The sequence below is a fragment of the Pteropus medius genome, unplaced genomic scaffold (assembly GCF_902729225.1).
Source record: "Pteropus medius unplaced genomic scaffold, Ma_sr-lr_union100, whole genome shotgun sequence".
Classification (NCBI taxonomy): Eukaryota; Metazoa; Chordata; class Mammalia; order Chiroptera; family Pteropodidae; genus Pteropus; species Pteropus medius.
In genome coordinates this window covers 13396157-13457104 of record NW_024349225.1, presented here as the reverse complement: position 1 = coordinate 13457104, position 60948 = coordinate 13396157, and the positions used below count along the sequence as shown (strand labels likewise).

Genomic DNA, 60948 nt, shown 5'->3' with positions numbered 1-60948 from the left:
TTCATTTTTATTACATGGAACTAGATAACTGCTGTCTATAAATGGGAAACTGAATTAACTACCAGACTACTACTGATCCCCATCTACCATTTTGTAGCTAATCTGTCTCTAATGTATTTAGTCTATGTTCAAAAATGGGATGTATGTCTTCTTCAACCCTTTTGAATGGCATTTTAACTTTTAAACGCTAGGAAAAATGAGTCCACATTTAAAATGAAACATTTGTGCACACCCAACTTTCACAAACCACTTTAAAGTTTAAAGGGGAATTCCAAACATCCTTCCCCTGTGATCACTTGTTTAAAACCGAAATACTCATTTAGACTCTTTCCTTGGTGTGGTATTTTACTTTGTCTTCTCCTGTATTTCAATTTGTTAAAAATATTGACACAATAAAGTCGAAAGCCGCGCCTGGTATTTTAAAATGTAAGCCCAAATAAAAGGGTTTTTGAAGCGCTAAATAGAAAAGAAACGGGAAAAATGGAATAACCGGTCTTTCTTAAATTATCCTGATCAGTAGGCTTTTTGGCAACGTCTGCGTCTTTTAATCTTCGAAATCTTGCTAAAATTGAGAAAATGGAAGCCCAGAGAGATGTGAGTGTTCGAGGTTAAAAACAAACAAAAAACCAGAATAAAACCAGGACTCCAGGCGGGAGACGCCAAGGAATGTTTGCCCATTTCCCAGGGCCGGCGTTTCACACTGGCTTCTCGAGCCATAAAAACAAACGAGAGGTCGTTTTTAAGGGGACAGCTTTAGACATCTCTTAGGAGAAAGGTTACAGATCAGCCAAAATCACCTACAAAACATCAAAAACCCCACTCGCAATCCACAGAAATCTGGGAGCCGCTACGGCCGGCGGGCGACCTCGCAAAGGAACCCTGTTACACGTGTCTGCTCCCTTTCCATTAATCACAACCCCGTCCTCTGAGATGTTTCTTCATAGTTAAACACCTAAATCTGAACATTCTCTCGAGTCAACCCGCAGCACAACTCCAGCGCGGTTCTGAAAGGAACCTCCCCAGGTACACACCTCAGAAGCACCAGGTAGAGGGCTCCGCCCCAGTGAACTTACCGAGGACCCCGAGGGCAGCTACGTCCGCCCTTTCCCGCCACCGACTCGTGGCCACTTCCTACCTGCCTGTTTATCTCCACCTTTATCCCCGTCGCTATTTTCCCACTTACCTCTTGAAGCGATGAACCCAACGAGTGTATGAGACAGAAGAGAGCGCAGAGCCGGGTCAGGGAGAAGGAACATCTGTGTGGCCAAGGTTTCCTCGGTGGCGTGTCAGGCACCGCCGGGGGCAGCCTTGGGGGGAGCTGCAAGACGCAGGGGTCCTCGTGGCCCACGCTCGTCGCGCTGATTGGTTGGCTGCCGCGGCCGGAACCCGGATGTGCCTGTGTGGTCGTGTTGGCAGTCGGGGCTCCGAGGTTTGGGCGTTCTGGGGGTGCTGGCAGCCCGGGCGGATGGCGCGGGGTTGGGCTGGCTTCTCTGAGGAGGAGCTGAGGCGACTGAAGCAGAATAAAGGTAACGGGATGTGCCCGCGGAGGGTTAGTTCTTGGGTCTGTCACGGGGAAGGGGCGGGGCTGCAGCCTTCGAGAAGGGGGCGGGGAGGAGGGTACTGTGTGTGCGATAGGGGACGGGGCTCTAAGTGGCAGGACGGCACCGCCGGGGTCCCTGAGGTGGATGTACTGGGAGCCGTGACGGGAGGGGCGGACTGAGACCTTTTAGAAAAGAAAGTTCAGGAACCCATTTCAGGGATTTAATTTTTTTTTTCCTGTGAAAGGAATGGAACTTGGGAGAGGAAGCACGCCTACAGCCTGCTTGTCTTTTCCAGGAGGATTGCTGTATAGATCAGGGGTTGGAGGGTTGGAGTCAGGGTGAAGGAAGGAGGGGCACACATCATCTTAGAATTGTAATGAATTTATAGCAGCAGATAATGACTGAGAAAGTGGAAGCACAGGTCTTAAACGCAAAACGTCGGTGCTTTTCATAATACATCTGGCGTCTTGGCATTCACTTCTGGTTGCCAGATGATTTTTGCAGTTCTTTCCAGTTCTTGAGAGTTAGCAAACCATAGGGGTCTTTGAAAGGTTAGGTATGAAATGTGTATACACACACACACACGTTTAAGCCAAAATTTTGTGCTTCCCTTTTTGGCTTTATAATCATTGAATGAACCTGCACTATTTTGTCATCTTTTAGTGAGGGAACTAAGTTTGCTGATACTTTGTGAGAAACTCATGGAGATATAAACTATGCTTTGTGGTTGAAATTTTATAAAATTCTGTATGGTGAGCCTGGTAGTGCACACCACTACTGAGCTTACACCACTCTTGGTACCATAACTGAAACACTTTACCTTAGGAGAAAATTAAATAAACTCTGCCATGCTTTTTATTAGAGTTTGTGAGAAAATTGGCTTGCTCAGGTAGGCCTGTGCATTATATGTGAGGATCATCTAGGGCTGACAGGTGGGAAAGGAAGTAAATTAGTAACACAGGACCAGTGTAGCTAGTATACATTGAGGATATTTTGACTGGTCCAGAAGGCCTTTAAGATATAAAAGTTACTCTATAGTATGTAGTTACCTGACTCTGTCTAGCTTAATGTTCTCAAATTCTCTTGCTCTGTATTTTCAACATCCATTCATTTATTCAGATGTACAGAGTACAAGTACTCCTGCTTCTGGTCTGACCTGAAGGTACAGGTATCAGATTTTACAGTAGAGATGCCAAAATGAACAAGGCATTATCCCAGCCTTTAAAGAGTTTCTAGTCTAGCAAGTTGACAAATTATAATATGTGATAGTAGATGTTGTACAAGAGCTTGTTATCAAGCTAGCAGGGGATACAGGGGTTTGGGTGGAGCTTGGGAAGGTATCATAGAGATTATGTTTAAGTGGAGGTGAGTTTGCCAGGGGAAAGACTTCACGTAGAAGTCTAAATTAAACAATAGATTCATTATGTAGGAGTACATTTCTAAGTATCTCTACAGTTTGGGATACAGAGAGGGGTGGAAGGACCTTAATTTCAAGGCCTGTCATTTCAGTTCTGGATGTTAGAGCATAGACACCAATCCACTAATCTGTGATCACCTTGAGGACAGAGGAAACATCTTAGCATCTTTGTATACTCATAGCCAAACACAGTGATTGGCATATAGATCTCACAGCTCTGCCTGTAAATATTTTTGCTTTGGATTTCTCTTTTGTAAAACTAGAAGAGCTGCATCTTTAATTTTTAAGGTTCCTTTCAGCTGTTCTCCAACTGTAAAAATATAACTAAGTAATCTATGAAAATGGAGTTTGTTACCAGCAAAAATAGGGACAGTACTCTAGAGAAACCCATATGTGCATTGGTGAAGGTCAAGAATGTTATTAACACTGGTTTATAATATTAAAAAGCTGGCAATAAACCAAGTGTTCACCAACAAGGGAGTGGATAAATACAGTGTGGTATATATAAGCACCCAGTGGGCTGCTGTCCAACCAGTGGAACTATATGAACTGTAGTCACATGCATTAATATGTATAAATTTCATGAATACAATGTATGAAAAGAGCAAGTTGCAGAAGATTATATACAGTCTAATTCCATTTATAGAAGGTCAGAATCATACAAAACAGGTATATTCTTTTAGGAATCTAGGAAATCTATAAAGGGAATGGAATGAAACAAAATTCAGTGTGGTGGAGAGGCAAGGGATATGATCAAGGAGGGGCAAATATGTAAGGAATTTTGAAGGTAGTGGTCATTAGTATATCAGGTTGAACCAAGTTAAGCTGCAGTAACAAATAGCTCTAAAATATCAATTGTTTAAAATAATAAAGATTGATTTTTTCACTCTAGCCATATGTCTGTCCTGAGTTGGCAGGTGACTCTGTTCCTCACTATGCTTTGGTGCTATCATGTAGGAGTTCACTGTGGCAGGAGGAGAAGGTTGAGAATTGAGCATTAGTAATAAAATACTTCCACTGGTAAGTGACAGATACCACTTCTGCTTCCATTTTACTTAACCGAAGCAAGTCTATGGCTTGAAGGACAGGAAATACAATTACCTTGTGTGGTCCAAAAAAGGGTAACATTCTATCCTTGAACAGCAGTTATGTCTACTATAGTTATGTTGTATTTGTTAAACTATATTGTTACTTTTTTTATAATCCTGATAGGTTGGATTTTGTATGTGTGACATATTATTTGATGTATGACTTATTTAATAATTAAAAAATGGAAATAAAAAAGCAGTGCAGCTACAATGCTTTAATTGTGTTTTTCTAGTTGTTGCTAACATGAAAAAATACAAACAAACCAAAAGAAAAATTGACGAAAGACATGAATAGATATTTCTTAGAAAAGGAAATTTGAAGAGATGCTTATCACCATCAATAAGCAGAGAATTGCAAATCAAGAGTACAGTGAGGTACTACTGCATACCTATATACCTATTTGATTGACAGAAATAATAAGTCCTTTATCAGATGTCTGTTGCAGATCATTTTCTCCCAGTCTGTGAGTTGTTTACTCATGCCCTTGATGTTGTCTTTTGCAGAGCAAAAGTTTTAAATTTTAATGAAGTTCAGCGTACCACATATCCTTCATGGATAGTGCCTTTGTGATATATCTAAAAAGTCATTGCCATACCAAAGACCATCTAGGTTTTCTCCCATGTTATCTTCTTGGAGTTTTATAGTTTTGGGTTTTGCACTTAGGTCTGTGATCTATGTTGAGTTAATGTTTGTGAAGGGTGTAAAGTCTGTGTCTGGATTCATTTTTCTGCATGTGGCTGTCCATTCTAGGATCGTGTGTTGAAAAGACTGCTCCATTTTATTACCTCTTCTCCTTTGTCAAAGATGAGTTGACTATATTTATGTGGGCCTGTTTCTGGGCTCTCTGTTCCCTTCAGTTGATCTAATTATCTGGTTTTTCACTAATACTCACTGTCGTGATTACAATAGCTTTATAGTGAGTCTTGAAGTCAGGTAGTTTCAGTCCTTCAACTTTGTTCTTCTTAAATATTACGTTGGCTATTCTGAGTCTTTCGTTCCTTCATGTAAACTTGAGAATCAGTTTGTCAGTATCTACAAAATGACTTGCTGGAATTTTGACCGCGATTGCTGTGAATCTATAGATCAAATTGTATGACTGACATCTCGACATTATTGAATGTTCCTATCCATGAATATGGAATATCTCTCCATTTATCTAGTTTCTTGATCTCATTCATCAGAGTTTTGTAGTTTTCCTCATATAGATCTTATACATATTTTGTTAGATTTATACCTAAGGTTTTCTTTTTTTCTTTTTTTGAGTGCTAATGTAAATGGTATTGTGTTTTTAATTTCAAATTCCACTTGTGATTGCTGGTACACAGAAAGTAATTGACTTATATATTAATCTTCTGCAACCTTGCTATAATGGCGTATTAGTTCCAGGAGTTTTTTTGGTCATATATTTTATTTCTGGTGGCCTGATTTGATTATTGTTTGGGAGTTTAAAAATGCGCATTATAAATCTCATAGGTAGGTTCTGTGAAAATGCAAAATAAAATGGAAGCCACAGTACAGAATTTGAGAGTCACTGTTATTAATTCATCTAATGAGTATAACTGGATGGTCAGCAGGCCCATTGACATTTTCTTATGCTGCAACTAAAGATCAGTAGCCAAGAATAAGATCCTTTTGCAAGATACAGGAAGTCTCTTTGTGTTTCTGGCTAAAGTCAACAATAATAACATTTTACTATTGATAGTACATTTATCTTTTTAAAATATATATTTTTTACATATATGAGTTAAATTCTCCAGTTGTCCTTACGAGGTTAATGTTGGCATGGACAATACAAAAAGTATAAAAGAAGTATTATTATTTCATTTATAATTATTTTTAAAAATTGCTCTGAGTACTTCTATCTTCCTCTGTTGCTTTGCTCAGGCTGCTATTGAAGTTAGCTTGCGTACATTCATTAAAGGCTAACTAGACTTTGGGAAACACAACCTTGGACTATTGTGGAAGGTGAAAGAAAACAATTTAGGGTAAACTAACATTCCTAAAATAAGAAACCTCATTCAGTTAGTCTTTGTGTATAGCATCTACCTATGTATCAAATTGCCCTAAGATTTGTTAAAATTTAAGAGAGGTGAAGCCCATTTGAAAACTCAATCACCATTTTATTTCAGGAAAGCAGATACATTCATTAATCAAATTTAAGACATATCTGAGAATTCATTTGTCAATCTGGCTTTGCCAGCTTAGTTATCTTTTTTTGATGGTTATCAAATCAAATTGAAAAAGAAACTTTGCTTTGTATCCTAAGACCTAACTCATTGACAGATGGACTTTCCTGAAGATAAATTGACAACTAGGACAGTTTTTGTTAAATATTAACAGTATGATCAAAGACCTATTGACATTCTTCAGGAAGATGGCTGTTTTCCCCTTAGTTTTTAAGTCAGAGAAAGGGAGACCATATAGAATTACTATCAAAATTTAATGTTAATCTTTTATTAGAGAAATTGTAATTATTTGCTGTCCACACAAAAGCATTGGCCTTCATTTTCTTTTTGCTGTAGATCCATTTGAAGCACAGCAGCGTCTCTCTGCGAAGAAAAGTCGACAACAGCTTCAGCGAGAAAAAGCCCTTCAAGAACAAAGCAAAAAACTTGGACTTCAAGATGGATCGACCTCATTACCTCCAGAGCAGCTGCTTTCAGCCCCAAAACAGAGATTTAACACTCAAAAGCCACATTTTTCTCTCCCTACTCCTCCTAGTCCTCTTACGCTCACCTCTCCTGTTGGTGTTGGAAAACCACAGGGTGTTGAAAGTCAACCAAGGGAGCTGGGACTTGAGAATTCCTGTGACGGTCACAAAAATGCTGAGGTTCTACCTCCAAAGCCAGATTGCAAAATGGAGAAAAAGAAAGTGGAATTGTTAGTAAGTCTATGTATCCATGAGACTTTTTACCATTTTACCTCTTTTTCCCATTGGGTTTTGAAGAAAAGTAATTTTAACATTTTCTCTGTTTTACATTTTAACCTAGAAATGAGATAAATAAATTATTGAAAAATAGCTACTACCTAAATATATATTATAAGCCAGTCAGTGTTAGGCATTTTGTATGTTTTATGTCATTTAGTCTTCACAACATCCTTACAATGCATGTTCATTATTTTCACCTTACAGATGAGCTATCTTAGATTCAGATAAGCTGTTGTATTCCCAAAGCAAATATGAAGCTAATAAATAGCAGAGATGGGGGTCTCAGAATTCAAAGTCTATGCCCTTTACACCACCAGAAGCGTTTGTGATATGCATAGTACTCCTCTCCAAATTGAATCTGTTCTTCAAGTTCCAGATTACATCTTCGTTGACCCAGAAAAGGGTACTTGGGAAGAGACATGTAGAAATGGTCAAAAGAAAATGTAGGGAATCGAAGGGACTAATTAAATAATTCAGTTGCATAGTTAGATTTCTTTTTAATCCTTATTTAATATGTATGTATTTTAAGCCACCTCTAGAATTTAGTTTAGCTGCATTATTGTGGAAATTGCTACTCTACGACTTATCAGTTCATGTAATCAGAATTTTTTACTGTATGGTTTATGTTTTAATATCTAAGTTGTTTCCTGCTGATTTATCGCTTGTAGGGAAGAAAGGATGGCATTTGTTCCTGTTTTCCATTTTCTGAGTCTTTGTTATTCAAAGTATCTTACATTTTTTCTAATCAGGTATTTTTCTAATCTCTGCTGATCTTGATTCTGTACTTTGAGTTTAAAGTATTATCTGCACACCAGGGATTTATAACCAAGAAATCATTTTGACAGGAAATAGAAAGCTGCATGAATAATGAGACCAACTTGGAACAAGTACATTTAAATGTCTTTAGGTGTAGTTTAAGTGTAATTTACCAACAAAGGCCTGAGACAAGTTGGGGGTGGGTTTGAATTGAGCAGGACAATTTAGATTGAATGTGATGAGAAAAATTATTCTGTTTTTAGGTACTTGGGAAATTTTTCATAGAAGACATAATATCATGTTGTTGAAATGGAGAAATCTTGAGGCAACAAAATGGGGAACAAATCTGTAGCCCAGAGAATGCTCAGAGATGACATCTCACTTCTTTGACAGAGGCAAAGAATAGGCTAGAGAATAGTAAAGAATTAAGATTGTGAAGAAGGACTTTGAAGTAGATGATTCCTGTCTAGTGAGTTCCCTGATGCAGTATTATACCACTGAGGCCTCTGAGAGGCCCTAAGCAAAGTGTAATGGTTAGAGAAAATCCAGGTGGCAGTGTTGCAGACCATTTGAAATTCAGTGCTGAGTGAGTTGAACTTAGGCATCTGGTAAGGAGATACGATGCCTGCAATAGTAAAAATGAGAAAGGACCAGTATCAGTACTAAGGTGGAGGCAGTAGGAATGGAGGAAAAAAGGATTTTTTTAGATGTGGTTACTGTCTTTGGGAATAGAGATTTTTGATATAATGGCTGTAAGAAATTAGGAACGAAGAGCTTTGTCATTACCTTGTTTAATTTGAGTTGACATCAAGTTCTTGAATTTATGGGAGATTTTAATATACGTCTTTCAGAATTGGACAAATAGGAAGACAATTCATGTTTTCAGTTCTTTGAAGTTTTCCTTTAACCTAGCATTCAAGTTTTAGCTCATAGTATCTCACTCTGTTTAAAAATGTTTAAGAGCTGAAAAGAAGTGAGCAAATAGAAAGAAAATGAATGTACTAAACACTTGGTTATTGTCCTAAGGGTGTTACATGGTAGGGACTTCCATTGTAGGAAACTCTGGAGTCACTTCTGTTCAAGGTGGCAGAATAGGTAAATTCTGTACTCTCCTCTCATGATCACAAAAGAATTGCAACTAAACTATAAGACAGCCGTCATTGAGAACCACCTGAAGACTAGCTAAACAGAAGTCCTATCACTAAGGATATAAAGAAGAAGCCACATCAAGACAGATAGGAGAGGAAGAGACTCAGAATGGGCAGGTCCCACACCATAGTGTGGTAATTAAGAATTGAGAGGGAATCTCAGCTGCGGAGGTCCCCCTTGAGGAGCTAGGGGTCTCAGCCTCACACCCTGCTCCCTAGCCTGGGGTACCAGTGCCTGGAAGAAGAGTCCTCATAACATCTGGCTGTAAGAACCAGCAGGAATTGCACCCGAGTGAGTCAGCTGCTGGAGTCCCAGGCAGTCTTCTTGAGGTCACGCATGGACTTGCTCACAGATTCACTTGCTCTAAGTTGGCAGGAGCAGCAGCTCAGAAAGCACCAGGGGCATTTGAGGAAGAACTGAATTGACTAGCTTCAGGGCGAGGGCTGAAGGTGCAGAGGTCAGGGCAGCTATCTCCCAGGACGGAAGTACTGTCAGGCACTATTGCCTCTTTGTTGAGCCCTACCCCTACCCAGCCAGCAGGTGCAGGCAGATTCCAAATCTGGTTTCTCAGTAGAAACCTTGCAGGCCAGAAGAGACAGGCGTGATGAAATATTCAAAGTGATGAAAAGTTAAGACCTACAACCAAGATTACCCAGCAAGGCTATCATTTAGAATCAGAGTTTCCCAGACAAGAAAAAGCTCACGGAGTTCATCACCACTAAAACATTATTACAAGAAATGTTAAAGGGACCTTTTTAAGTAGAAAAGATTTTTAAAAATGTGAATAAAAAAATATAACAGTGAACAAAATTCTCACTGACAAATGTAAAAATTTAGTAAAAGCATTGGATTGACCAACATTAAAGTATGCACAAAGGTTAAAAGGTAAAAGAAAAATCATCTGTAATTACAACAATAAATCAAAAGGTAGACACAAAAGAAGTAAAGGATGACAAAACATGGAGGAGGGTAGTAAAAGTGGTAGTGATTTTAGAACATGTTCGAAATTATGCGACCATTTACTTAAAATAGACTGCTATAAACATAGGTTGGTATATATGAAGCAGATAATGACCATAAAAATCTACAAGAGATCTACAAGAAATGGAAAGGAATCCAAACACTAGAAAGTCACCAACATACAAGAGGAGAGCGAGAATAAGGAACTGCAAAAATAAGACAAAATATCAGTAACTACATACCTCTCAATAATTAAATGCAAATGGATTGAACATTCCAATCGAACAACATACTGTGGCTTAATATCTGAAAGAGCAAGACTCATATATATGCTGCCTACAGGAGACCCACTTCAGATAGAAAGACACACTGAAACTGAATGGAAAAAAAAATTTCAAATGGGAATGAAGAAAAGCTGGGATAGCAATACTTGGACAAAATAGACTTTAAAACAAGGGCTGTAACAAGACAAGAACATTTTATAATCATAAAGGGATCAATCTAACAAGAGGATATAACTCGTAAACATCTCTGCACCCAATGCAGGAGCATGTAAATATATACAGTAAATATTGAGGGATTTAAAGGGAGAGAGAAAAAATAGCAATAGGAGGGGAATTTAATAGATCAAACAATATGCACAATGAACCAGTGGCCTTAAATGACACATTAGATGAGATGGATTTAATTGATAATCTTGGGACATTTCACCAAAAGCAGCAGAGTATACATTCTTTTCAAGTGCACATGGAACATTTTCCAGGGTAGACCACGTTAGGCGACAAAACAAGTCTCAAATTTAAGAAGATTGAAATCTTGCTAAGTATCTTCTCTGATTACAGTGATAGAAACTAGAAATCAACTATAAGAAGAAAAAAATATGTAGAGGCTAAATAACATGCTACTAAACAATAAATGGCTTAACATCAAGGAAGAAATCAGAAGATAACTTTTGAGACAAATGAAAATGAAACGCACCCACCCAAAACCAATGGGATACAGCCAAATCAGTTCTAAGAGGGAAAATTTATAGCAATACAGGTCTACCTCAAGAAGCAAGAAAAATCTCAGGCTAGCTTTACATCTAAAGGAAGTACAAAAAGAACAAAGCTCAAAGTGAGTAAAAGGAAAGAAATAATAAAGGTCAATGAAATAGAATCTGAAAAACAGTAGAAAAGGTCAATGAAACCAGGAGCTGCTGCTTTGAGATTAACAAAATTGATAAACCTTTAGCCAGACTCATCAATTAAAAAAGAGAGTCCAAATAAATCAGAAACGAAAGAGGAGAAGTAACAACCGACACCACAGAAATACAAAGTAGTATAAGGAAATAACTACAAACAATTGCATGCCAACAAATTGGACAACTTGGAAGTAAAGGGTAAATTCCTGGAATATACAGTCTTCCAAGGCTGAATCAGGAAGAAACAAAATCTGAACAGATTGATAACTACTAACAAAATTGAATCAATAATCAGATGGCTTCACAGGTAAATTTTACCAACATTCAAAGAGTTAAATACCCATCCTTCTCAAACTATTCCAAAAAACTGAAAAGGAGGGAAAGATCTCAGACTCATTTTACGAGGTCAGCATTACCCTCATAACAAAATCAAAGATACCACCAAAAAAAAAAAATTAGAGGCAAATATCCATGATGAAAATCTATGCAAAAATCCTCAAATTAGCAAATTATATTCAGCAATACATTAAAAGATCATGCACCATGAACAGTGGGATTTATTCCTAGGATGCAAAGTTGGTTCAATATTGACAAATCAGTTAACATGATACACCACATAAAATGAAGGATAAAAATCAGATCTTATCAATAGATGTATTTTACAAAATCCAACATCCATTTATGATAAAAAAAAAAAGTGTGAATAGAAGGAACATACCTCAACATAGTAAAGGCTATATATGACAAATTCACAGTTAAGATCATACTCAGATGAGATAGAACACTAAAGATTCCACACACACACACACACACACACAACAATTAAAAGCAAATAATTCAGTAAAGTAGCAGTATAGGAAATTAATATTCCAAAATCAGCATTTTCATACACCAGTAACTATCAGAGAAATTAAGAAAACAGTTCCATTTAAAATTGCATCAAAAAGAACAAAATAACTTAGAATACATTTAACCAAGGAGATAAAAGACCTGTACTTGGAAAGCTTATAAAACACTGAAGAAAGAAATTGAAGAGGATATAAATAAATGGAGAGATATACCATGCTCATAGATAAGAAGAATTAACATTGTTTAAATGTCCATACTACCCAAAGTAATCTCCAGATTCAATGCAATCCCTATCAAAATAACTAACGGCGTTTTTCGTAGAACTAGCACAAATAACCACAAAAGACTGAATAGCCAAAGCAGTCTTCAGAAAGAAAAGCAGTTGGGATGATCACACTACCTGATATCAAACTATGCTACAAGGCTATAGTAAAGTAATCAAAACAGCATGGGACTGGCATAAACACACACACACACACATATGGAACAGAGTAGAGAACCTAGAAATAAATCCATGTCTATATAGTCACTTATGACAAAGGAGGAAAGAATTACAATGGAAAAGAGTCTCTTCATTAAATGGTGTTGGGAAAACTGGGCAGATACATGCAAAAGAATGAAACTGGATCACTTATACTATATACAAAAGTAAACTCAAAATGCATTAAAGACAAATATAATACCTGAAACCATAAAACTAGAAGAAAATGTAGTCAGTGGACTCTTTGACATCATTCTTTGTAATACTTTTGGATATGTCTCAGAAGAAAAAATAAGTGGGACTATATTAAACTGAAAATATTTTGCACAATGAAGGAAACCATGGACAAAACAAAAAGGCAGCTTACTGAATGGGAGAAGATATTTGCCAATGGCAAACCTATTAAGGGGTTAACATGCAAAATATATAAGGAATTCGTACAACTTAACACCAAAAAAAAAAAAAAATCCCAACAACAAACAATCTCATTAAAAAATGGGCAGAGTACCTGAATAGATGTTTCTCCAAAGAGGACATAGATTGCCAACAGAGACATGAAAAGATGCTCAACGTCACTAATCATCAGGGAAATGCAGGTTAAAACCACTTTGAGATATCGCCGCACACATCAACAAATCAAACAAATGTTGCCAAGGATGTGGAAAAAGGGAACCTTCATGCACTCTTGGGATTGTAAATTGGTGCAGGCACTATGGAAATTAAAATGACAGCTACCTTATGGCCCACTTCTGTGTATTTATTCAAAGAAATCCAAAACATTTACTCAAAAAGCTATATGCACCCCCATGTTCACTGCAGCATTATTTATAATAGGTAAGCTATGGAAACATCCTAAGTGTCTATCAAGTCAAATGGATAAAGAGCGGTATATATATAGAATGAAATGTTACTTGGCCATAAAAAAAGACAGAAATTTTGCCATTCGCAACAACATAGATGGACCTTGAGAGTATTATGGTAAGTGGAATAAGTCAGAGAAAGACAAATATGATTTCACTTACATGTGGAATCTAAAAAACAACAAATGAGCAAACAAAACAGAAACTTGTAGATACAGAGAATAAATTGATGGTCGCCAGATGAGAGACAGGTTGGGAAGATGGTGAAAAAGGGGAAGGGATTAAGAAGTACAGATGAGCAGGTATAAAAATAGTCATGGGGATGTGGAGTACAGCACAGGGACAGTAGTCAGTACAGTAATGTGTCAGATGGGTAGTAGACTTATCAGGATGATGACTTTAAGTTACATAAATGCCTGATCACTGTTTTACACCTGAAACTAATAATACTGTATGTCAACTCTAAGCAAAATTTTTTAATTAAAAAAATGAAAATAAATGCACATTCAATCTGAAAAAAACTTCTAGGCATAGAAAGAAGTAGGAAATTGTGACACATAAGAGGAAAGTCATCAAAGAAAACACCCACAAATGATGGGAATTATCAGGCAAAGAATATTTAAACAGCTATTACAAATATGTTTCATGCGTCTACGAGTGTAGAATATGAAGTGATTTAATGATTAAATTATTAAATGATTTTAAAAACCCTAAAAATATATAACATAACATTAGCTACAGATTGATTTATTTTGCTCTCCATTTTGCATATGATACATAATAAACTTATACAAGTTTCTTTGTACTCCTAAAAAATGCCACTATTCTGACTTCCAGTTTGTGGGTTCTTAGATTATATACATATAATAGATTTCAAAGGGCCACTTTCTGTAAGCCTAAGCCTTCTTTACTTCAAATCATAGTCTTTGTTCCTATTAGAACAAAATAATGAGCTGCAGATGGGTTCCTTTTAAGAGGATTTTTTGAAAGAGTATATACATAATCTGGTTGATTGAATTTTACATGTAGGAGACAGGACTGGTAATGTGTGGGGTGGGGTTTTAAAACTAATTTTTATACTTTTTTTTTTTTGCTCCCCAGGCACGAAAAATCTCGTTGGGAAGTCCTCCAACAAGAACAACGGCTAATGGAAGAGAAAAATAAACGTAAGAAAGCTCTTTTGGCTAAAGCTATTGCAGAAAGGTGAGACACCTGAACCAGAAGAGGTTGTTTGTAACCTGCAATCGGCTGTCATGTTTTATATTTATTTTCCATTTCTTTTCTAATAAATTAACATTTTCTCTACGACCAATATTTTAAGACTAACTAAACAAATTGTGCTTTTTAAATTATACTGAAAGTTCAGTGTTGATTTATTAAGGAGGACTTTTTAAGCATATATCATAACATTTATGAATACAGGTGCAATTAAAACAAGAACTTAGCATCAGAGTTTTCACTATTACTCATCTACTCATGCATGATGGAGCAGCTAACAGCTATCAATAAAAGTAAATTAGGAACAAGCGCAGGTTTTAATTTGGACATAAGGAGGTCATCAGCTGGCATTTAGAGGAGTAAGATTATTCCACAAAAGTGACTTAAACTCCCACAAATCTTAATTATGTTTCCTATGGACAATTCTCTTAATTTACCCTGCCCCCACCGATAGAAGATACTTGATATGATTTAACCTTTTATCGATGACTCGGATCACCATGACAAGCAGTGTCCATGCTGCATGCAGTTCAGTTTCTCCCCTCCTAGTGTCAGTTTAACTGTCAGCCATCCCTTTTTCTTTACTGCATTGTCCTGCCCTCGAACGGCAACATGCCTGTTTGAGCCACTGTTCCCATCCCTCACCGCTCTTTCTGCCCTTTTTGTTTGTAGTTTCTCCTGTGCTGTGGGCTTAGAAAACCAAGCTCAGTCAATAAAACAATAACTGAGAGCAGCAAGAACTACATACAGACAAGTATTCAGTGGCATTTTCTTTTTAGATCTCTAGAAAAGTCTGGCAAAACTATAATTGTTTGAAGCTGGCGTGTGTGTTGAGAGGGAAAGTAAAAGGGATGTAGAGAAAGTCAGATGGATATAAGAGTAACAGAATTTTATCTGCCAAAGGGATATAGTATGAATTTGAAAATGATTTATTTTCTTCTCCTACTGGTATATCTTGATCTTTCATGAAGCATAGGTAATATGCAACTTACTGAACTTATGTTTCAAGAAAAAAAAGTGATTATTGGAAGCATTTTAGTAGTCTTCAATTTGGAAAAGGTGGTTTTCTGGGGATTTTACAAAAAGATTTACAGGCTTAGTGCTTGTTCTGCTCTATGTGCTTTAGAATTAGGACAGAAAGCACTGATATAGACATAAATGTAAGAAAATAAAACCTGGTTAGATTATTAATGAATAAACACCGAAGTATAGTACTTGAAGTAAATGAATCAATCGTACTATTAACTTTTATAGGCAGAAAACAAGAGTAAATGCATAAATAGAGTAGAAATCGAGAAAAAATTGCAACATTCTGGTTTTATGTGGGAGTTTTATTCTGTGAGAATGTGTGCAATTTTGAAATGAGTGAAATCACAATTAGAAGATTGGCTTTCGTCTTTGTTTATTCTTGTTTTTTAAATGTGTAATGTATTTGGGAATGATGAAGGGACTAAGAGATGGTGAAATTGGATGTGCTTTTAAACAAGAAAAAAACTATGCTTCGTTTTGAGCCCCAGACAGAAAAATTTTGAGGACCTGTAGTTTTGCCTAAATAACAAGAATCAAAGCAATAAAAGATTGGGGAAAATGAGTCCTGAGAATGTTAAAATCTAAGAGATGTTTTTAGACATATAATGAAATAGTGTTTAATGCAGGCATCTGTTGTTGGTGTCTACTGGGTATCAGACAAATGCGAATGGGCTTATTAGCAAAAAGAAATTAAGGCTGGAGATTTGGAAAGCTGTGTTCAGTGTCCCAATGTAAAGAGAATACAGATATAGTCTTTTATTGCTTATTCTCGTCCTTGTGGAATAAATATAGACCTCCAAATGAACTGTTTATTGATGTATTTTTAAATCTTTTTCTCTTGTGTATAAAAATTATATGTACTATAGAAAATTTGGAATAATATAGGAAAGAGGCACAAATATAGTCTGAAAGATATATCAAAATGTTACCAGCATTTATTTAAATTTTCTGTCTTTTTCTAATTTTTAAAAATTATACATTAGAATCATATTGTATTACTGTAGCTTGCTTTTTTCACTTATATTGTATATGGATATATGATCTTAAAATGCTTTTTTGTTTTCACTCATGTTCCTGACTTTCTAGATCTAAAAGAACTCAGGCAGAGACCATTAAACTAAAGCGGGTCCAGAAGGAGTTGCAGGCTTTAGATGACATGGTGTCAGCTGACATTGGAATCCTCAGGAATCGGATTGATCAAGCCAGTCTAGACTATTCAAATGCTCGGTGAGTTGGGGAAATTGTTCTCTGAACGAGGAGTTCAATTTAATTAATGTTATGCTCGCTTGGACAAGAATGTTTACGTACATCATCATTTAAGCCTCATAACAACCCCATTAGGCACTATTTATTCTTGTTTTGTATCAAATCAAGTGTGTCTCTTCTCGAATCTTATTTTACTTTACCCTGCCCTTTAATCTTGTTCATATTCCTGTTAGAGTATTTCTTGCATTATTTATTAACATCTTAGTCTTTCCTGCTAAACCAGCGGGTATTTACTGTTTGGAACTCTAAATATCTGAATGACTTGCACCAAAACTCTAAAATCAAGTCTCTGCTCTTTCTATTAAGAAATTTTGATTGTCCGAGATTGTCCTTAGAGATTAGCCCAGTTCTCATTTCAGTTTTCATTAAAGAAAGATCTAGTTTATTTTTTTCAAGACTATGAGTATTTTAAAGAAAATACCACTCTTTCTTGAAAGCTTGAAGGTTTATTTTTTTTCTTTTCGATTGTTCTGTATAAAATGATTTGCTATCACATGTTTCCTTGGTTTCAACTATTGGCATTTTTTAAGAGAAAAAAATTATCATGGACTATTTTTGAAATGAACTGACACATGTAAAGAATTACGTGAACTTTGCAAACAGATAAAAAGGCAAAAAATTAAGTCCAATTTCAGGGTTTTCCAGTTCTTTCAATGTTGCTTTAATCATCCTGGTTTGTCTTTTTTCACAAGGGAATGCTGTGTTAATGACTCAGTTTTCCATCTTTCTCTGTAACACTAGAAGTCAATCAGAATGCCTCATTAGTTCAGGGTAAACCACAGCATCAGAATATTTATATAATAATTTAATAAAGCGGAAATGCTTGATTGTGGTTTTTAATTCGCTGTTTATTGTTTAAGAAAGTGGTGGTGTCCCTGTGATTTTTGTATTGTTGTTTGACTGTGTGCGATTAGACTTAATGAGTTGCCTTTATTAATTACCTGCCTAGATTAAAGCCATCAGTGGCTGATAACTGGAGATTCCATACTTCTACTGATAAGGTCATTCAGGAGGTGACCAAGATTTTGTTAAGATTAAACTAAGCCAAGATATTTAGCATGTTTTATTCTCTGTAACTGAAGATTGCCAGTGGAACATTTTTATGCCATTATAGCCTTTTACATAAATAATTCAGATTATTCTGGATACCTCGACAGAAGAATCACGTGGTCACATTTTAATTTTGTCTTAGAGGAGGCTGGAGAAGGATGGCTTTGTACATTGAACATTATATAAAAAATATCATAGTTTCAGCCTTCAGAGAACCACAAATGTGGGATTACTGGTTGAAGGAGAAAATATCCCACAGCATATAAACATTTTTAATGAAATTTTAGTAAATTTTTTATATCTTTTAACAAGCAGAAAATGGCAATTTCTCATAGTGTAGTGATATTGACATGGCTGTATGTGAATATTTGTATTGTTTTCATGAGGCTATTTTTAAAAAGCCAAATGTGACTAGAAAACCAGGGTTGTATCTTGTTCATGCATAAGATTAAGACAACACTTTCTGAGGTACTGAGACATTTTAGATTGGTGATATAATGTTATGTTCTAGATTTCTACTGGAAAGTCATCCCCAGGGCAGTCAGTTTCTGTGGGAGATTTCCTTGATTTTTTTTTTTAAATAAAAATATTATCATAGTTCTCTAGTGCCTGGTATAGTGCTACGTCTACAAAAGTTTCTTGGATACCGAATAGTCCAGAGTTTCCTTTGGATTTGGCTTCTGTAGAGCAGTGTCAGGGTAGATACCCCCAAGGAGACCGGCACTTTGAGTGAGCCAGCTTGAGAGGGTTGCTGCTGCCGCTGCTGTTCACAGCTTCAGAGACAGTGCTGCCATGTGCTGTGCAGACCGGCTTGTAAAACCGAGCATGGCTGCATGTAGAACATCGCTTAACCCTCAACATACCAGGAAAACCAGTTATCACTCTTTGCCATCTATGTTTAATAGACACTCCCATGCACACACACGTACATATATACATAATGTTTTAAGTCATTTTGTGAATAATTTAAAGAAGAATGAAAGGGATTGTGGAAAACAACTTTATTAAAAATTTTTATGAGTGTGTAAGCATGGCAGACCTCTTTGTATGAAGTAATGTTTGACTCCTAAAATTATACACGCTGAAAGAATGCAGTTGCAACACAGGACGGTCCAGAAACTTGTAGAATATTGTGTGATTAAGTTCTTCCTATCGAGATTAACTCTATGAAGATAACATCTTATTTTTATCCTTAGAAATGTATTTTTTACTCATTGATTGTTGAGTTGGAGAAAATACACCTATGCTGTTTTTCTGAAGACTCATACTCTGAGATTTTACTTACACTATCAGTTTCCCTATCTAGAATCTACACTTTCTGAGTCTGCATTTGTGTTGGTTCCTTAGGACTGCCATAAAAAATTACCACGAAGTAGGTGGCCTAAAGCAACAGAAATTTAGCCTCTTCCATTTCCGGCAGCCAGAGTCTGAAATCAAGGTTTCGGCAGCGTCGCTCTTCCTTCAGAAACTCTAGGGAGGAAATCATTCCTTGCCTCTTCCAGCTTCTGGTGTAGGGGTTCCTTGGCTTGTGGCTGTACCACTCAGTTCCGCGCCTTCGTAGTCACACTGCTTCCTCCTTTTTTCTCAAAATTTCCTTTGCCTCTTTCTTAAAAGGATACATGCTCTCGCATTAAGGGCCCAACTGGAAAATCAGAAATAAACGTCTCTCAAAATCTTTAACTTAATCACATGTTTTGCCATATATAATTTAATATTCTCAGGTTCTGGGGATTAGGAAGTGAATGTCTTTGGATGGTCATTTTTTAGCTTACCACAACATATATCTTTTGTCTAATAATTACTGCAAAGTGTCTTCATCTGTCAATTTGTTTTTACTTTGCCATTAGGGCAGAAAATGAAAAACATTAATTCTCAACTGTGTTCAGTGAAAGCCGAGAGCAGATTACAAATATGGTGTTTTAGTCTTTTATACCTTTTTGAAAAGTGATATAATACTTTGGACAACACAGTAAGGAAACTAAATGATGATGATTTGTTTCATTATAGCATAGTCTTTTTAGGTCATTTCATTATTCTCTTTTTTCTCATTTTAATTTTTTTAGCATAAATGAGAATAATCAATGAGTAACGAGGAAATAATTCCTAGGGTAACGAAATGGCAAAATGTTTCAAGACATAGGAAAAATAATATCTCAATGATCCCATGATACATCTTAGATTTATAAAAAGATCCGGTGGACCAATATCATGATTACAAATTATGATTAGTTTTATTCTGTTTTTTTAAAATATAAGTAAATTTCCTCTTTGTTTTCTGGAAGACTTCTAAGAAGGGATAAAAAAAATCATGATATGTTGATCCTTACAAATAGTTATAATTGCTCAGAAAAAGAACTGAAAAACTAAAAGTGGGTCAGTGGAACCTAATGCGCCAAGGGTTAATGATCGAGTTTTTAAAATTGTCAGGGATACCAAAACCAAGACACAATTTCTAGAATCTTTTAAATAACATTCATTAAATCATTCAGCTCCCCTTTAAAATAACAAAACAATTCAATAACTACATTTCAGTTCAATTTGTCTTACTATGTTAAGTATAATGCTCCTATTATTCTGTTCCAAAATATGTCATCATACTCTGATTTGGTACAGCCACCTGACCCCCAGGCTCATAGTGCAGTTTGTGAAACTAATCAATATTTTAAACATAAATCACTCTGTATAGGAATATATATGCATGTTTCTGGGCAGAGGGACTTTAAATAAACAAAATGCAAAATCTTCAGTGATTTATCCAGAGTGAAAGATCTATGGAAACCCAGGGGCCTATTTGCAAATTTTAATTTCAATTCAGCATTCATGAGCCCAATCAGTAAATCTTTACCGACTGACTTTGTCTGGCTGAGGGAGACCACAGACTTGCAGAGAAAGGAGGTTTGAGTGAGGGGAAGGGGCTAGGGATTCGTGTACATCTAGAGAATGTTGTCAGAGCTCTTAAGCTTGATGAGAGAACATTCAGAAAAAGATATGTTACCAAGTATGGAAACAAAGGGTCCAGAGAGCCAACAGAGCTCCTTTAGAATGGTTATTTTAACATAGGGGTAATTGAAAAAGAGCTAGTTTTCTCATTCTATTTACTAGATGACAGTAAAAAAAAAATGAAATAGGATAAATGAATGTTATGTAAGTAAGAGTTTTCAAATGTAAACACCGTATTCTTATGTTTTGCATAATTTTAATTTTAGATACATGTGTATTGATGTGCTAACCATACTTTTCGATTCTGGTGCTTTGGAGGGAAGTTCGTTTCTTGCGTGCCTACCGGGCGCTGCACTGCACACTTGCCCTGCTTATGCCGTCTGGTCCTTAACACTCCTCAGAAGCACTGTTACAGTCACCGTTTACAGACAAAGCAAGACTCCGTTGGAGAAACTTCCTGGGGTCGCTGTGCTGGAGTTCCAGTCATCTCATGCCTGTTCTCCAGCCTATTCCACAGGAACCTGGCCATGTTTTGTACTCATGATGTTGACCCTAGGCACCCCTGATTAGAACAACAGTTGGCTCCCTACTCCAGAATGTTTCATCCGTGGGCTAAACAGGGCTTCATAGCACTGCCTGGCACTGTGAGCTCTGTGTAAACTGGTATGAGTCAAGCCAAGCCAACCCAGGTCCTCCCTCTGGAATTTTGGAATTGGATCGCTGAGAGATTGAGTGGTGTGTATTTCATGTAGAGCCGCAGCTAGTGGCCATGTTGGGCTGTCAGTGTGCTGGGAAAGCCAAAATCAGAAAAACTGTGGTTTCTACAGTGAAGAGGATAGCCTTTGATTCTGATGACATGCCTGTGAGAGCACCTCTTATATCCTACAGTAAAATCCACTTTTTATCTAAGCTAGTTTGACTGGGTATCTGTTCTTTACATCCAAGAAAAAGCCTTGACTGAAACCTGTATATGCGTAGTAAATAGCAAAGGCAGATTTTGAACCCCAGGTTCTCTAAAATCCAAGCCTTTTCTTTTTCTTCTCTATTTCCCGTTAAGACGGAATGTTACATTAGGAGATATATCTGTTTCTTTCTTGCTATAACTCCAGCACTAGAAATTATTACATTGATTTGCATAGGTGGTTGCAACAGGTAAGGCAGCAACTGTTAGTAATTAAATGGAACAGTTAGTTGGTAGGTAGGGATCAAATTCTTTTCCTGGCAAAAAGAAAAGCAACAAATTATATAGAAAAGGCAAAAGACAGTGAACCAATATGTGATAATTTTTTGTATCAACCTAATGCAAAAGAAAAAAAGATCATATGGCGACTTCCCCAGTAGAATCACCCTACTTCATGTAAGACCGGCATTGCCTATCTATGGATTTATTTATCTGTAAATTTACAGAAATTTGTAATAAGTCTAACAATAGTGTATTGTTGCAGAGGAATTCTCAAATGGGACATTTTTGCCCCTTCGGAGACATTTGGTGATGTTCTGGAGGCATTTGTAGTTATCTCTCGCAGAAGGCACTAGTGACTGCTAGTGGATGGGAGCCAGTGACGCTGCACGCCCTACGCTGTACGGGAGAGCTCCCATGACAAAGAATTGTCTGGTTCCAGGGGCCCGCAGTGCCAGTGTTGAGAAACCCACCCTAAACCTTTCCTGAAGCTTTCTGTTCTACTTGGTTTTTACTTCTTGCCTGCACCCAGTATCATTTGCTGGGTGTGCTCTGTCCCATCTCCCAACAACTGTCCATATCCTTCTCTACCAAAAATTTTCTCCTAATCTATTAATCAAGAGATACAGATTTCTCAACAATAAAAAATAATCTGATTAAAAATTGGGTAGAGGACCTGAATAGACTCTTTTCCAAGGAAGACATACAAATGGCCAACAGATAGATGAAAAGATGCTCAACATCACTCGTTTATAAGGGAAATGCAAATCTAAACCACAATGAGACACCTGTTGGAATGGCTATTATCAATAAGACAAGAAATAACAAATGTTGGAGAGGATGTGGAGAAAAGGGAACCCTCGTACATTGCTATGGGAATATAAATTAGTGCAGCCGCTATGGAAAACAGTATGGAGGTTCCTTGAACAATTAAGAATAGAGCCACCATGTGACCTAACAATCCTTTTTCTGGGTATCTACTCCCCAAAATTGAAAACACTTGTTCAGAAAGCTACATGTGCCCCTATGATCATTGCAGCATTATTCACAATAGCCAAGACATGGAAACAACCTAAGTGTCCTTTGACAGATAATTGGATAAAGAAGATATGGAACACATATACAATGGACTACTTCTCAGCCATAAAAGAGATGAAATTTTGCTATTTGTGACAACATGGATGAATCTTGAGAGTATTATGCCAAGCGAAATAAGTCAGACAGAAAGAACAAAAACCATAGGATTTCACTTACTATGTGGAATATAAAACAAAAAGCAACAAATAAACTCATAGATAACAGACAACAGAACGGTGTTTACCAGTGGCGAAGGGGAGTGAGGGGATGATGAAGAAGGTAAAGGGGGTCAAATATACGGAAGGAGACTAGACTTGGGATGATGCGCACACAGCAGAGAACTCAGATGTCATGTTATAAAGATGTACACCTGAAACTCACATATGTTATCATTAACCAACTTCACCCCAGTAAATTGAATTAAACAAAAAAGAGAGATTTTCTACTTTCTCATCTCTTACTATTTTACCTCTCAAATTTAACCAGCTGTGTACTGGAGCTAGCTTGCACTGATGCATGAGAGTGGATTTTGTACATCTTTTCCCAATTCTGCATTCAGTGATGTTACATTGATGCTTGAAATTGGCCATGCTGGTAGTATTTACACTACAGAAATCAGCAAACACTACAAATCAGGGCTCTTCTCCTCGGAGCTAGCACACCACTGAATCAGTCCTCAGCCTGTTTTTATTCAGTCGCAGCCTTGGAAAGAGGAAATGGGTGCAGAAGAATGTCGTCATATCAGGAAAGTCCAAATGTGGATGCTGTGGACGTTTGAGCAACAGTAGTTGGTCTAAGGTCTACTCTTGTAGACGAGAGTTCATAGAGTGTTAATATTCATATCTTCATTATACATTGTTTCCAATTATGGAGTTTATTATTGTTTCTCGGCCCTCCTTTGAATATCTTCTTCATTGGAAAATTAATGGACCGATCTTTGTCCCTGTCCCTACAGGAAGCGGTTTGACAGGGCCGAAGCAGAGTATGTTACAGCAAAACTCGATCTACAGCGCAAGACTGATATTAAAGAGCAGCTCACTGAGCACCTTTGTACCATCATACAGCAGAACGAGCTCCGCAAGGCCAGGAAGCTGGAGGAGCTGATGCAGCAGCTGGACGTACAGGCTGATGAGGAGACTTTGGAGCTTGAAGTGGAGGTGGAGAGATTGCTGCATGAACAAGAAGCAGAAGCAGAGAAACAGATGGTTCATGTAGAGAGGCCGTTTGAGCCTTCTGGGGAGAGTGTGCCATTGGGGTCTGCTCAAGAGAACAAAAAGCATCAAGAACAAGCTGCCTCCCCAAAGGTAGATGAACAACGTGAGAATTCCAACAGCACTCCCCTTCTTACTCCAGACCCCCCAAATTGAGAAGCAAAAACTACTGTGAATGACATTGCAGCTGCTCTGACCTGACCACATGAAGGGCCAGTGTTTGTTCTTTTCAGCTACTATGGTATTCAGTAAATGATGTAAACTTCTGTTGTAGATTATGCCGTGACCTCTGATAAATGCCTCTCTTAAACAATATTAATTTTAGAATCCGTGATTAGTTTTATGTTTGACCACTCTCAGGTCTCAAAGAATTTAAATATATGGCATAGTTCACCTTGATTTTGGTCCAGTTCTTTTAGTGTACCCTTATTTTGGGTGAAAACAAGTGACTTAAAAGGATAGAATTAAAACTACATGGTTAAGAGTGTTTTTAGACCAGGAAAATATAGAAAAGTAAAATGAAAAATGATAATACCTCATCAAACTCATTTAAGTCCTGAGAGAAGTAATGAGAATGAAAATCCTGTTTTACATCATTAGCAAAGAGACGCAAAACTTAAACGTGAAAAAGAGAGTAAGGAACAACTAACAAAAGTAGTAGTTTAAATTATCTATTTGGATCTTTCTAGAGCTGCAAAACAACTTGGAAATTACAATTTATGTAAAGAACCAGACAACTTAAGCCCACATTACTTTTGTCTTCCATTTGCCTTTTAAATGGCTTTGGTTTACAACCCGAGTTTTGGTTAGTTGACACATACAAATGTATCTATATATAAATATGCCATATATAATTTTGCTATTAATATATTAATTAGCACGTCTTTAATTAGCACGTTGATTAGTTAAATTTAGACAAAGCATTTCTACGGTGAGGCTGAAATTAATATAGAAAATGTTATTGCTGCTTTTGATTATGAAAAAACATTTTCTTTCTAAAGTTACCTGTAAATATGTGTCTTATATGTTGGATATAAATTATCCTGTCGTAAAGCATTTAAATTGTTAAAATGATGGTTTTCTTACTCCTTTAATACTTTATTACTGTCACTAATACTTCACCACTACGTTGTATTATATGTGAATGTGTAAATATAGTTTTGTCACAAAATCTGTGCATATCATTAATTTCTGATTTATCAGAAATTCCAAACAGTAAAATCATTCATTTTAAGTCTAAAAAGAAGAAATAAAAGAGGATAAGGATAAATGTAATATTGTATCTTTAATAGTTTCCAAAAAAATTGGGGACATCCTATTTTTAAATGAGTTTGAGAGTATTATTTTCTGGTAATGGAGATGAGCTTTTATTTTTATATTATGTAATTTGAGTTGAAATTATAGCTTTCCATTACAGATTTCTCTATACAGAGGCATTTATATAAATAGTTATGTTTTTCTTTATGGATGACATAAACTGAAAGTTTCATTGTCCAATATGGTCCTATTTTTCTAAGGAATAAATAAGTCCGATGCGTTCATGATGTGCTCTTTTGTTTACCTTTTTTTTAAAAAAATTCACAGTTGAGTATGTGTTGTTAAGTGGTGTGTGGCAGTAAAGCGTCTGTGGTAAATACAATCATTGACTTTTGTATGAACCTCTGTTGGGGAAAAATTCATCAATAAATGAGGTTCTATAATATTGGCCAAATACGGATAGGTACAACCTAATTCTCAGTCTAAGTACTTTAAGTACTTATCACATAAGGTATATGCAGAAATGAGGGCCATGAACGAAATGAATTGGATGGCACCTTGGAGACCATCTGATTTAATTGTATTTTACAGATGAGGAATTTGAGAGTCAGAGATTTCACTTGGTCATGTTGGCCGACTGGCCTGTTCTAAACTTAAAGCACTGTGAAGTCGCGATTCTGAACTCCTGGTATATCTCTTACAACCTTGACTTCTCTTGCAATGCCGACCATGAAGTTCACTGCATCCCTCCTCTTCAGAGCTTTGCTTCGGAACTCGTGCAGGAATTGCGTTTGTTCGTGTGAAAAAGCTTCGAAGTGTGCCAGTAAATGGTCCACTGAAATCGTTATTTTGGAAAACTTACCTTGCTTGGCTTTCCCAGGGTGGTGTCCAAGTGCTCAGGTGATGATATAAGTGACAAAGTGCTATTGCATCAGTTTGGTACAAGGCAGCTGTGGCCCATGTGTGCATGGAATCAGACTTGGGGGCTCACTGGTCTGAGGAGCATATGCACTGGCTCCTCCAGGATGGCCCTGATATCTTTTAAAACTATAAAATCCATTCTAAAGACTTTTAATATATGGATTCACAAACCCACAGCAATTGTTAGTTTCTGCGAAGGAAATTATTGGTTCAAAATTACTGCCATAAGTTTGTCGGGGCTCTTTGTAGAGCTGTCCCTTCTGTGGTAAGTCCCTCTTCTCTTCCATGCCTCAGATTGTTAGAGCATAAGGTTATCAGGGCTCTGAGTGATGGATGTGTAATTTAGGAGGTCACTGCTTCGTGTTATCTCATGTTTTGTTTAAGAGTCTATTAAATTGTAGTAATTTTTACTCATTCTCTTAAAAAGCATACTCTGCAGAGTAAATGTGAATTCCTCAATTTTAAGAGTTCTTAAACCTTGATTCTCTACTACTTTCTTTAAATAGAGCCATTTTTATAGGTTCCAAAGAAGCAGAATTTCTTAAAACGCAGTTCACATCGCATTTAAAATAAAGACAGTTGTTCTCAAGTTTTTCATCTCTGCATAATTCTACTGAATTATAGCAGTTGCAGGTAGTGAATCTTTGTACTCACTGAGAGCACAGCTGGTTTCCAAGACAGATGATAAAAATCTGATTGGAATTCCTAGAACATATTTCATAGCTGGGTTGGCATTTGAATTATAGAGTAAAACTCAGCTATAAACCTCTTTCATTCTTTGTTTGGATTTAGCTACGTAGTACTCTCAAGGAGCTTTACCTAAGTATTCAGCGACTTCCTCTTCCAAGGCATTGGCACAAGACGAACTCAAGTTATTCTGACCCAGGCCATTCCCAGTGACCTTTATGAACGATGTTTTGGGTTTTGTATTTCTAAGGAGCCAAGTCAGCATTTTAAAAGTCCCTGATAGATATAAGTCAGTCTGCCAGACAAGACCTGGGGCCACGCTGGACCAGGGTAATTATACCCCTTCTCGACATAGATCTACCCCAGGCCTGACTTGAACTACTCTCTGGAGGGATGAAGCAGGACAGCGTTTTCCAGTCTGCCTTCACCTTAATGTCAGGCTACTTTTGCAAGCTCCTAATCTCAAACAGCTGCCTTAAAAATGCAACATCATCTCTATGCAATTGCTCAAACAACTGTATAAAGCTACGTATATGGACAGAGTTATATAAGGGGTGTATGATCCGTGCCTTTTGTCTCTGAGAAGCCTATATTCTACTTGAAGGACTAGATTGACATTCATCAGCCCAAGGCTGATACAGAACATGGTGTCTTATTTGATGGGAGGCATAATAAGTGGTTGGAACGCTGAATATGGATGCATCCTTCAAAAGTTCCAAATTTGTAGAACAGTCCTAATTTTAAATATTCTATCTAGTTTTTGCTATCTAAGAATGTATCTAGGACCTGCTGTGTCTTTTAATTTGCCTTTAGCGCTGGGAAGCAACACATATAGAACTAAACAACAACAAAACCCTCTGTTAGACGGTGTGTCCAGATTTTGAGTTAAAAATTATAGTCACCAGAGCAAGAGTAAATTGGAAAACAGGGAGGTTTTTGCATGTCACTGATTTAAAATAGTGGGCCCACTGGGATTTATCAGTGCAAAAAAGACAAACAAACATCAAATATTGGAAAAATTAACTTTAAGCATATCCCTTTCTGACAAAGAGTTGATAGCATTTTCTTATGCGGAGAATAGCATAATTACGAGGGCTCATTACAATAATTCAAGGTGTTGCCGAACCAAGGGGCAGTAATTATCGCCCAAGCCAGAACAAGATGGAAATGGAACAGACTGGTGTGAACTCAAGGATAACTCAACATGGATGCATGTTCAAAGTCACACATAAGAGAGGTCTTGCCAAGCCAAATGGCTTTAGGAGCCTAAAATAGAGCCATAATTAAGCAATAAGACGTGACAGGGAGCACATTTCTGGGTGATTATAGCATGCCTCAGGGATAAGTCACTAGGCCATGGGTTCATATGAGGAGTGGAATAACAACCCTGCAATGTATAGCATCATGCTGCTAGAGGGAATAGGAGGGGGAAATTAATAATGGGAGTTAGAAGAGACGTTCTGTAAGCTGTCGCTTTAGTCACTGCGTAATTCTGCCTTGTGTCTCGGACCTGTGGCCACTAGTTGTAACCAGCATCCTGAAGCTCTGTATTTACACCAGAGCCTTCTCTTACTTTATAACCCAGCAGAACTGTCCATCTTCTCATTTTCTTAGCCAGGCTCGTTTGTGTTTCTAAGACACAAACAAACAAAGTCCATAGCCATAGATATGGAACTACGGTCCAGTAGAATCGTAATTGCAGTTACTTAGACCTGGCTTTTGTAACTGAAAAAAAAAAATGGCTGAAGCAGTCACATCGAGTCATTCTTAATATTTTGGCTCATTTGTCTCATGTTGCGTTTCCTTCAGAAACGCCCACTAGACATGGCTCCTGTGTCACAGAGGTGCAGAGACACCTCCAGCCTCCTGAGCTGCTGTCCCTTCCCTACACGGTGCTGCCGGTGGTGGGAGAGCAGGTGCACAGTGGGGCTAGTGACTTAAACTGTGCGCTGCTGGAGGCGGGCCTTTCCCCAGATGAGAGGCGAGGCACCCAGGGGTGGTAAGGTGAGGCGGAAATCTCCCAGCTCTGACAGACGCCCTCCTCAGAGCCCTGCAGATCAAGGCGATGCCTTATTGCCAGATTCCTCTGTGTTTCTGTGATTCTTAGCACTTCAGAAGAGAGTTTAAAAAATTCTGACCCAAACTCAGAGGACAAGATTTGCCATGGTCTTTAACGTCTGCCGTGGCGCAGGCTGGGGCCATTCTGCGGACAGAATTCGGGACAAACAGTGGCTTTCCTTAGACAGCCCCGCCCCTCTGTCTGGTTTACTCGCTCTCACACTCTTCCTCAAAATCTGCCCTTCAGAATTCCTGTGTTGAAAGTTCATCCCAGATGTGAGGGTGTCAGGAGGTGGGTGGGCCTTTGGAAAGTGGTTAGGTCCCCAGGGTAGAACTCCCATCGATGAGATCGGTGCTCTAGTGAGAGGCCCTGGAAAGCTCCTGCCCCTTCTATCATGAGGACAGAGAAAGAAGATGGTTGTCTGTGAGCCAGGAAACTGGTCCTCACCAGACACTGAATCTGCCAGCACCTTGATCTTGGACTTCGCAGCCTGCAGAACTGTGGGAAATATATCTCTGTTGTTTGTAAGTCACTCGGTCTACAGTATTCTGTTATAGCTGCCCGAACAGACCGAGACAACAGTTTTGGTGAAACTAAGTCAGCAGGTTACTTTTCCCAAGCTTGTCTACACTTTAACGTAGTGGAAACTTTTCAAGTGATATGTTTTAACTAGCGCGTGGAAATCTCGACCCCCAGCTAAAGGAATTTCAAGCCTCAGAGTGCAGGCGTGGGATCCGGGAATCGTGCACAGCTTGAGATCCTGAGCTCATGCCCGACTGCATGAGCTGAGAAATGAGTCTCTGAAGGCTTGCCCATGCCATACTCTTTATTCGCGAAAGATGACCCCAACCTGTCTTCCCCCAGCTTCCTGTTGCTAGTGGGACACGTCCTTAGGGAAGGGAAACTGAGTCTGCCATTCTAGCCAAATGTACCACTTACTATGGTTGCATAATAGACCACTCCATAACTTAGTGTCTTCAGTCAGACACCACTTTTGTTTGCTTATGATTCTGTGGGTCAGTAATTTCCTGTAGGCTCAGCTGGGAGATCTGATCCTGTTAGGGATCGGTGGCTTTCCTGAGCTGGAGGGTCTCTTATCCTTCAGAGGGCCAGCTTGGATTTCTATTCATGGGGGTCCCAGGGTTCCAAGATGGCAAGAGTGAAAGCTGCAAGTCTTCTTGAGACCCGGCTCAGCAGTCACACATCACATCTGTTGCATCCCACTGACCAAAGCATGTCATAAGGCCAGCCCAGATTCACGGTATGGTGAAGTGGACTCTACATCTTGATGGGAGGAGCGGGACAGTCATGTTGCAAAGTGACATTTTTGTAGGAGTGAGAGGAATTGTGCCATCTTTGCAAACAATTTACTACATCAGCGCCCCCTTGCTACAGTTATTCACATCCAAGCCAAGAGCAGAGTTCACTCACCCACCCCCCTCCAAAATCTCATCACACTCAATTCACGTGGATTACATCTTCAGCATCCTTTAGACCAGGCTACAGGAGCCCCCAGTCCGGCTCTCCCCTGACTACTTCTGTACCTCTCTCAGGGCCACCAAAAATATTAGGCTCACCTCCCTTCCCCCACTGGGACCACGGAAAACCCTCCAAAACAGCACACACCGCTTTGCTCTAGTTGAGCAGGCAGCTTCTGTGGCACAGTGCCGGGGACAGGGGATCTCTCTGAGCTCTGCCATCTTTTGGATTCTAACCTGGAGCTAAGGCACAGTTCTCATTCTCAGAACGTGAAAGATCCACACTCATGCCAGCTGAGGGGGCAGGAGTGGGGTGCAAGCCCCCTCAGGGACTCACCAGCATCTGACCCTCTTGCTTCGCCTTAGAATACTCTCTTGTCTTCCAGCCAGGGGAATTTTTATTTTACGTGGGCAGGAAAAAATTGGCTCAGATTGATCAAATATTCTTCCAAATCTTTTTCTTCTGAAGCCTGAAGCTCAGCTTTTTAAACTCAAAAGCCAAGAATTTGTCTCTTTTGTTCTGTGGTTCTGCTGTGACAACCCTCCCTGGAGGCAAGGAATGACTCATGGTCTAGCTGCCCAGATGGGGGAGGGTCAAGGGTAACAGGAAATCACGGGGAAAAACACATTTGTTAATACATCAAAATCTTATCCTGCTCTACTAGGGTTTCTACTTTTTTTCTTATTCTTTGTTAAATGGAGACCAACCCGTCCTCATCCTTTCTTATAAAGCCTTCTGCATTAGATAGGGTTCCTTGGGATGTAAGTAATAGAAATCAACTCATGCTTGCCCACCCTCTCCCTGAAAATGAAATGCAGGTGCTGGGAGAAGGAGTGGGAAGAACAGGAGACTGAGGCAGATATGTCATCGTGCCTTATGAGGTCACCCAAGACCTGAATTTTCATGCCTTCTCTGGTTTCTGTCCTTCCCTCCATGTTGGCTTTGTTCACTAGATGACCTTCTCTGGCTTCTCTGTAGGTAGGGCCTAAATTTGAAATCCTCCTGCTACCTGCTGAGACTGAAATCTCTTGCTCAGATATCTGAATTCTAGTGGAAGGGATTCTGATCTGGTCAGCGTGGTCCATGATGAGCAGATCAGGGCGTGCCCATCGGGAGGGACAGAATCGCATTCCACAAAAAGGCCACCAAGTGCCACCACCAGTGGAGGGAAGGAAAATTCTTGAAAACCTAGAGGTTAGGCAGAAAACCCCCAGATGTCTATCGAATTTACTCCTCCCTGGATGGAAGTGATTTTGCCTTTATTAAACCGTCTTGGCAGCTTATCTGTACCGATTGCGTCATACTGATCATGGCGATGTTTTATAGCGATCCATGGCGATGTCTCTTCTAGTGGGCCACCAGCATCGGGGTGGGCAGGAACTTAGTTTCCCTCTGCACGAAGGTACACACAGTGTGCTACACATAATAGGCATTCAGAAGTATCCGCCGAAGGATCAAATGAATCAAGGAACGGGAACAAAGGAGGTAGCTGAGTCAGTGAGCCCAAACAAACAACGGATACTATAGAGGGAGAAACCCAGTGCATTTGTATGGTAGGCGTAATTTTGAAAAAATATCCAGATACCTTCTATTATGTGCTACGATTTTCTTTAGGCAGCGAAAGGGTTAAGCAGTTTTGCACTGTGTTCGTGGCCTTCTGACATGGTATAAAACACTACAATTTTGGCTTTTCCATTTTAGCTGACATGGTTTAAGTTGATGAATATTTTGATTTGTGCCAGTCTTGGGCAGTTTTAAATACTATCCCTCCAGGAGTCAAGAAGTCCAGTCATAATCATAACAATATGCTTGTCAGTCAAAAGCACCGGAAGATTGTTTAGGTGCAAAGAAAGCATTTTCCCCTGAAAGGAAACAGGGCAATTGAAATCACCTACTTTTCAAGGCATTGAAGTCAAAACTGTTACCAGCTTCATGGTGTGAAAATCCAGGTCTCAGCACCCCTCGGTCAGACTCCGCGATGTCCGGGGGCTACCCAGCCAAAAAAACGAGTTACAGTCTAAAGTTCAGAAGAAATTAGACTGGAGGGAAAAGCACAGGCCATCAATGTTGATTTCCCCATCATTATATGCAGGTCACCGTTTCAGCGAGGAACGCATAATGAATTCCCTTCCATCTCCACAGTCAAAGCACCTTGGGTAGATTTTGCCGAGCCAACTAAATCAGAGAATTCACGCAATTACACAAGATCTGGGCAGAGGCAAGTGATTTTATTTTACTTTTTTTTTTCTGAACAGACTGAACAAAATAATATTTGATAGAATTGACCTAAAGGTTATATACCATAGGATCTGCTTGCATTACAGCAGGCAAAATTAAAAAATTCACATAGCTCTGGGTTCATTAGCAAAGGGGGAAAAGCCAGAAACCAGTGTGGGAGAGAGGAAAGAGAAAAGGAACAGCCCGGAGAAATGAATTTCAAAATTGGAGGCAGCCCAGAATTCTTCCGGTCTTTGGATATGTCGGTGTCAGGACCTTCTTTTTTCAATGTTAGTGTGATCTTAACAATTCCAGCTGCTCAACAAATTTGCTCAGCAACTTCACTCCACCAGAAGAAAATTAAAAAACAACTCTGGTATGCCCCCTTCTAATTTTATTGCATCAATAGCAGCTTTTACATGGAAGTGAACTGGTTAAATAAAAAGTTACTATAATAGAAAGAACACCTTTCACCCCCGAAGAATTCCATATACCCCATGCTGATATCAAAAGAGTCTCCTCATGGGAAAAAGCAATGTGGAAAGCAAACGGAGCAAAAATCTGGTGTTCAGAGTCCACTGGGAGCTTCAGACAAATATGAAACAATGACTTCATGTGGTAGATAAATTTCTCACATTCTTCAACCAGTTTTATTGGCTAAATACTCACGTATCCAATTGTATGAACACCAAGCCCGCCCAAAGAAGAATCTGAGTGGATATTAAAGAACACATTCAGGGTGGAACTCTAAATCACATGCTCACCGTTCTGTCCCACAATTTACCAGTGTTTCTATTAGCCGAGTCATCCAAAACCGTGGTTATCATTATCCTCTGTTTCACTGATAAGGAGAAGATAACTTTGAAGAGGCAAAGAATCTCTTAGCAATAGCAGAGCAGGAGAACATTTACTGTCATCACATCTAAGTCCAGCCTTGCACATTGTCTCCTGTCCCAGGCTGCACTACCAACCCTGGTTTCCAAGGCACATCACAGTGTGTCCCAGACCTCTCTCTCTGGCTCTGTGTCTGAATTCCCTCCTGAGAATCTTCTTTTTCCTTTAAGCCATTCCTACTCATTGTCCCTCATCGGGCCGTGCACGCATGTGCCTCTGCAGCCTCACGTGTCTGCTTCCCCTCCCTCCTGTGGTCTAAACTCTGTCTTTCTGTCCTTCGGACTGGATGCCTCCGTGGAACTCTCATGGGCCGCTCCAGCCTTTGCTAGGTCTGTCATCTGGATTCCTCTCAGCTGGCACTTTGCCTAGTCGGCCTCACCCTGTAATATCGCTTATGATTTCATTAGTCCCCGAGGCCGTGCAGGATAGCGCAAAGTAGAAAGGCTTTGGAATCAGATAGACTTGCTTGGAGATCCAGGCTCTTTCCCTAATGAACTGCGATCATTTAACCTCTGTGTAGTTTCATTTTCCTCGTGTGTAAATTGGAATCATAATACCTGCCTCACAGAGTTCTTGGGAGCGTCAAATAATGTTGTATATACAAGGGACCTAGTCCCTTACACCAGAGAGTAAGTCAGAGCTTTGTCTCATTAGTTTCCTGCGTTGTCTCTGGCACCCGGAAGGGTTCCTAGCACAGAGCAGGTGCTCAGCGAATGCTTATTAAATGAATTAATGACTATGTAGTACAGAGCAAACATTGATTCTCTTCTATTTTTCTGTCACCACTGGCCTGTAATTTCTGCAGGATGATGTTTATTGCATGCATTTCTTGGCATACTTGCCGGGAGGAGCTTTGATCAGTGTTTTCTCATGAGTCTGTGGTCTCCTTATTTACTAGATAACTCTTAGTGGCAAGTAAAGAGACAGTCATCATGGAAGGCAACCCACTTGTCTGTGAACTTCAGTGCTACTTGCCACTGACGGAGGCAGTAGCAGAGTAAAAATAATAATAATCGCAGAAAAATGCGAGGGAACTAGGAAAAGGCATTTGACAGATATGTATCATGTATTACCTTTTCCATAAGCCCAGCTGAGAAATACACCATAAAACTCAAAAGTAAAGTACAAACTGTCAATAATAAAGGTATTGAAGATGGAAAGAAAGAAGAGAAAGAGAGAGGAGAAATGGAGGAAGGGAGGGAGGCAGGGAAAGAGGGATGAAAGAAGATGGAGAGAGGAAAAAAAAAACAGAAGAGGGAAAACTGTGAAGTGCTACCGTTGCCTCTCTGAAATTTCAAATCAGAGGCCATGCCACGCCACCGCACGTCAGCTTCTTCTCTGTGTGTCTATCAGAGCAGGAAACTGATCTCAGATCCTAGGAGAGCCCTTCTTGACTTTAGCCCAGGGACTTCTCCATAATTTTTTTTTAAATCGACGCGGACCGTGATATCATACACCGGAGAGACGGTTTGGAGCAGTTTGGAAAGGTTTTACCTTGGCATAATGGAAACCACGTGCGCCATTATGGATTTCTAATGCTCCAATGAGGTGGGTACAAGTCGCTTTGAAGAAAAGGAAGCCATTTCCAACCACATTTCTGCTGATTTATGCCCAAGCCCCAGAAGGTCCAGACAGGTTGGAAAAGATTTGGTAATTGGAGAAGTGACAGGGGGTGAGAAAGTATATTTTGTAAAAGACTGCAAACTTGACTTCACTTTAAATTCTTGCCTTGGGCAATGCGTGCATTTTAGAGCTTAAATCATGTTAGTAGTTTAAGTCAGATTGAGGGTGAAAGACTACACAGCTCCATGAATTAGGACTGGATTGTTTTGGGAAAAACATTTTCCAAGCTGGCCAAACATAAATCAGTCCTAACAAGGCACCTGTGATTACAAGCGGGTCGAATGAATGCCCTTTACCGTATATCTACCCATTCTTATTTCTCTTCACTCGCATTTTTTTTTTCAACCAGAAAAGCAGAAAGCAATGAGGATTTTTAGAAACACGTCGCAGGCAGCCCCAAAGGAGGCCCAGAGCACGGGACACAGATCCCTGCGTGGGTCTTAGCAAGGAGGCCAGAGCAGGCAGGGTCTGCAGTGGCCACAGGAGAGTGTCTCATCAGACAGCAGGGAACTGAAGTCCTAGATTTCAGTGCGATGTCTAAGGCTGGCATCGACTGTTGCCTGGCAGCTGGCCCTCCACACTTTTGCCCGGGGCCCCCATGGCGACACGCATGCGCCTCGTCTTTCTCCTGCTCTTGCTCGTTGGCCTGTAGGTCCCCTGGTTCGGGAGACCCTAGCTACCCATGTTCAGGTGACTCCTGTTCATCCGCGGGGAAGCTCCGTCGTTGTTTTCCGTGTAAACCTTGGGTGTTGACCTTGGGTGTTTCTTCACGATTGTGTTGTTCTTTATTGCTCTCGTGAAAAATGGTCTCACCTTCAAATCACTGCTCTATTTCCATTAACAAATGCCTTCCTTTAAGTCCCGTCAGAAACAGAACAATATCACTGAAAACGACACCAGAGTTAGTTTGCCCTTTTGCAAGCCTTGTAAACTAGTCGAGTAGGCTTGAAACGTTTTGTTCACCACATCCAGCAATCTTGCAATCTTGGGGAAAAGCTGTATGCGTGACTGTTTCTAGTCTTTACTATTATTAGAATTTGATTAAATTATCGGGTCTTATGTTCTCTGCCATTTGTAAACTTTTTTTTTTTTAAGTAGAACCTTCTTTCTTTTATTGTTTGTCTCCTTGGCATACAAACACTTATGCTATTCAACTGGACAGGCCCCTCGGCTGGTCTAGAACTTAGAAATTATGACTCAGATAGTTTAAGATTTAAGGGAAGAAGTTGTTGGTTCTGCCTTCAGTCTTACTTAACTATTGCATTGTCTGCTCTTTCCTGTATTCATTTTTTTTCCTCAAGTTTAATAATTGCTAAAAATTTCTCAACCGCAATTTCAGAGTATCTGGAAACTTTCATTATGAGTAGAGGGCTTAGAATAAGGAACCCGACCCCTAGAATGTATCTTTTCAAGTGTCAAGTCCTCTACCTCATTTCACGCAGAGCTTTCTGAGAAGAATTTAGCTTTGAGTATATCGCTTGAAAGTCCTAGTAAGGAAGCTTGGCGTCATGGTGTTCCACGGTCATTTCTAAGGGAAAAGGAGTATCTCATGGGTTGGTTAATGGGCTTAGGATATAAGAAAACAAAGAAGAAAGTTGAGCTGAGCATGGTCCATCCCATTAGGCAATGGACCTCACACCTGCCACACCGCCCTACAGAAACCGAGCAGAGTCACCGCCCTATGGCTGTCTCTCGTCCAGTGCTGTTAGCATCCTGACCTAACGACTGCATTCTAAACTTGCATCGCGGAACCTTCAACCCTCCTCTCAATCCTCCCCTTTCCCAGATTTCCAAATAGATCTAAATCTTCTAGGAGGGCCTCACAGTTCTCTTGAACAAGCTGTCTCAGAGCACCGTGTGCCACCCAGTACACCCTGCTCCTCCGTCTATTCCCTTGAGGGGTCTTCCTGTGACGACTCCATTGCAACCGCTGAAGCTGCACTCCTTCAACCCATCGGGCCCTCGTGGTCACCCCATGCCCCCGCTGGCCTGCAGAACTGCTGCTCTGGGGAAGTAGACACCTCTCCCCACCTTGCCCTTGTAGACACGTATTTTTGCCGCCCTCAGCTGCTAGGACCTTCACAGACGGCTGCCTGGCAATCCCAGCTGCGCAGAGAGATCCGTACTTGTACTCGTGCACCCTTTCTCTAGGATTCGGACAGCAGTCCATGAGAGTTGTTGCAAAGAAGTTTCCCGGGAGACCTCATGCTGCCTCCTGTCTTAGCTCGGGCTCCTCAGGAGATAGATCCGAGGCAAAGGCTGACCACTGATGCTTTCCTTGGGGGTTCAGACCGAGAGAGGAAGGAGGAAGCGAGAGAGGGAAGGACGAGGAAGCCATACTGTACTGGCCAACGCTTGATAATAACAGGAGAGAGACAAAGGTGGTCACATGGCAGGTGTATTCAAGTAGGAACCTGTGCAAGTAGGCTGCGTTAAGAAATGATGCTTCGGCGCAGTCCGTGGGTGGGAAGAAGAATTTATCTGGCCGACTCTCACCTATTTCTCTTTCCCACTGGTTGAACTTTTCCTCGGGGGCGGGGCTTCCCACCCTTCTGTATCATATCATCCTGGTGGCTGCTGCTTTGTTAGCTACCACAGCACGTATAGAACGTGGCATGCTGTTTCATCCAAGTTTCAGAGTGACGGGAAGAGACAGAAACTCTGGACATATGAGAGGTGGCTGAGGTGAGCCACCAGGCCCGGCAGGGTCGGTAGGCTGTGACAAAACCAGGGTGAGGGTCCCGAAAGCGAGAGGCCCCATGGTAATCTTGAGAGATGCTTAGAATGTCAGATTACCCCTCAAACCCTCTTCTCACACCTGCATCCTACTCACCACACGTCTTGTGAGCATGCGGCCTCCCCCGACTCGTAATCTGTAATTCAGCACAAGACTTGGTTTATTTTGAGGTTTGTACTGCGTAAACACGGTTCATTAAATTTTGACAAAGTGTCAGGTATGAGTCAGTTATGAGGCCATTGACCATCTCTTTTTAGCAAAACTGAAGGGCTAAAATGAATAGTTTTAACTGAATAATATTTCTCAGGGACTTGTTACATACTTTTTTTAAAGAGGAAAAAAAGTACCTGACATCTTATATAATGATCAAGATGGTGCAATGAAAATTGTTAATAGAAATAACCTAGAAAAACTACTTTCCATACCTAAGACACCTCAGACTCCTTTAAAGGAAGGCAAAAAGAATGCTAACATGTAAATAAACTAAAATAAAAACCAATACACCCTGAGGGATGGGATTGTTTAGCTCACACAGTGGAATGAAAAGTAGTTTTGTTTGTTTGGGTCTTTTTAGTTTGTTTTATTGTTGTGGTTTCAAATTCTCCATGGTTAGGGCTCAAGTAATTTTCTTCTTTTCTATTGTAAGTTGCTGGAGGGCTGGTAAAGATTCGGTTTCATTCCGATGTTTGGAGAAAATGATCTTCCTGTTCCATATTCAAAGATAAAAATATCTCTTAGCTAAAGAGGTTGTCGGTGCCAAGACCAGGTTCCTTTTCAGGAATTTCCTTCCTGAACTTGGCGTTTCGACTTCCGAAATAACAAGCGTTTTTCAGCTTTTCTGAAGTCAAAATATTTACCAACAGGGTTTGGTTTTATGACATAGCATCGCCTTCTTGGGCCTGCTGCGATAGTTGCGTCAAGTGGCTGACACTGAGCAGAGGAGAAGCCAGAAGGAGCCTCTGCGGCCAGGGAGCGGGGAAGGAGGGAGTAAGCAAGAGTGAGGAGCCAGCCCCGACGACTCGACGGGCACACCGAGTTTCAAGCCCCGCACTGAAACGGAGAGGAAATGTGTAGCAGTCGAAACACCCGCGCTTTGAGCTTTCTTAGATTTAATTCCTTTTGGCAAAAACCCTTTCTCCTCTATGCCCATTACAGAAACTAACTTGTTCCCAATCAATACAGGTAAAACGACAACGATATTATTAATGCCTTCCAGTGGGAAAACGGTATTGGGAACTGCATACCATCCATTTTGGGCTTGGTTTTATGTTTAAAAAGGAATTTGGCAAAGTAACTAAATGCTTCTGTCTACCTCCCTTTTATCTCATCCAAACCCTGTGCCTCTTAATAAACTGATGTCAGAGGAATTTGGCAGGAAACTGAGGGAGAGACCCTCAATTTGATGTATAAATAGGGCAGACATAGCATGTCCGGAGGACGCCTCCCGTATCCATCCCTAATGTATCGACAGTTAATGCTGAGTGTGCCTGAGCCAGGGATGGTGTTGAGATGGGGTGAGGTGGTTGTGGGGTAGGCGAGATTACATCATTTCAGGATGGTTTTTTCCGACAAGAGTGACGTCCATCGGGGGCAGAAAGTACAGCCCAGATCCAAGTGGTCCGCATGCCTTCTGGAGCGAGGCAGTTCACAACAGAACACTTCCACCTGTGGGCTGACCTCAAGGAGAGCGTAATATTTGTTAGATCTTCCTTCTCTTTTGAAACTACCCTTAGACAAGAAAGACGATCATTTAACAAGAGAGCAGGTGAACTTACATTTTAGGAAAGCCCATCACCTGTCAGGCGTTCTGCTGGATGCTTTACAAATGGTATTTCTCTAGTCTTCATGATACCTTCGCCTGGTTCTTTTAGGGTCCCCAGTGCGGGAATGAGGAAAGTTTGGGTTGAGAAGCAAGAAAGTTAAGGACCTTGTCTAAGGTCACACATCTGGTAATGGAGAAACTACAAGGAAACCGTTTGCCTTTGCAGTGGGCGCTGTGGTGCGCTGCCCAGGTGACGGCTTCAGGGCCGAGGTGCCTCTTCCCCCAGCTGTGGGAAGTGTGAGCTCCCTGGTGATTGTCTCTCCAGGAGTTGACTGAGGCTAAAGAGAGTGACCTTGTGGGAGGTCCTGCCCTCTTCCTGGGAGGCAGCCTGCAACCAAAGATGGATAATTGTGGGGGATACAACAGACTGGCCCCCCAGCCTCAACCGAGAAGGGCCAGAATTCCCCCATGCGATCGGCCGAGCCCTTTGTCACAACTGCATCACACAGCCCAGTCCCTCTCTGCCAGTCCTGGCTGCCTTGAGCCCCGTACAGTTGTCCTTAAACTTCCTGCCTAATCTCAGAGTCTGTTTCCTGGGAAACCTGAGTTACGATAGCCTTCTGCAATGCACATTAAAATGAAAAACAAAAACAAAAGCGATCTAAATGCCAAAGCACAAGAAAAACAAAAAGCAAACAAAACCCTGCTTCGTCGCTTCCATATAGTGACTCTAGTATATATACTGCATAGGAATATCCAGAACTGACACTCGTGTTGCAGCTAGAATTTCATAAAGCATAGCATTTTACTCTTTTTAGAACCAAAATAAATATTAAGAAGTCTTTCTCTTGCATCCCTCCCCCATCTACCTTCATATTACAATTTTAAAAATAAATGAGGCTTCGAAAAAGTAAGTGACTTGGCTGTGGTCACTCAGCTATTTGGTCAGTTAGAACTCAGTGCTGAATCCCAGACTTCATTCTATAAAACACAGCCAAAGTCATATTAAACTTTTTAAATTTGATTAGATTAAGATGTTTTAATGACACATATTATATGCAAGAGTACTTAACTCAGAAATGATAGATTTTCTCTTCCCAATTTTAGGGTTACTATACACAACTATTGTCTTTAAAAATATAAAGTGACTATGAATATCATGAAAGCAGACATTACTTATTCTCTGCTTTAACTTAGTTTAACTAAGTGGTGTCATTTATACATTCGCTTGGAACAATTCTAATTCGCAAAGCTTTCAAACAAATGCATTTTCCTTCTCTGCCATCCTCTGCTAATTTTAATTTAAATGTCACCATATTACATGATAAATTGTTTATTTTCCTTAAAAGAACAATTTCAAGTGTGCCTTCCAGAGCTCTGAGAGTTCTTTTTTCCCCTTCAATTAGCTTCGTTTACAAATGGGGATCTTGGAAACAAAGGAGATTCAGCTACAGAAGAGAACACTTCCCCTGCCTGGATTCTGACCCACACACGCCCTCTACATGTACGTGAGCATGCACACACACACACACGCACACACACACGCATGCATGCACCCCATCTCCTCCCTCCGGAGGTCAAAGGCCCCTGGCCTTTGGTGTCATGGGGTGGATTGCCGTTGCTGGCTTGCTAGGAAGGAGAAAGGACTTTCCGAGCTGTAACATGCTGGACGTGTTGAGAGTGCGTGGTTATGTAACACCATATTTTTTAATACAACTGACAGTCTGTCTTGAGATTTAAGTGTTTTTTGACAGTTTTTATGCACCTGTTAATTCAAAGCTCTTAACATATGCCAGTTAAAAAAAGCCAGGCACTAAAACATCTTGCTTTAGACCCTAAATATGGCTCAGCTGCAGTCCCAGGCAGGCGGGCGGGCGGGAGCAGGCAGGCCAACTGACGCAAACAATTCCTTCCTTCAAGATGGAAGTCGGCCGGAGCCTCCTCTCTGTGACCTGGACAGAGGTCTAGGTGTTGGTAGGGCACGCCACTTGATTTCTCAGGGAACAGTTATCAGAGCTGACTCAGGTTACTCTGGGTAATGTGTTCAGATGGACAGCTCAGATCCGGACAGACCAAGTCATGGATGCACAGAGCGGTCTGTGAGCATCCTTAGACCTGGAGTCTGTTTAGTGTAGCTTTCCACCTGTCGTGTGCCCCCACTCCATACCCACTACCCCCACCCAACAAAACTGAGGGCAGATGCCTGATTTTTTCCAATGCTGTCACCATGGTTTTCAAGGGATAAGGCCATCTAGTCCCCTATAACCCAAAGAGCAATCTTTCTGGTGCCAATAAAGGAATAATTCTCATCAACCTTAGACAGGGATGATTAAGGGATAGTCACTTTAGCACTAGCCAAGAAATGAACCATCTCTCTGAGCACACAAAGTACCTTGTACACAAAGCGCTAAAACAGAATAGGGTGGAAGATAAATAAGCCTTTGCTTTTATTCTCTGAGGCCATATGGGCAAGGTGTGGATTGAATGCATTTTAAACATCTGCTGCTCACCACTCTTGAGAGCACAGAACAGTGCTTCCAATAGAACTGTAATGCAAGCTGCAAATGTATGTCTATACATATGTAATTTAAAATTTTCTAGCAGCCACATTAAAAAAAAGATTAAAATAATTTTAATAATGTATTTATTTAACTCATATCCAAAATATCATCATTTCAATGTATAATCAACTAACAAGGAATTCTATATATATATTTTTGTATGAAGACTGAAATCAGGTGTATATTTTGCACCGAGAGCATATCTCAATTTGAAGTAGCCACATTTCACGTTAATAGCCACATGGAGCAAGTGTAGTTCTAAAATACTGGCCATGAAAATATTCCAACAAATGGAAAATAATGCTTAATGTCCCTGGGGAATAGTAATAGAAACTCGAGAACGGCCAGGGTACCTGTGAAGCATACAGCAGCTTCTTTTTTACCGGCTGTTACGCATATTTCTTTTCATTGTTTAAATGTCCCTCTCAGCTTTGCAGCAATGATCATTAGAGTCACAGTAAAGAAATGTAGAAAAAGAAACTCTCAAAAAGTGGAAAAGCGAATTCTGTCATCAGAGTGTTGAGCAGAATCTAAGCGATCATTGGCAGTGACACTGGTGAAATTCTGTGTTCCGTGGTCTGCCGGGGTATGGCAGCATACACAGCGGCTAAGAGGCTGAGATCTTCTGGAACTGGGTTTGAATCTCATTTCCACCATTTGTGTGGTAGAAAACATTTCCACTGTGCTGAGTTTCAATTCCTTCATTTGTAAAATAGGAATAACTACTTCATAAAATTTTGATGTGGCATAAGTGAAATAACCTATCTATAGCCCTCACCACAGTGTTCACAAAGATATTAGGTTTATGATTATTATAGCATAAGAAAAACTGTCCGTGAGTATTTGGCACTAAAGCAGATTACAGAGCATATTCGGTACTTAAGACATGGTTCGCATTGCCTCCTTTAACTTCAGCTACACTAATCTATCCATGTAGAAAGGTCATCAGTTATTAAAGAGAGGTGACAACTGGACTTTAGAATGATTTGCAACAAGATGGTTCCCTTCAAAAATTGTCTTGCTGTTTAGTTTTATTTGTAGGGAAAAAGAACTAACTTTCATCGACTGTTGAGGAATTTTTTTCTGGGTTTTTGTTGTTGTTGTTCGTTAGTTTCTTTAACATACCAGGAACTTTCTTCATCTTATCTTAATAATCCCTTGAGGCAGTGTTCGTTTTAGGGGTGAGGATACGGAAGATCAGGAGGTCAAGAGTCACGCAGTTAACTATGTAGCATAGTTATTATGTGAGTCCAGACCCATCCAACTTTAAGCTCATGTTACTTCTCCTCCCCCGTAATGGCCAGATTTGACTTTCACTTATCCGGAACTTTCAATAAATAGCAGAGACGGGTCGAAATAGTCTTTTAATCAATACTAAAATACCAAAATTCTGGTTCCATGTATGACTGTGGTTAAAACACACATCCCTCAGCAGCCACCATCTACCCCAGAAAGGGGACCTGTGGGTCGTCACTGTCATTCACATCAGACTTCTTTCCGCACTGCCGAAAGGGTCATGGCCCTTTAAGAAGCTCATTTCTGATGTAAAAAATACTGAAAATGGGGACACATAAGATAGACCACGCATTTCAGGAGACTTCTCTCGGAGGCACAGGAACTTGGATGTCACAGACGTCTTCAGGGCAACAGTGATGCCCGGCCCCCCAACCCCTGAGAGGCGGGAGCCACCTACACACTTCTCCAGAGTGACCTTCCAGGCGTGTCTATTCCTCCACGACTTGGTTAAAGCTGGTGGCGGGGGTGGGGAGGGGACGGAGAAGCACAGAAAATAGATGCTCGAATGCTTTTCTTCTGGATGGTCATGTATGGCCGGTCACTGCCAGTGCCTTTAGAACATGTCTGTCACGGAAGAAAACAAAAGTCCCTGGCAGCTGTTCTGAGGGGCTTTGCTTCCTCAAGCCTAGTCTTGCAGAGAGAGGTCCAAATAAGAATGCCCACACTGTCGCCCTGGCTTTCAGAGCAGACAGGAATTACCCGTTTCAAACCGTATTTGTATTTCTTATCTAAAAGGTATTCAGTTTAGTTTAAACAAACTTCCATGTTTCCCTTAGGCTTTCTCATTCTCCAAAGAAACTGTTTTTACAAATTATATATCATAACCCCTCGTGGTTAAAGGTGAGAGGGAAATTCGCATCACAATGGTAAATTTTCTCTGTGGATGTCGCCACCTCACACAGTTCCATGGATTAATTGCGTGTGGTAAGCTTCCGTTTATAAGCAGGAAAGTGCTGCCGAGGCCATGAGGACAGCATTAAAAATTCCTAATCATAGACAAGCATTTCAGACGTTCATTACCACACAAGCCAGCAGTGGATTAGATCTAATAAACCAAGTACTTGCAGACCTCAGCCCTGAGGCTGCTTAGACTATTCAGAGGGATGCAGAATGAAAACTGGCTGGAGGTGCAGCCTGCTTTTGAAACAAGCCAGTGGGCCTCTGTTTCCTCGTGACGGGGTGTTAGAAGACTAGCTGAGAAACAGTAGACCCACACATTCGGATTTTAGCACTCGATTTGGGTAGAGACAGTAGGAAGGGATCTCGTGAGTTAGCACAAGAACATGTATTCTTTAATCGCATTGAGTTAGAAGAGGTAGAGTTTTTAAAGGAGGGTTGGGGGGGTCTCCACTATTCTAAAAGAAGGAAAATAATTCATCTTTTTCAGAAAAAAGAAATTGCAAAATATTCTTCCAGAAATAAAAACGAAAACCACACACACACACACACACACACACGCGCGCGCGCGCACGCACACGCACTCTTCTGAGATAGATGCCAAGTACTGCTCTGAAACCATGTGAATTTTTCTCTCGTGCATTTGTCAGCCTGACTCCAAACCATTTTATTCTTTCCTCATTTCTCGTCTTTGTTCAGTCTGCTTTTAGTTATTTGCTTCTTGGCATAGCTTCCATTGGAGCCGAGAGTGCCTGTTCTTTCTTCTCCTCCCCCCACCACCCCTGGCCTTTCTTTTTCTTTTCCTTCCTTTTAAAAACTTCTTTTTTGGTGTTCTTTCTTCTGGGCCCTGCAGTGACACCAGAGCCCCCAGCAGCAGTGTCCCCAGAGCCCACCCTGCTCACCTCCATCGGGCCGTCATGCCACGTGTAAAAAGAGTGGCACCCAGGCGTGTTCATGAATGCAAAGGGGTTCTGCCCAGGCTCCACTCCCTGGGGGAGTCTGCAGAGCCCCCAAACCTCCCCTTCCGGGCAGACTTGCTCCACGCCGCCATTTTTTGTGGGGGACTTCCTTCAGAAGGCTCCTCCGAGTCGCTCTTAAGAACTAGTATTTTAAGCCCCAAATGTGGAGGCTACTGTATTCATTTACTTACAGAAGTCCATTGTCTTTTATTGGGCCCTTTTTTTAACTGGCTTTGTCACAATATGTTTCAAATTGTGGAAAAATGAAAAATAGAATCACACTATCCAAATAGCTACATATAGACCTGAAAAGAAGATGGTTGTTTTTATCTAAATTTAAGCAAACAGATTTTGTTTGAATGTGGAGTAAGTTTTAAGGAGCATCGTGAATACACGAATGTAAAGTGAAACACAACGTCAGTCCACATCCTTTTCCTCATTCTTTTTGTTTGGGGAGCTGGAGTGGATTTAGCTGGTATTGTTTCCACCAATGTGTAATCAGACTTTGGAAAAAATACTTAACATCAGAACACACTCATAAGTGTGCTTCAGATCAGGAATGTACCAAAAAAAAAAAAAAAAAAGCAAAGTCGGTCTCTAACGAATTGAGAGTTACTTAAACTTGAATTAGCCCTGCAATCTAATGAGACAGTAGAAATTGAACTATTTGTTGCTGTCTAGATTCTGTCCAAGTTCATGAGCATTTTACTTCTTTGAAAGACTTTCCTCTGAAGCATGAAGCTCATTCTGTCTTCAGGTAGAACTTGAAATAAGAAGTTTTTTCCCTTTCTGTCAGGATTTTTTTTTTCCCTAAAGAAACATAGAAACACAGAGCCATTTGTTGATGATTTGCATAGGATTTATGAACAAAATTGAAATCTCCATTGTATAGAGAAGTTTTAAAAACAGTCATGCAAGTTTCAGGAAACAAAAATAAAGGAATTAACACACAAGTGCAAAGACTGATGTGGGAGAAAATCGTTTGAGGTCTAAGATGAGAGTTGTGAATTGAAATGACTTGGCTTGGCTACCTGCAAGGAAAATGTTCAAACCTTCCGCTCTTGAGGTATGCAGCCTGGAGAATGTCATTTCGATCACTTCTGCAGTTGCTCTGCTGAGTACTTTTGAAATATTCTGTATCAGAGACCCTCAGCAGAGAGAGAACAGAGACTGTGGCCACGTCTGCATGTTGCCAAACACTTGAGTCAAACTGAAACCATTAGGCCGGGGCCTCGATGATTTTCGGACACTCAGATCTTTGGCATCATAAAGGAAACAATTCAGATTTTTCAGTCCATTCTGATATTTGTCATGGTGTAGCTATAGCCAATGGCTAGATAAATGTATGTATTCCCTACCAAAAAGATGTTTAAAAGTTATATATTCGATAGGCAATTCAAGAGAAGTAAATTATAGAGAAGATACACAAAATAAGCAGCTAAATCATGGTGCCACGATCACCTATGTGTCCTTATTATACACAAACACATAAACACACACACACACACACACACACACACACACACACACACACACACATGCAAACACATACTCAAGCAGCAACTTTTTAAAAAATCTGGTTAAGCCAGATTTCCGATCTTAGTTTTTTCATGTGATGTTATCTCAATTTTAACTTGTCCATAAGCCAGACAACTCCTACGAGAATAAAACTTTGCAGAAGTACATGACTTCTCTTTGTAAATCTGCAAACCATTTTTCCTTCTATTACTTGAAATATTATCACTGTGGTTTCATTTACGTGCAGAGTATATTTTCAAGGCACTGGCTCAAGTTCTGAATGCTCTGAGCCTCTCTGTTTTTCTAGTGATCATATGGTTGCCAAAATACAAGATAATTTATGTGCAAAAAAAATTCCAACCTTAGTTTCAAAAATATACTGAACATTTTTTCAACATAAATGAAAAATTTATCCAAAGAACATATGATTAATAATCTTAAATTAATGAATCCCAAATCAGAATGATGAGAATAAATATTTTGTGTTTTGGTAGCATAATATATTTGCCAACAGACTTACCTTAATGTATATTAATTAGGAGATGGAGAAATGAGAGAATGCGTTTAAAGTAAAGATCACTTTACAGTTAACTTATTGAAAATGGATTTTTAATGATTTCTAAAATATTTTCTAAAATAAATGGAAAGGAAAATGTTTAAACTATTTGATAAAAGCTTCTTTCAAGAGGTGCATAGTATACTACTGACCTTTTTCCCAAGCCTGGCATTCTCCGAAATTCTCCTGCCTATGAGGCATATTCATAAACCCCAAACCAGGAGAGATATACTTGTCACACCTAATTTCGCTGTCTTCTGAGTTGTTCGTTTTACAGCAATAATTCCCTCTCCTACTTCCCTAATTTTTAAATGCAACTGCCTCTAGGTGATGTGTACATGAAATGGCATTCATTTCCTAGATATTAAATGTCACAACTGAGGTCATTTTAAGATTAGAAAGAACTGGTGCTTTCAAGACAATGCACTTGAATTATCTGCGCAGACATACGTGCGCTTAAATAAGGCTGGAATTGTATAAGACTGTAAAGCTGTAAATTACAGTGTTTGAGAAAACACTTTAAATGGGCAGTGAGAAACCATATAATTAAATAAAAATTTAAAGGCTTTGAACATGTCCAGAGTAGTGTAAATGGATTCTCAGACATAGATTTCATGTTTTCATTTTAATAGCAATAAAGTATTTTGTTTATATACATTCACTTTAAAACTCCACTTAAAAAGCATGGCATATATAGCGTTTTAGGCACATGTTTACCATAGAGCCAAAGAAAGATTTTAATGAGCCATAGCTGGAAATCCATCAAGGTCTGCATGTCAACACTGGTTCCATTATAGAAAATATTTTCTTTTCTCTATTTCATTTCTAAAAATGTGAAACGTTTGGAGACTGTGGAGGATAACGGAGAAGAGGTGCTTTGAGTGAGCACACACAGATGCTCAAGGCAGGTCCTCTCTCTCTTTTTCTTTCTTCTGAAAACAAGAAAAAGTAGATTTGTGCAGAGATGAAACTATACAGAAATTGAGATGCAGGGTGCTACAGTCACCACGGTGATGACGTGGAGATGCTCTGAGCATCTCTGTTGCTTAGGGATGTTTAGAATGTCCTCAGCATGTTTGCCGGCTCACATACTTTTCACTTCTATTACTTGTCTATTTTTCAGAACTTCAAAATGTAGAGCTCTGTAATTTTGAACAGAGAAATTTAAAGTAGTTGCAAACCAGATATTATTATAGAAAACAAACACACATAAAAAAAAAAAAACGAAGAGAGAAAGGAGATAGAAGATGAAAAGAGTATGGAAACAGAGGGACAAATAAATTATTTTACTATTATTGCTGGGGGGGGAGCAGAGGACAAAGTTAAAATTAGAATGGGAAGGATCTGATAAAAGAATCAACATGACTTAAAAATATGGAAGCAGAGTCAACATCGCAAATACGCCCTTAACAAACCCCGGTTCTGCAGGCTTTGCTGCTGCCACACGAAAGTGTATTTTTCACGAAAATTGGTTACAGCAGTTACGGCGCCTGCGGATAGGAGCGCGTAGAAATAAAGCAGTACGTCGTCGGGAAGACTCTGCACAGAGCCGCATTCCCTACCTCTTCCACCCCTGCCCCGTTCTCCTGTGCCCGACCATATGGAACCCATCTCATCCAAGGTCATCGCTGGGAAGAGGGGCTTGGGGAAACCAGGGCTGCTGCTGGCTGTTTTAACGGCATGCCACAGGAAAGTTTTATTTCCAATTGATTGGTTACAAATCAGATAAATATCGCTTCTAATGAAAGCAGCTTTGAACTGCTGGAAATGTTATCTGTAGGAGTCTGGGGTTTATCAAAAGTCAAATGCAGCTTTAATCACATCAACATGCTAATTACAGGCAAACAATAAAAGCTTTAAGAAATGATTGTGCAGGTTTTATTACTATTGACAGTCACCAAGGTATATTTATTTCGGAAGGTAATTGTCAGAAGACTTTCTCCAGAAAGACTTGTTTGTATAATTAAATGTGTGTTACGCAAGCTTATCTGCTGATCAGCTCCTGCTCATTATGTAGCCCCCACAATGCCTCAGAACACAGAAGCAATTAAAAAAAGGAAGGCTCAGGAAGATAGTTTTTCGGTAGTTCATTTATGAGGGGTAAAAAAATAAAGACCTAATATGCTCTGAGAAAAACAAATGTACTAGAGTGAGAAATGTTATCAGTTACTAAAAAAAGTGAATAAAACAACAAAGTAAGTAGAAAAGTCTTCATGATCAGTGAAGTAAGAATAGAAAAAAATTAGAATGGAGTGTGTTCATTTTTATTTAGACTAGAAGTTGGGGAGGGGGGATTTTCACTTTGTATACAAAATATTATTCAGTGGAATGGGGTACTCCAACCTAAAAATAGGTGATGAGAATGAGACAAAATAGAAAATAAGAATAAATGGCTATGTAGAAACAGTACCACTGGTTTTATTATTTTATTGTGAGTTTATTACATAACTCCCCTAAATGCCTAAAAGCAAGAGTCTAAAAGTTTGATAACACCATTTCAAATCTACAGAGCCTCACATACTTTTCCAACTAAATAAACAACAAAGGCAAAATTTACAGTTGCCCCCCTAAGCATTTTTTTGCAGGCTAGGACACCTGAAACATACTTTTTAATTTCCATCTTATTTTTAATGACAAAGTGACCGCATTGTGACTGGACTAGAGAGGAAAAAATAAACTTTGCAAACTATAAACTATTTTTGTGCCATAAAGAATCATTCAACTCTACTAGGGAAAAACCCTAATTGAAAAAATATCATTATTATATTGAAAGGTGTTGGACTGGATTTAATTCTTTCCATTCCCAAATATTGGCCTCCGTTCAGTTTCCATATCATTCAAAGCAATTAAAAATGTGGCAAATCCTTGATCAATTTTTTACCCTTAAACAGGGTCAGTTTTGAAGTTGTTGTCACATTTTAATGGGTTCAGAGTCAGTTTATGCAGGAGACAATCAAATGTTTGCTTTTAAAAGCCCTATAAAAAGTAAGAGCTTTTAACCTTTTGAATGCATTAATGAAATGCTAATGACATCATGGCCAAGGCCACATTTGGAGGTCCCCCAAAACTCCAAATGACTGTTGTGAAAAGAAAACAAAATTTTAATCAAATGATCTGTTATTTTAATGGCCACTCACAAAACAGGAGATTTATTGAGACACATAAAGTTTGTTTGCGTGAGTCAAGGCAAAGCTATTAAGAATTACCTTCTTCTGGGTCCCCCTCCCCAGTTTCTTGCAACATAATACTACCAAATATTTGTGAATTGTGACTCAAGTCTGCAGTCCTATTTCTAGCAGAAAATAAAAGAGAGGCTGGAGAGAGAGAGAGAGAGAAAAAAAAAACAAAAACACGGTGCCAATTTGTCTGCCTGGGCTCTGATTATTGCATGCAGAATTTTTTTTTTTTTTTCTTTCGGGGGAGAAGGATTTGGTGGGAATGTTTCTCCCTTCAGGGTGAGATATCTGATATCCATCCTGAGACCAATCATAAGGCCAAACTTTCATGCAAAACTGCACAAGGGGGAAAAAAATGAGTCTTTGGGTAAAATTCTCATCTAAATTTGCAGCAGATCTCTAGTTTCCGCTGGGCAATTATGGCTCCTTTTACCATTTCTGATTGCAAAACACATTGATTTTTTTAAAAAGTTATTTCTGATAACTTGAGAACTTTCCATCCCCGGGCCCCTCCCCCAACTCCTCCTCCTCCTCCCCTGTGACTCTCTGGTCCTCATTCTGCCTCTCCTGTCCTGAAGAGCTATCCGGTGACCCCTGGTGCTGATTAACGTTTCCTGGGTGACCCCGATGCATTTTATTACCCTGGCTGGTCATAAAACCTGCTTAAACTGCTGGCTTATCCGGACTCCTGCGTCCTCCTTAGAAAGCCCCACAGTAAACCCAAACTCAGGCAGGGAAAATACAGACAAGGCAACGAGGCCGGACAGAGGGCTTGAACGTGGCCTTTGTCCATACCAGGGAGCGCTGGGCAGAGGGGAGGGAACGGCTTAAAATGAAGACAGACGCTCCCGAGGGTTCTGGAGGAAATCAATTTAGTACTAGTGTAGATGGGACGTGGAGAAGTAGAAACAGAAGGAAAGCGAGGGAAAACATTAAACTCTTTGGTGTTGCGTTCTGTTCTTTTTCTAAAACGATGCCAACAACATTGAAATCGCTTGCACGGTGAAAGCGAGGCAACCAACACAGGTTAACATAAGGCGTCTCTGAAAACGACGTTTCTCAAGCGAATCCCAGGAAAACATTTATTAGGCTTTTAGAAGCAACACGAGGTGGCTAGAAGCCTTTGCGAATTTACGTACTTACTACATCTGGGTAAAAAATATTATCTGTACACGGCTCGGTAGGAACCGACTTCCGGTTAGGCTTGGTGTAGCTGTTTGTTTTCCTGGCTGTCAGGTGCCAAAGGGAGACGAAATCTATAATACTCGCAAGTCTCCGTGGATGGCACTTCTGTGGCCGGGATGTGGCATGGCAGCGCTTGTAGGAGAGGCCAGAGAAGTCAGCGTTTGAAGGGAAAATGGTGCTATAGGAAGTCGAAAATTACCAAGTCCTGAGCTTTCCCTGGTTCTAAAACTGAATGTGTGCGTGTGCATCAAATCCAGCCTTAGCACTTGGAAATAAAAACCCTTAAATTCCATTTCCACTGGCAAAGTCCGAAAATAAATCAGCAGGGTCAGTTCCGATCCTTGAGCCAGAGGAGGAGATTGTAGTCTGGAGATTGGCCAAGAGATGCCCATCTGTTCAGTTCTATAAGATGCTGCCCATTGCCTCATGGGCAACAGGATGAAGATCTGAAGCACAGAGTTAGCCCCTGGCAGCTGACCGGCCAACCACAGTAGAGAGAAGAACACAGCTTTCCCAGCTTCCCCTGGCAGGTCCCCATTTCAGTGACGCTGAAGCTGGCTCGGGTCCAGACTCTTTGCTGGGAGTCCTAGTCCTGGGTATTCCTAATCCCCAAATAACAGGCTCCCAAGGAACTAGGCGGTCTTCTCAGCACCGCCATGATCTAAAGCTTCGGTCGTTCTCACACCAGCTAGACTCCTTAATAAGGTAAAGTCAAGGGCCCAAGCGAATCATTGATGACTATTTAATCAGCATCTGATGACAAAAAAGTGATTTGTTTCTCTTGGAATCATTTCCTATGTTTCTGTGTTTTTTAAACTCTTGGAAAACTTGCTGCATTATTCTTCCTTCTATTCAAACAAAGAAATACAAAATAACCATGAATTCAACTCTACTGTAGACAAAAATGGTCCCTTTTGCCTGTTTTTCCTTTCCATGTAGCCACTAAGCAGAAGTCAATCATTCCCTCGAAGATGCTGTTAGTGGAAGCTGGTGTGTTTGTCAATAGCTAGAGTGAACTGGTGAGTTACACTTTATTTATTTCACTCCCGATCTAATTTAATTCACTCAGAGAGACTTCATAGGGAATTATCTTGGATAAAGTAGCTTATTCTCTACTTGATAAATCAATTTCTCACTCCTCTGTTTCTTGGTGGAATCTAAACTTCTTTTACATTTTATATATTTTGAAGATTACATATAGTACATCTTCTTAAAGGAAGTGATACATTTTTCTTTAAATAGTGGAGAGTTTAATTGTTTTTGAAAAGGCTTGTTCCATGCCTTTAGACAGAGATTCTAAGATAGGAAAGTGGGTGTTAGATGTTCCAACTCAACTAGATAGGTTGGGGTTTTTTTCTTTCCAGGGAGAAGGATGAAACAGGGAAATAGAGGGTGGATAGGCCAAATGCAGTTGACGGCCTTCATGTATTTGATTCAAAAAAAAAAAAACAATGGTGGGTTGAGAAAATGATAGAGTGACAGAGTCTAGAAAGTTAAGATATGAAATAACCCAATAAACACAGTTCTTGGAATCTAGCCTAGAAAAATAATATTTATGACGGAAAAGTTATAAGCAGGAAGATATTCACAATAGCAAAAGTTTGAAAACATTGAAACTATCCAAAATTGGGAAAATGAATAATTAAATGTTGACATACACACTGTGAAATATTATTACAACTACTAAAAGTGATAATATAAAGTTAATAAATCATAACAATGTCTTTATGCTATTATTATTCTAAGTGAAATGTCCAGATGAATAAAGATTAGGAAAGAATGCATAGAAACTTTCAGTTACTTTAATAGGAGTATTGTTTTAGGAATTTCTCCCCTTCAATTGTCCAAAGTTTCAGTAGTATTGCTATGGGGTGTTTATTATACAATACAAGATGCACAGTATAATTAACAATAATATATTTACATACACAGTGGCAAGCCATTATGTTGTTTAGAAATGTTTGGGATTTTTCTCTGTAGTATTTCTACACTCACACTATTTTAAAATAACATTAATTTGTCTTTTTTTTTAATCTCTAATAATACTTCTTGCCTTAAAGTCTAATTTGTCTCCTATGAATATAACCACTCCCCTCTTATAATTACTATTAGCATGATATTTTTTCCAGCCTTTAATTTCAACCTATTATTTGAGTCTAAGGCATATCGCTTTTAGATAACAAATACTACTTTTTATCCAATATGACAGTTTCTGCCTTTTGATTGGATTTAGATCATTCACATTTAATGTAGTTATATATTTTTTTCTGATGAAAAATCTGCTATCATTCTTATGTTTGTTTCTCTGTTAATGTGTTTGGGGGGTGCTTATAAGAATTTTGTGTTTATTATTGTTTTTAAGAAATTTGATTAAAATGTTCCTTGGTGCCATTATCTTCATATTTTTTTTTGGTGGTATTTTGGAATCTTTGAGCTCTTAGAGCTATGAGTTTATAATTTTCATCAAATATAAAATTGTTTTGACCATTATTTCAGCATTATTTCCTCCAAATTTTTTTGTTTCTCCCCTCCTCTTTTTGGGGGACTGGAATTATGTGTATAGTCATACCACAGCTCATTGAAGCTCTGTTTTTTTCCCCAGTACCTTTTATTTCTCTCTGCGATTCCTTTTGGCTAATTTCTATTGCTGTGTTCTTCAAGTTCACTTATCTTTTCTTCTGCGATATCTAATCTGCCATTAATCTTGTCCAGTGTATTTTTTTTTTATTTTTGACATTGTAGTTTTCATTTTTAGAAGTTCATTTTGATTTCTTTTATAACTTCCATGTCTCTACTTAATACATTCAATCTTTCCGATAGCTTCTTGATCATATAAGTGTTGCAATTGTTTTAACCTCCTTGCCTATTATTCTATCATCTGTGTCACATACGGTTTGGTTTTGATTAATTGATTTTTTTCCGTATTATCGATCACATTGGTTGCATGCTTGATCATTTTTGATTGGATGCCAGACATTGTGAATTCTTCGTTGGTGGCTAGGGAGTTTTTGTTTGCTTGTTTGTTGCTTGGTTTTGGTATTCCTGTAAATATTCTTGAGCTTTATTCTGGGACATTGTTAAAATATTTGGAAACAATTTGACCCTTTAGATCTTGCTTTTAAGCTTCATTGCACTAGAACATAGCAGCGTTGATTCGGGGGGGTGAATATTTTCTTACCTTGAGACAAAATCCTTCGGAATACTGTAATCGAAGCTCAATGCTTTCTGAGGTTTTCCACTCTGGCTGGTGGGATTGTTCCTGCTAATCCTTTCAGGTGTTTTTCCCCTCAGTCTTGAGTATTTCATTACATGAATGTGCTGATCAGTATTTAGCTGAATATAGAATTTTCCCTCTGTATAGCTTTCTTCTCTCTGGTATTCTCCCTGAAAAATTTAGCTATGTCTTACTCCCCTGGATCCTAGGTCTGTCCCCTCAACTCAGGGAGATTGCCACGCTCTTGAATTCCCCCTTCTGTGTCCTGACTGAAGACTTTCTCTTGGCTGTAAGCTGGATCAGTTATAAGGTTTACCTTGTTTGTCTCCCATCTCTCAAGGGTCATTTTCCTTCATTGCCTCATGCCTGATGTCAAAAACAATTTTTAATATATTTTCTATGGTTTCTTGGTTGCTTTTTTGTGGGGTGGTAATCCATTTTGATGGGATGTAGACATTTCCATGTCTTGAACAAAATTTTACCGAGGTCCAAGCTCTAAGTTTGTTTGGCAATGTCGTTGCTTAAAATCTTGGTTGGTTTAACACTGAAAAAATGTAGCTTCTCATCTACTTGCTTGGTGCCATGTGCCAGTAACCACACCCTAAATCATTTTGAAGCCTAGTGTTCAGATCTGCTTTATATCTTTGCTTTCTTATCTGTACACTTGTCTTTCTCAACTTAATAGCAGCCACCTGGAGGCTTTCAGGCTTGAAGGTGAGAAACCAGAATGTGATCACTTTTCCAACAGGGAGGTTTAATGGGACATTCACCCTTACATTTTTTTTATTGTTGTTACTCTCTCACCCTTAGAGGTTGATAATAATCAGTTTTCCCAACCCGGTATGACCTTTCTCCTCTTTCTGTAATCCTTCTAATTTCTGCTTGCAAATTGGCCATTAATGAGTTTATTACTTCCTTGTAATATTTTGACAAAAGCAATCAGCAACAGCCAATATTTGCTTCTAATTGTCGTCTTTTCTAATCTCTTCTGCTCTGCATGTAGTCTGGCCTAAAGACCAAGTCACCACAAGTGAAGGTTCGACCTTTTTCTCTTTTCTCCTTTTCTTGGCCACTGAGTAACATTAATTTTCACGCTTCTTTCCTTTGATGTCAGTTTTCTCATTGGCTGCTTCACAAGGCATACATTTACATTTTTTAATTTCAGCAATAACTTATTTCAAAATATTAATCTCTGGATTAGGATAATCAATGTAGCTGCCATAAGAGAAAAATGCCAAAATCACAAAGACTTTGGAAAATAAGTTTAATTTTCCTCATGCAAAGTTTGATGTGTATTGGCCAGTCTTCCTCAAAATTGTAGCTATGCCATCTGGAACGTGTGGCTTCCAAGTGTTCCAAGGCAGGGCATAAAGAAATGCAGAAAGCGCATCATTCCTTAACGACCTCATTTCACTCACAGTTCATTGGCCAGAATTTGTCACATGGCCCCAACCTAACTGCAAAGATAGTTGGGAAATGAGAGAGACACAAGGAAAAAACTGGGAGAAACAAGGGAGACACAATGATTGACTCTGCCACACCACGCTGATAACTTCACATAGTGCTATTCGTGTTTTCTCTACAGCCACATCTTTCTGTGTATAAATGCATGTATTCATAGGTACCCGTATATGTATATCATCTTATCATCGTTTTATAAAAATGGAATCATATTTACTTTTCTCTTTTTTTCAAAAACGTCTACTGGAAATTTCTCCAAATTAACTGCCAGACCTCTAATTTATTCTGTTAAATGGCTTCATAATATTCCACAGTGTAATTTGTACTATCATTTGCTATTTTTATACTGAGATATATTTACTCTATCTTTGTCAGTCTATCAACTGTGTGTGTATATCCAATCATATAAAATCCATTTTTCAAAATCGATGGCTTTTTCCCACTGTGGGATAGAGACCCAGGAGTAGAATTTACTGGGTTAAAGTGCACATGTTTTGTTAATTTTCATATTTGCCAGATTGGTTTCCGTAAAGGCGGAAACCATTCGTATTTTCACCGGCAATATATAAGAACCCACGTCTCCACGAATCTGATAAAGACAGATATTTCAACACTTTTTAATTTTGTCAATTTAATGGGGAGTAAAGAAAATTAGGAAAATGCAAAGTAAAGTAAGAATATTTTCATATGTTGCATGACTGTTTGGTTGCCTCTTGGATCCCTTTGCTGCTGGAATTCACATCCCACTTTTGTCAGATAGTACGAGCTTTTTATTATCATAGTAAACATCTGATGATCTTCTGAAGTACAAATATTTTTCCCAAGTCAATTTTCTAACTGTATTGGATATATTTAAATATAAAATATTTAATGTTATATGTATTTTTTACATTCAAAATGTTGAATTTTTGTAGTGTCAAAACTTTGTATGGTACTGAATCTCTCTCGCCTCTGGATTGTACTTGTTGTATGCTAGATTTTCTTGCCATAAATATTTCTTTACTTGTTTAAGGTTTAATGCATATGGAATTAACTCTTGTTTAGAGTTCAGTTTCATTTTTTTTCAGATGGGTAGCTTTCTGTGTCAGCATTTTTTATTAAATAATCTATGATTTCTCCTCTTTTCACATCTAAAATCATGTGTTTTCTGGGATTCTCAATTCTTTTCTACCGATCTATTTGTTTCTTCCTATGCCTATAACCATATTCATTCAGTTTCAACTATTTACTGCTGTCTTCTGCTAGTAAGGCAAATCCCTATTCACTTTATCGAAATTTGTTTGGCTGTTCTCAGAAATATTTGCTTCTTTGTAAACTTTGACGTCTTTTTATTCATTTCCCCCAGACCTCTATGAGGATTAAAACTGAGATTACATCAAATTTAAACAAAAATTTGGGGCAAATTGACATTTTTATCGTATCGGATCTTATTATCAAAGAACGTGAAAAGACTTTATTTGTGAAGACTTAATTTTATATCTTTCAATCGATTTTATGATTTCTTCATATAGGTTCTGTTCCTTAAAAAATTTATCTCCAAGTATTTAATAGTTTCTTCTGTGTGATTTACTTGCTAGAGCCTACCTCTACAACAGTGTTCGATAATGACCGGGTCCGTACCGATCCCTGTGTTGTTCTTGGTTTTTATTGAAATTGCTTTAGTGTTTCACCATTTAGGATAACCTTAGCTCTTGGTTTTAGATAAATAAACTTTTCAAAAGTTAGGAGTTACTGCTGAATTTATTAAATGATATTTTAGCATCTAGTGATAGAATTATGTTGGTTTTTACCTTCAGAATTTTGATGATGGATTATCGTGATAATTAATGAAATATCCCTTTATCCCTGCAATGAACTGTACCTATAAAAAAATAATTGTTTATTCTGTTTATATAACACATGTTCTATTTGCTTGTATTTTATAAGGATTTTTTTTTTGCATCATTATCTCTAGGCGATATAGGCTTTTACTTTTTCTCTTTTGCATTATTATTGTTAGATTTTAATATAAAAGCCATGCAGGCTTTGAAAAATAGGTTGGAGAAATTTTTTTTCTTTTTCTATGGCCTGGAATAGTAAAACCAACATTGGAATTATCTATTTTTGTATTATCAGATAAAATTGGTTATGAATCCATCTGTTCCTGGTACTGTTTTTAATGGTAAATCGAATCATTTGAGAATCTCTTCTGTGGTAAATGATCCATTGCATTTTCCCTGTTTCATCTTAGGTAATTTTATTTTGCTAGGAAATTATTCTTTTTCAGCTTCTCCAGATTTGTTGTTAAAAGTCGTACGAACTACTCTTTTATAATACTTTTCATCTTTTATAAATCTTTTAAAATTCCTGATCGTTATCTATTTTTGCATTCTTCTCATGGACTGTTGGGCTCTCCTCAACCAATTATTTTTCATGATAAGCTCATTGTCTAGTTATTGGAATACCTCAAGTGCCCATAGGCTCTTGAACTGTGAAAGGTGAAGCAGCCTTTGCAAACAAGATGCTCACTCCTGTTGAGACGAAATGAAAACCTATCCAATTATTGCTTAGTGGGAAAGAAGAACCTGTGTTGCCACATCTCTTCATTTTTAAAAAGAAGTCATGAATCCAGAATTTTATGTAGTATCTTCCCATTTCAAAATATTGATGACTTGTTAAAAAACTTTTTAGTATATAATACTCCAGATTAGGACCTCTGGAGTAAATGGTACTCTAGATGAAGGATAGTCATCGCTAACTTTAGTTCTGCGTCCTGGAAGGGAACAATTGTGCTTTCTTTTTAGGCGAGCCTCTCAGAGACAGAGCCGTGTTCTCTACTTAGTTGTGTGTTCCCAAGGTTCCAGGTAGAGCATAAGATATACACAGGACATTCACTATATATTTATGGAATGAAGAAAGGCAACCCTTGGTACCACTGTCAGAGACTAAAGGATCGTTGGTCTGGCTTTTGTGAATATAGACAGTAATGCAGTAAAGGAAGCTGTTCAAGTGGCATTGAAACGTGAGAGAGATGAGGCAGGATGTCATTTAAAAAATTCCCTGAAGTTGCTTTTAGTAGGGGTAGAATGTCCAATCCTGAGTTTTCTACAAGACCGGAATATCTCCACTGTTCAACTTCTCTGTAGCAAAGAGTTAGCTGGAAAATGAATAATGCTTAATGAGAAAGATGAAGTTTTGTCTGAACCATGTGATTTTGAAGATTTTATAGTCTAAGAACTTCCTGAATGTAAGGTAGAGTCCGAGGATAAACTCGGAGACAATGGGTTTTCATTCTTTTCTATTTGCCATGCTTCTCGAAGAGACTTTTGTAGGGAAAGGGAAACAATGAAATCATTGTCCTATATTTTACAAACATGGAGAAGAAATGATTGTCTGAGATGAGACCTCAACATGATTTCAAAATTTGAGGGAGAAAGGCCAAAAACCCAGGTTTTGAATTGCGAACCCACTTAATCCTTGATTGGGCTCCAATGCTCTGTTCACATTGTCGCTTCCTGTATTAACCTGAGCCCTACTCCTAACTATGACTCACATGTGGTACTCATAGACAGCCTCAAGATGTGTGGGATTGATAGACGGTACCAGGCACGCTGCGTCACAGCTGTGGCAAAACGCCATGTCCCCTCAAGGGCATGGAGAGAGTGATTTCCCAGGTCAAAATATTAATATCTAGACTTTCAAGGCTGCTATTATTATCGTGAAAAAAAAAAAGCAGCATTCTATTGAATCAATAGACAGTTCCTAGGCTTATCATTGAACGCATCTCATTTTACTCTCTAATTTTAAATTTCTTTGTTATTAAGTTTCTCAGAGTTTGAATCATGAGTTTCAAAACAGACTATTATTAACCTCAAAGAGGACCCAGTTATCCATGATAGAAATACAGAGTATTTATAATATGTCTCCTTTCAAAGAAAGTATTCGAGGTGTGCTACTCAGAGTTAACGAAAGAGATTCAATCAGCCCTTCTGTCTGGGAGTTCGAGAATCTAAGTGTGCCCAAGGAATGCCAAACATGGCAATTTGCTCCAGGACTGTCACATCGCCCTACTTCCAAGGGGATGTGACACCCAAAGAGTTCACAGCTGTGCTGTCATCACAAGTTTAAATTTGACACTGGCAATAGCATAACCATGGAAAATAATTTTTTTAAAATGATCACAGCTGAGTTTTTAGATTACGTGAATTGTCATTAAGAAGTGAGCTCCATGGAGTTTGATAGACTATGGACATTAAAGACTACACAGTTCTTTACTTTATTACAGAATCAGCTGTGTCAAATACTGTGCTAGGCCTTTCACATCC

At 39.1% G+C, this 60948-nt stretch overlaps 1 protein-coding gene and 1 long non-coding RNA gene across 9 annotated transcripts in view; both read left to right on the top strand.

Moving 5' to 3' along the window:
* Nucleotides 1-1356: 1356 nt before the first annotated feature.
* Nucleotides 1357-25729, top strand: GORAB (golgin, RAB6 interacting). Of its 8 annotated transcripts, XM_039881613.1 has the most exons (7): nucleotides 1399-1526; nucleotides 3851-3978; nucleotides 4280-4421; nucleotides 6570-6931; nucleotides 14316-14417; nucleotides 16548-16688; nucleotides 23930-25729. In XM_039881613.1, exons 5-7 carry the CDS (start codon nucleotides 14362-14364, stop codon nucleotides 24339-24341), a joined length of 609 nt encoding a protein of 202 aa, XP_039737547.1. In that variant the 5' UTR covers nucleotides 1399-1526; nucleotides 3851-3978; nucleotides 4280-4421; nucleotides 6570-6931; nucleotides 14316-14361; the 3' UTR covers nucleotides 24342-25729. The 8 variants fall into 8 exon arrangements, with proteins under 8 accessions (XP_039737542.1, XP_039737541.1, XP_039737543.1 ...); XM_039881614.1 differs by lacking the exon at nucleotides 4280-4421 and having other exon boundaries at nucleotides 1388-1526; nucleotides 3916-3978; XM_039881611.1 differs by lacking the exon at nucleotides 4280-4421 and having other exon boundaries at nucleotides 1396-1526; nucleotides 3869-3978.
* Nucleotides 25730-51031: 25302 nt separating this feature from the next.
* LOC120617746 (uncharacterized) overlaps nucleotides 51032-60948 on the top strand; it is a 19076-nt gene continuing 9159 nt past the window's right edge. The window contains exon 1 of the long non-coding RNA XR_005657030.1: nucleotides 51032-52988. This is a non-coding gene — a long non-coding RNA (uncharacterized LOC120617746). The remainder of the gene's footprint in view (nucleotides 52989-60948) is intronic.

What these genes read in the sequence shown, in the direction of transcription:
- GORAB (XM_039881607.1), top strand. Translation starts at nt 1,391, where the DNA reads ATGTGCCTGTGTGGTCGTGTTGGCAGTCGGGGCTCCGAGGTTTGGGCG. An exon ending in GCTAAAGCTATTGCAGAAAG is followed by an intron (nt 14,418 to 16,547) that starts GTGAGACACCTG and finishes CTGACTTTCTAG; the next exon opens with ATCTAAAAGAACTCAGGCAG. An exon ending in CTAGACTATTCAAATGCTCG is followed by an intron (nt 16,689 to 23,929) that starts GTGAGTTGGGGA and finishes CTGTCCCTACAG; the next exon opens with GAAGCGGTTTGACAGGGCCG.